General features: G+C 45.0%; 3 protein-coding genes across 4 annotated transcripts; 1 reads left to right on the top strand and 2 right to left on the bottom strand.

The window, feature by feature from the left end:
* Positions 1-43,737: 43,737 nt before the first annotated feature.
* LOC120683810 (mediator of RNA polymerase II transcription subunit 30-like) lies at positions 43,738-47,161 on the top strand. The gene is made up of 3 exons (XM_039965900.1): positions 43,738-44,171; positions 45,411-45,488; positions 46,725-47,161. The coding sequence occupies exons 1-3, from the start codon at positions 43,830-43,832 to the stop codon at positions 46,821-46,823; spliced, it is 519 nt and encodes a 172-aa protein (XP_039821834.1). The 5' UTR covers positions 43,738-43,829; the 3' UTR covers positions 46,824-47,161.
* A 105-nt stretch (positions 47,162-47,266) lies between these two features.
* LOC120683809 (calmodulin-binding transcription activator 4-like) lies at positions 47,267-54,514 on the bottom strand. 2 transcript variants are annotated; one of them, XM_039965898.1, is made up of 12 exons: positions 54,250-54,513; positions 53,300-53,425; positions 53,100-53,215; positions 52,753-52,841; positions 52,501-52,546; positions 51,650-52,082; positions 50,808-50,932; positions 50,121-50,531; positions 49,349-50,031; positions 48,441-49,032; positions 47,990-48,316; positions 47,267-47,651 (listed from the first exon to the last, which is right to left on the bottom strand). In XM_039965898.1, exons 1-12 carry the CDS (start codon positions 54,257-54,259, stop codon positions 47,568-47,570), a joined length of 3,042 nt encoding a protein of 1,013 aa, XP_039821832.1. In that variant the 5' UTR covers positions 54,260-54,513; the 3' UTR covers positions 47,267-47,567. The 2 variants fall into 2 exon arrangements, with proteins under 2 accessions (XP_039821832.1, XP_039821833.1); XM_039965899.1 differs by having other exon boundaries at positions 47,299-47,663; positions 54,250-54,514.
* A 15,005-nt stretch (positions 54,515-69,519) lies between these two features.
* LOC120683176 lies at positions 69,520-70,855 on the bottom strand. Its single transcript, XM_039965204.1, has 2 exons — positions 69,807-70,855; positions 69,520-69,693 (listed from the first exon to the last, which is right to left on the bottom strand). The coding sequence occupies exons 1-2, from the start codon at positions 70,459-70,461 to the stop codon at positions 69,638-69,640; spliced, it is 711 nt and encodes a 236-aa protein (XP_039821138.1). The 5' UTR covers positions 70,462-70,855; the 3' UTR covers positions 69,520-69,637.
* Positions 70,856-71,518: the final 663 nt, after the last annotated feature.

The raw sequence follows: 71,518 nt of genomic DNA, 5'->3' as shown, positions 1-71,518 counted from the left end.
AAACAATTTCTTAGCATGAGCTTGTTTGTAAAAAATCTGAAAATATCTATTTTAGTTTGAAGGGACTTACAATGTCCAGCACCTCAACAAGCCAACATTCAGACTTTCCAAGTTGAAAAGGTCATACAAGTCATTGAATCCTACTGTCAATTTTAATTCACCGTCACTATCAAAGTAGGATGCAGGCACCTTTGCAGGAATGTCAGTAGCACCATGCAGACTTTGTTGCATGACATAAGCATGCAAGCCTTCACAACTTTCCCCAGCAAGGTTTAAAGCCTCTTCTGACAACATAGGCTCACTAGGCTTATATTTTGGATTAGCCATAGTCCAAGCAGCACCAACGTCCATTTTTCTAGTCTGATGTGGGTCCAGCTGCGGCTGTTGTTGTGGCTTCTACGGCTGCGTTGATTGGTTGAGCTGCTGGGTCAGACTTTGGCTGAGCTGCTTCTGATTGGTTGGAGTTTGGCTTTCTATTAGCTGCTCCAGCTGATGTGGCCCCATTTTATTTTCAGGTTGCTGGCTAAGGTGCGGCTTCTGCTGAGCCTCCTTTTGCTGACGCAAAGCTAAAGTAGCTCCATCTGAACCTGTACCAGCTGATGTTGCTGCAGAGTTGGGATCTTTAGACCTGGGTGGTATAAGAATTCTCTGTCTTGGCCACAGTATGTGTTGCAAGAGAGAATTACCTATGGTTATGATCTCATCCCCTACTGGGATAGGAAGTTTGATGTGCCTTGCATTGGGCCACACGTAAGTAGGTTGCACCACTGCATACCCACTCTGCACTGGTACTGTATGGCAAGTCTATTGATTTGGATAGACAGTGGCTAATGCGAGCTCCATGTCACATCCGCCGCAATCCACAAGGCTGCACTTAGTTGGCTCTGTCAGCTGGTCTATTGTGTTCGGCTTAGGTGGTGGACCATCATTTTGGTCCTTGTCAATGTGCACATCCTCCTCACACCTACTGTTGTTTCCAGTTTGAGTGAGGCACAGACCATCTGGTATGTGCACGCCTGCAACTCTCAGCAACTCCATAACTCTGGTGATTGCTTCACCAATGATCTCTTCCTTGTCCGCATCAGACCTCCTCCTCTTCTTCTTCCTGTACATTCCAGCACACTCTTCGCCAAACCCTTTACCCCAGCCAAGTGAACTTGACACGCCTCGCACCCGACCTCTATGCTCTGGATTCTCAAGTGCCTCAGTAAGAACATCATTCTCCCTAATCTCGGTGAAAGAACCATCGCTAGCTTGAGCTGCAAGTCTTTTCACCTTATCTGCTACATCTGCCACCAGAGGGGAACTGAATGTTTTGTTCCCGCTTTCACTAGTGGCCTTCCCTGACCTTGCCTGCAGATATGGCCTTGAACGTCTAGGAAATTGCTCCCAAGGGTTCTCCTTTCCTACTGCAGCTATCTTTGCATCCTCCTCCTCTCACTCTTTCCTTTTACCATAATAACCTTTTCTGCCCATCTTGTGTGGCTTATTGTGCTCGGCTCTCTTCTCTTTCATCTCCTGGCTCACATGCTCAAACAATGGAGAATTGGTTGTCTCCACAAACTCCTCACAGTCTTCCGGCTTTAAAAAGGGGTGCTTCTCATAGGGAAGCTTGTCTTGCCACACAAAACTGCTCTTAAATGCACCTTGAATCGCTGCTGCAAACTCGCAATCTCTTTCATAGCTGACTTAAGTGCTTTATCGCGAGAAGCTGTGGACAGATCGGCTGGGTACTCTAGCTTTTCCTCCAAAATAGTGAACAGATCTCTCCTTTGTTTTGGTGTGAGATCCTCAGCATTTGTGTTGATTGACACCCTCTCCCGGGCAATGAGGCCACAAACTGTAACGAATCTTTTCCTCGTAGCATCTGGGGTAGGCCAACCATCATCATCAAGTCCAGTTGCAGTCACTTTGTCCTCTGGCCATTTGGTTTGTGTCTGGGACTTGCGTGCTCGAGTGCTACTCCCAGCAGTTTGTGAGGAGTGAGCCTGTGAAGCAGCTGCACTATTTAAATTTGGATCATTTGAATTAGGTGCATTGTTGCCCTGTGTACCAGGTTCACTGTCTCCAGTGGAACTTGCTGATGAGGCCGACTGCATAGATTATATAGAAGTGTGTCAGTAGCGTGTTGGCGGTCGATAACGATGGTTTCCGTCACCAACGCTCCACCTGATTTTATGAAATGTAGTCCATAACCATGCCATAACCATTATTACTAATAAGTTCCACAAGTTTGGGTGTTTATTTGATCTCAGGAATGACATATCCAAATTTGACCCAAAACGGACGCTGTTTGGACCGGAAGGCCCGAATCCAGCCGACCGACATACTTTCGGTGGAATCTTGGCATGAGATTTTACCAGAGCCACACAGAGGGAGAATCCAAGCCATTTCAATAGGCTATATCAAGAAATGCACAACTTGGATCCGGAAGGCTTGGACCCATATCCAAAAGAGAAGCCAACCTGGGCCATGATCAAGTATTCAGCAGAAACCCAATTTAGCAGTGATCCATGGCCAGAGAGGAGCATGTCGGTGCAACGGAGGACCAAGAGGCCACCAGAGGCAGGCCGCCCAGCCCCATGTAGGCCGCCCGGCCCAAGAATATGACGGTTGAGCAAACCGCCAGAAGCACCGACCTCCTGGAGTGATCAGAGCCATCCACGCAAAGGCGGTGGCCAGGTGGCACCACTCCCAGGCCGGCAGGCCTAGGGTAGGCCGCCCGGCCCCCCTTGTCAGCCTTTGACGATGCCCTTTCGTGTGGAGTTGAAGCCAATGCAGAGGTAGCGTAGGCTTGCAGCTGTTAACCGTTTCACCGACCTTGGCAGCTATAAATATGACCCCCTCACCTCACTTGTAACACACACCTTGGGAGCTTGAGTGCCTCACAATTTCAGTTCATCCTTAGTAGAATAGGGAGAGTGTGAGGTGAGAGCTTGGGCGGAAGCTGAGCTAAAGGGGCGGAGTCAAGTTCTCTCGACCTTACCCTACTTGTACCCACATCGGGGGAGGTCTTATAATCAAGTAAGTTTTCCTCGCTTGTCTCTAGTTCCTCGCTAGTTTACTTTTTACTTAAGTTACTTGCTTAGTTACTTTTCTTGATCTGTGGGATCCCTTGTCTGCGTGGGCAGAAAGTTCTGTCCATTTGGGGTTTCTTCTTGCCTTAGCGCGAGGCGGAAGTCAGTGACTCGATAGTTTAGGTGTGGAGCTTAGGCTTGGTAGTTACCTTGGGTTGTGTTCCACCCCATGACACTGAAGTGGTAGGCGGCAAGTGGTGACAACCTTGTCCGTCCCTAGTAGTCCACCACGTTCGGGTGTTTTCATAGCAGTAGGATTGCCGAAAGTATGTTGGGCCCCTTCTCATCCCTTTCTGAGCCCTTCGCTTAGGCCGCCGGAACAGATCAAGTTAGTAGCTCTTCAAGTTATCTTAGTAAATAGGATTCTATCTAGCGATAAGCCCTCTACCCTCGTACCTCTGCTTCCCAGTGGGTCTGGTTGAATCGCTCCATACCACTAGTCGAAGCTTATCATTCCTTGGATTCGATATCTCAGGCTAACTCAACTGGTGAAAGCTACAATCGGTCTCTGTGCACTTGCAGAGTAATTCGTTAGGCTAAGGATTGCCAACAAGCTTTCGGGCACCGTTGCCGGGAACAGTAACAACACTAGTACTAGAGCTTTTCAGCTGTACACTTATCCATCTATCCATCCACCTCCCCACATGGAGTTTCCTCCTAGTTATCCAGCAGTTCCATACCGTGAGTATATGGAACCGCCTCCATCCTGCCATCCCATCCTGTCTGATGGCTACGAGATCCGTCCCAGTCTCGTAGCCATGGTTCGTGCATCACCCTTCTCTGGTAGAAGAGATGAATGCCCCTACGCTCACTTGCAAGAATTCAAGGAGAACTGCTCTCTCCTTATCATACCCGGGATGAAACAGAACACCTTGTGGTGGAAGCTATTTCCGTTCTCTTTGACGGAAAGGGCGAAGACCTGGTACTACTGGACTGCAGTGAGAGTTGGAGGAGATTGGATTCAATTGAAGGACGAGTTTTGTTTGTTCTTTTTCCCTGTCCCCAAGATGATCCCGTGTCGCAGACAACTGCTCTCTTTTGAGCAAGGCGACAATGAATCACTCAGGGCAGCGTGGGCGCGATTCTCGTATCTCGCGACCTCAGGTCCCCCTCACAAGATTTCTGAGGAGATGTTGATGCAACACTTCATCTACGGCCTTAACCCGGAGAGCGAGCGTTTCTTGAACCTTGCCTCCGAGGGGTCGGTCTACTACAAGACAGCGGCTAAAGTTAGGACCATCCTAGAGAAGGTCCTTAACTCCACTGCTTACACCGATGTCTTTGACGACCCTCCTGAGCCAGAAGTTCCGCCCACTGAAAGGCAGCCATTCCACATCCTTTCTGTTGTTTCCTCTCCACCTCCACCACATATAGAGAAAGTCACCGAACCACCCAAGACCTCAAGTCATGAGCCACTCCTTGAAGAATTGCCTATGTTCATACCCGACCTCTTTTCAGAGGAAGAGTACATTGAACTCGGTCATGTTTAAAACATACCGAAGGAATATAAGTGAATTGCTCTCGATCGGAGGCATTCATTCCCGAAGCCACCTCACAGATTGAGGGTCTTTCTGCGATTATGAGCCAGGAATGGAAAGAAGAAGCAGAATCTTGCGGTAGTATCATCCAGATCTACCGTAATCCCAGACTACTCTTCAGCACTATTGGGGACGCCTGCCGGCCATAAGAGGCCTTTTACGACCCTAGGGTCGGGGTGAACATCATGTCCAGAGCCCTGGCGGATCATATCTCACCCGAGCAGCCCTTGACCCTGTCTCGTAAGCACCTGAAATGGATCGACGGCCAGATCGTGGAGAGTCGAGGTATCCTCCGAGTTGTTCCATTCATGATTGAAACCAACAAGGTCTACCTAGACTTCCACATCTTCGATATCCCTGAAGGTGTAGAGTTCCTCTTAGTCGGAAGGCCAATAGAGCCTCTCGTCAACCCCAATAGAGACCGAGCCACGCTCGAGGTTAAGGTTGGCAGAGATGTCATCCCGGTCAGCTTAGTGCGTTCCTGCAACACCATTGCGGAAGCTAGACCGGAGCAAGACCCACTTGAAGAGGCTGTGTGCACCATCCAGGAAGGGCAAACTCAACCCTCCCTCGATTACGACGCCACTCATTTCACCCAGGAGCTAGAACCGGATGGCCAGAGTAAGCTGGACGGGGAGGAGCCACCGAACCTTCTCTCCCAGAGCTGAAGCCGCTACCTCCTGGATTGAAGTACGCCTTTCTTCACAACAACAGAGCCATGCCAGTCGTCATCAGTGATAAGCTGACAGAGAGTGAGACTCGGCGGCTCATAGTTCTGGAGAAGTACCGATCCGTCATTGGGTACTCTCTGCAGGACTTGAAGGGGATTAGCCCCAATCTGTGCACCCATCACATCCCTATGGAATCGGACCATAAGCCGTCGAGAGAGAACCAGCGCCGGCTTAATGATGCGATGAGGGAGGTAGTTAAGAAGGAGGTTCTGAAGTTACTGCACGCAGACGTCATATACCCCGTGCAAGATAGTGAATGGGTTAGCCCAGTTCAAGTAGTCCCAAAGAAGGGAGGCATGACAGTGGTCCAGAACGAGAGAAATGAGCTCATACCTCAGAAGACCGTTACTGGTTGGCGAATGTGTATCAACTACCGGATGCTTAACAAAGCTACCCGTAAAGATCACTTCCCACTGCCCTTCATTGACGAAATGCTTGAACGGCTAGCCAAGCATTCCTATTTCTGCTACCTCGATGGCTATTCTAGTTATCATCAAATCCCTATTCATTCCGACAACCAGAATAAGAATACCTTCACCTGCCCATACGACACATTCGCCTACCGACGAATGTCCTTTGGTCTCTGCAACGCACCCGCTTCTTTTCAGCGGTGTATGATGGCGATCTTCTCTGACTTGATCGAGAACATCATGGAAGTTTTCATGGATGATTTCTCGGTTTATGGAAAGAGTTTTGACGAATGCCTTGAGAACTTGGATAAAGTTCTCAAGAGATGTCAAGACATGCACTTGGTCCTTAATTGGGAAAAGTGCCATTTCATTGTAAGAGAGGGGATTGTCCTCGGACATAGAGTTTCCGAAAGAGGGATAGAAGTAGATCATGCAAAGATAGAGGTGATCGAACAATTGCCACCCCTAACGAATGTCAAAGGGGTGAGAAGTTTTCTGGGCCACGCTGGCTTTTACCAGAGATTCATCAAGTATTTCTCCCGTATAGCCCGACCCTTGACAAATCTCCTTACCAAGGATGCCCCTTTAAACTTCGATGACGATTGCCTCCTAGCCTTCTATACCCTCAAGAAGGCACTCGTTACCGCACCTATCATACAACCCCCAGATTGGAGTCTTCCTTTCAAGATTATGTGCGACGCCAGTGACTATGCCGTCGGAGCAGTGCTCGGTCAGTGCAAGGACAAGCAACACTATGCTATATCTTATGCCAGTAAGACACTGACTGGCCCCCAGCTCAACTATGCCACAACGGAGAAGGAACTTTTGGCCGTGGTCTTTGCCATGGACAAGCTCATGTCCTACTTGGTTGGTGCTAAAGTGATAGTGTACACGGATCACGCTGCACTTAAGTACCTACTCACCAAGAAGGACACTAAGCCACGACTCATCCGTTGGATTCTGCTCCTTCAAGAGTTCGATCTTGAAATAAGGGACAAGAAAGGAGCAGACAATTGTGTGGCTGATCATCTCTCCCGGATGCAAATCCAAGGATCGGATCTTCTGATCAACGATTATCTAAGAGATGATACTCTCCTGAAGGTCACCGCATCCAGTCCATGCTACTCTAACCTAGTGAACTTCATGGTGACTGGATACATACCTCCAGGAGAAGACACGAAGAGGGTGATTCACCTCAGCAAATTCCACCTTTGGGATGACCCTTATCTATTCAAGGTCTGTGCCGATGGTCTGCTTCGTCGCTGTGTCCCGCTTTGTGAGACCCGGAGGATTCTTGAGCGTTGTCACTCTTCGCCTTATGGAGGACATTACGGAGCATTCCGTACCCATGCAAAAGTTTGGCAGAGTGGTTTCTTCTGGCCAAACATGTATGGAGACGCCAAAGAATTTGTCCGGCGTTGCCCAAGATGTCAGAAGCACGGGAATATCAATTCCCAGGATGCTATGCCCTTGAAGAGTAACCTTCAAGTGGAAATTTTCGACGTATGGGGAGTAGACTTCATGGGTCCCTTCCCTATGTCAGAGCAGTGCGAGTACATCTTAGTGGCCGTGGACTACGTGTCCAAATGGGTAGAAGCACTTCCATGTATTGCGGCCGACTCAAGGAGCTCCAAAAGAATGTTTCAGGAAATAATATTCCCGTGCTTTTTAGTTCCACGAGTCGTGATTAGCGATGGAGGCTCACACTTCATCGATAAAACCTTCAAGAAGTGTCTCAGCGAGCATGGAGTAGACCACCGAGTTGCTACTCCATACCATCCCCAAACAAGTGGTGAGGCAGAAACGTTGAACAAGCAAATCAAAAATATTCTGCAAAAGACCGTAAATGCCATGGGGAAGGGATGGAAGAGCAAATTACCTGAGGCACTTTGGGCATATCGGACAACTTTTAAGACCCCAATAGGGATGACTCCATACCAACAGGTGTACGGCAAGACCTGCCATCTCCAAGTTGAGCTAGAATTCAAATCCCATTGGGCAATCAAGAGGTGGAACATGGACCTCCAATCAGCTAGAATTAAGCGACAGATTCAATTAGCTGAATTGGACGAATGGAGGGAAAAAAGCGTACCATAGCTCCAAGTTATACAAGGAGCGTACGAAATGTTGTCACGATAAGCGGATCAAGATTAAGCAGTTTAAGGCAAGAGATAAAGTACTCCTCTTTAACTCCCGCATATGATTGTTTGGTCATGGTAAGCTTAGAAGTAAGTGGGAAGGCCCTTACTTAGTGCTTGACGCCGCCGATCACGGCGCGGTGACCCTCCAAGATGATGATGGGAACACTTTCAAAGTGAATGGTCAGAGATTAAAAGTGTTCCTAGAACAAGAAATGCCGGAACTCGAGGAAGTAGACGTCTTCGAGCTTTCTGAGATATGACAAATCTCATCTATGGTCCTCGCCAGACTCGAAACTGGCCTTATCATAGGATAGAACCCTTCTCTGTTCTATTCTTTTCTTCCCTAGGAAAACCACCCCAAGATTTGAGTCCTACGCTTCATGAGAGAGCTTTTGCCAGAAGACCGAGGCCCACACTTGAGAGTGTGGGGCCGGCCGGTCATGCTTGGGCCGCCCGGCCTCCCCCGGCCGTGTTTCGGAGAGCCATTGAACGGCAATGCTCCTCATCATATGAATGTTCCGCTTCCGGAGGAGTTGCACCGATCAGAGTTGATTTAAGTCGGGAGGCTTCTTCCTCCTTGCCATTCCACTCTCTTCCTGCAATCCTAGATTTCGGCCACCAAATCTTGAGCCTAGATCACATCCATGGCATCACAATCCTCGCCCAGAACTCCGCAATCCGTATCCACGGACAGCTCCACTCCTTCCGCTCCATCCAAGTCGATCCAGAGCCAGAGTTCAGACTACAGCCTCCGGATCATCAAGCCAATTCCCATGGCCGACACCCTCGTGTTGCTGCCCGGTCAGCAGGCCGCCACCAGGTCCGGCCGGCCTAGGGGAGGCCGCCCGGCCTCCCCCTCGCGCCGGTCGTCCCCAGCTCGCGCGATGGCGCCCTCCAGGAGCCCTGCATCAAGGGGCAATGGGAGGATTGGTGCGCGTACTCCTGGATGGCCGACCATTGGGGTTCTCTCCCCATAGAAGGCCATCGGGAAGTGTCTCGTGCTGTCATCTTCCGGTGGCCACGTGATGCAAGTCGCTGCCCTCCAAGAGGTGATGCCCAAGTCCCCGGAGTATTCTCCGGCCAGCCCAAGTCCGCCACACGTTCGTGTGGTTGGCTGGAAGGTCGGCCGCGGGAAAGAGCTGCGCCCGCCGTTGGATCGAGAAGAGAGGGAGTCAATTGACTCCAACTCGAGATCGGTGCGATGTTTCAGATCGCCACCACCGATCCGGGTCCCTCTGAAGGTCTACGCCTATACGGACAGCGACGAGGAGGAGGAGGAGAGAAGCGACATCGCCGCACTCTGTGAGCAGCTTGCTACTGTTAAACTCCGGCTCAACAATATGGATGAGCGGGTGGTGGAGTCCGAGATCGACCGGATGGATCTAGATGACAAGGTGGACACACTGCGCAAGGCCATTTGTTCAAAGATCAAATGCCTTGCAAAGGCTACCGGGAACGAGGAGCTTTACCGAGCCCCCGACCCGAGGGTCTAGATCTAGATAGGGAGGATTAGAATAAATAGATTATGTGTAGGTGCTGTTTTATTTCCCTCCACTTTGTTTCCCTTCTCTAGCACCTTAGTTTGCTTTGTTTAGAAAATTTTGAATGAAATAAAATAAAGTTTTCCTCCCATGTCAAGTTTGTGGTTGGGACACAGTTGTGTGCCAACCACACTCCTGTTCTCACATTTTGCGAAGTACCCATGAATTTGCAGCACACACAGCAAATGGAGAGCACTAGAAAAAGTTGGGAGCATTTCGCTTCAGGAATGACCGAGAGGCCCAAATTGTGCCGACCGGCATATCAATTCTGCGATCTGCTAAAACACCCAACGGAATTGTGACACACGTAGCACAACGGACACATTGTAACGTGCCGTTTGCAAAACGGAGGAGGATTAGGCCGCCCGACCCCATCATCAACGAAACGCCGAGATCTTTTTCGTGCTGCAGATTTGCAACTCCTATAGCTTACTTCTCTAAAGATCAGTTCAAATTGTGCCCGGTTTATTGTAAACTAAAATTTGAACAAGAACTTAGAGAAAGATGAAATCATTTCATGACAATCAACACATGCCTAAGGTTTATTTCTAATGCAAGTATTTGCATGCCTTTGGAACTTAACTATGTTAGGATCATTGGATCTTCTGCTTATTGCCTCTCATGATACTTTGAACTGAGATCATGCTTGTCCTAATTCAAGGATTTGGAGGAATTTATTTTAAAAATAAAACCATGGCAACTCTCTTTTGCTCAACCACAACCAATACCACACACATACATGAGAGTAGTCCCATGATTCCACATAGCTATCTTGTACATTTTGAGCTCGTTCAAACCTATTGCCTCATAAGTGTGTTATGTACATTTCGTACTTTGACCATACACGTACACGGTGCCAATCATTGTCCATCATGATAAATTATACAAAAGCTCATCATCCCCCTGAAACAGAAAAGAAAACAAGTAAAGTGAGTCATCGTGCTCATGGATCCTTGTCTCTAAAAAAAAGAAAGAAAGAAAGAAAAAGGGGAAGATGATAAGAGCAGAAGTATAGATGACGGACAAGTGCCAAAAGCTCACACTAGCACATGGTCAAAGTAGCGTAATGGCATAACTACTTAGAGACATTTTGTTTGAACCTGCGATATAAATGGAAAAAGATTACCATATGCCTATATCCTACAAAAAGAGAGAAGTTACCTTCGAGAGGATCTTATGCCTTGAGCAATTGGAGTTTGCCTTATTTCGAAAATCTAAAAACCCTCCAAATTCTAAGAAAGAGAACTTGCATAGATTCAGGTGATGAGTTCTGAGGGTCAATAGATAGAAGAGAAGATGTTAGCCACCAGGAATCCAAGGTATGCAAAGAAAGCTAAGAAATAACTCTTATGCATAGTTTGAATTCATGAAACCAGTCTTCGCTTTTTTCTCAACCTTATTGCTCGGGGCGAGCAAAGTCTGGCTGTGGGGGTGTGTTGGCGGTCGATAACGATGGTTTCCGCCGCTAACGCTCTGCCTGATTTCATGAAATATAGGCCATAACCATGCCATAACCATTATTACTAATAAGTTCCATAAGTTTTGGTGTTTATTTGATCTCAGGAACAACATATCCAAATTTGACCCAAAACGACGCTGTTTGGACCGGAAGGCCCGAATCCGGCCGACCGACATACTTTCGGTGGAATCTTGGCATGAGATTTTACCAGAGCCACATAGAGGGAGAATCCAAGTCATTCCAATAGGCTATATCAAGAAATGCACAACTTGGATCCGGAAGGCTTGGACCCATATCCAAAAGAGAAGCCAACCTAGGCCATGATCAAGTATTTAGCAGAAACCCAGTTCAGCAGTGATCCATGGCCAGAGAGGAGCATGTCGGTGCAACGGAGGATTGAGAGGCCGCCAGAGGCAGGACGCCCAGCCCCATGTAGGCCGCCCGGCCCAAGAATATGACGGTTGAGCAAACCGCCAGAAGCACCGACCTCCTGGAGTGATCAGAGCCATCCACGCAAAGGCGGTGGCCAGGTGGCACCACCCCCAGGCTGGCCGGCCTAGGGGAGGCCGCCCGGCCCTCCTTGTCAGCCTTTGATGACGCCCTTTCGCATGGAGTTGAAGCCAAGGCAGAGGTAGTGTAGGCTTGCAGCGGTTAACCGTTTCACCGACCTTGGCAGCTATAAATAGGACCCCCTCACCTCACTTTTAACACACACACCTTGGGAGCTTGAGTGCCTCACAATTTCAGTTCATCCTTAGTAGAATAGGAGAGTGTGAGGTGAGAGCTTGGGCGGAAGCCGAGCTAAAGGGGGGGGAGTCGAGTTCTCTCGACCTTACCCCACTTGTACCCACCTCGGGGGAAGTCTTATAATCAAGTAAGTTTTCCTCACTTGTCTCTAGTTCCTCGCTAGTTTACTTTTTACTTAAGTTACTTGCTTAGTTACTTTCCTTAATCTGTGGGATCCCTTGTCTGCATGGGCAGCAAGTTCTGTCCATTTGGTGTTTCTTCTTGACTTATTGGGAGGCGGAAGTTAGTGACTCGATAGTTTAGGCGTGGTGCTTAGGCTTTGTAGTTACCTTGGGTTGTGTTCCACCCCACGGCATCGCAGTGGTAGGCGGCAAGTGGTGACAGCCTTATCCGTCCCTAGTAGTCCACCACGTTCGGGTGTTTTCATAGCAGTAGGATTGCCGAAAGTATGTTGGGCCCCTTCTCATCCCTTTCTGAGCCCTTCGCTTAGGCCGCCGGAACAGATCAAGTTAGTAGCTCTTCTAGTTATCTTAGTAAATAGGATTCTATCTAGAGATAAGCCCTCTACCCTCATACCTCTGCTTCCCAGCGGGTCCGGTTGAATCGCTCCAGACCACTAGTCGAAGCTTATCATTCCTTGGATTCGATATCCCAGGCTTACTCACCTGGTGAAAGCTACAATCAGTCTCTGTGCGCTTGCGTAGTAATTCATTAGGCTAAGGAGTGCCAACATAGAGCAACATAATTAAGGCTGCAAATCATCAGTAATTTTATAATTGTTGAGGATAGGTACTAACCATTTTGACAGTGGCAAGCAGTGCTTATATATCAAAGCAATGAAGTGTAGATTCTATGGCCTTTTGGCAAGAATAGGATAGAGCAATCAGTTAGTATGATTATGACAGTAAAAAACTATACATGTTCAATATGTATACCAAATGTTGGTTACACAAATTTTATGAAATTAATATCATGCAAACTAATAGTACAATATTTTTATTTGCTTGAAGAACAATAATATTCACCAAAACAATAGCAAAGTAGTTGTTGTTAATAATACTATCCGCAAAGACAACAGCAATTCCAGTTCAATAATCCTATGTGAAATGACCCTAAACAACAGCAAAATAGCAGAATAATTGTTAACTACTTCCTGTAACTAATATAGGTAATTCCTACATCCCTAAATCACATGACTAATATAAGTTCAAGAAAATCAAATATAGAAATACAAGATTAGAGATACAAAAGGATCAGCAGATAGCATGTAGGAAATTACTCACCAGGGAAAAGCTACAACACTAAAATAAGCTATTGGCATGCCTCAGCCTATAAAACATGAAGAACTTGCATATTCTTGCAACATGAAGAACTGAGTAAAAAGCTGGTGAGAATGTGAAATAAAAAGACACGCCTAAGCAACTAAACCACATCCCAAAAATTGTTGTTCTTTTCAATTGCAGATGAGTCATGTTCTTTTCAACACAAAGATATGGCAGAAAAATTAACTGTGAAACATGCTTTGCTTGTTTCTAAAAGTTATAACAATAAAATTAGCTAAGCTCACAGTTTTGCAAGGAATGCTAATCCTATGTGAAATGACCCTAAACAACAACAAAATAGCATGTCTCCCTAATAGCAGAAAAGTTTTTAACTAGTTCTTGTAACTAATATGGGCAATTTCTACCCAAAACCACATCAAAGTGGCATTTTTCCCTAATAGCACAAAAATTTCTACCCAAAACCACATCACTGCTCGGTAGTTGCCCAAATTGGATCATTCTAGACTGTAAAATTGGAGCAAGGAGCCCTTACCTCTGTCGCGAGGTGGCCGTGTCGCGTCGTTGCCTGAGGAGGCCGGGTCGCCGTCACCGGGCCGGGTCGTCGTCATGGCAGGAGCCGCCTCACCGTTGTCAAGGCAGGAGCCGGCTCGCCATCATCACGCCAGCAGCCGCCTCGCCATCGTACGCCAGCAGTCGGGTCGCCGTCGTCACGCCAGGTGCTGCCTCACCGGCGTCGGGTCGGGTTAGGGTTTCAAACTCTAGCTGCGATGGCGCGAGGAGGAACAAAGTGGAGGAGAGGCACCGGGAGGAGAAGGCGAGTGGCGCGGAGGAGGAGGGCATGAGGTGAGTCGCGCGGAGGAGGAGCGCTGGGCCAGAGCAGGAGCGCAGCGGCACCGGAGGAGGAGGAGAGGAGGGCGGCGGCGGAGGAGAAGAGAAGTGGATTTGACTTGGTTCAATGGAGGAGCGGTTTGATTTTGGCTAGAGACGCTGATGCATGGCCCCGTGGCCAAGGCGCGTGCTGCGATTCCAACATTTCGACCGGCTGGCGCCTGCGGCCTGTGACGCTGACGCGTGGGCCCAAAATCATTTTTTTTCAAACTAAAATTGGTACCTTCAAATGCCTAGGCTACTCTAGTTCAAAAATTCAACAAAAACGTTTCTGGAAAGATAAAAACAGAGGTAACAATCTAAGATATGGATCACCCTTGGATCTGCTATGGTTTGTTCTAAAAAAGAAAAACAGCCCAAATTGAATGTTCCACTAATTTTAGAGTTCAAAAAACAGCCCCAAAAAATTTGTTAAAAATTTCAAGAATTCATCATTTGACATCTAGTATTTGAATAAAATAACATAATTTATAGTTGTGTACTAAGAATGTAACTTACATTACAATATGATGAATCTTGTATAAATTAATATGATATAATAATTTTAATAACATCTTAACTTGGTCTAAAAGTTCTACAAATTGATGTGGCAACATAATTTGGGTCCCTAAGCTTTGCATAAAAATGTCAAATGGATTCGATGAAGAAAGAATACGCATTGTGTACAAATGCCTACATCTTCCACATAGTTCCATGCAATGTTACTCCAACATTGAAGTCTTCCATACTTTACCACATGTTCGAACTCGTATGCATGTCAAATTTCAACATAACCTTGTCCTCACCTTAATATTGCAAAATACGATATAGTATAAGGTAATGGTAGTGTCAAACAAATGTGTTTTCTAATATCTATTTAGGCCAAACAAGGTCAGGTATAGAAATAGAATCTGATAAATTGAATATGTACTTGAAAGCGTCATTACCGGAAGGAGGGTGATTTTAGAAAAATTCAGAAAAAACCATCGAATTTGGATTCCGTATGATCGAGTAATACTCGTTACAAATTTTAATTGTAGATTAAAAGGACAAATGTGAACCGGGCTAATAGAACTGGGCCAATCGCGCCCTGCCACCTGGCCCGGAGGCAACCGCGTGCTACCACCTGGCCTGCAGTGTAGAACTAAGTAATAAAACAAATAACCCAGTATAGTGCAACAAACAATGAAGTGGCACAGTGGTAGTGCTTGAACCTCATGAACTGCTGGTCTCAGGTTCGAATCCCCTGTTACACACTCTTTTTTTGAGGTCGCGGGTCTACAAAACATCAAAAAATTAGGGCGCGCTGGCGGGATTCCAACCGCGCCCGACCGGATCCATGCTGAAAAAGCTTTCCATTATGCTATGCAAGTAAGTTCATGAAGTATGCATTTATAAATGTTTCTATACGATAGTAACCCTTTTGGTACCAATGCTCTAGGCCAGACTCTATAACCCACACCCCACAGCCTCTAGACCCCTCCGCCTCTTCCTCTTCCTCTTCGTCTCCCTCGACCCCTCCACCTCTTCCTCTTCCTCTTCCTCTCCTCGTCGTCTCCCTCTTCGTCTCCGGCGGTGATGTCTTCCCGCAAGCGGTGTGCTTTGGTCGCCCTGCAACTCCGGGATTACGGCCATTGGATCCCGGGGGAGAAGCCAGGCGCGGCTTACTCGGGTACGGGGAAGAAGGCAGCCGCGGGGACGGCGGGCACGGCTAGAAAGGCAACCGCAGGGAAGAAGGCCCACGCGGGGAAGGTGCCCGCAGCTACGAAGGCGGCCACGGGGGCGAAGACCCGTGCGGGGAAGGCGGCCGCGGCTACGGCAGCCGCGGCAGGGATGGCGGGCGTAGGGAGGACGACCCGCGCGGGGAAGGAGGCCGCGGCTTCTTCCACTCCTGCCCTAACCCCCAAGGTGGAGGTGACCGAAGAGGAGCCGGCGCCGAGACCCCTCCTGCCCTACCCGCCGGGCTTCGGTCCCAAGGTGGAGGACGGCAGCACTTCCCACTCCACCCCGCCGGCGCGGCCACCGCCGGCGGCGGCGGCGGGGGAGGGCCCTTCCAACGCCTCTCAGGTAATCCGTTCCTTGCAATACTGTGGTAGAATCATGCCTATGATTAGAGCTTCCGAGAAAAATTTCATGACCAGAACCAAAAGATAACCAAAAAAGTTCATGATGTTCTATAGCTTTTCTTGAGATGTAACTGATATAATAGAGTTAGATTGTAGAATACACTCCATGGAAAAAGTTTGGACATCCTTGCTTTTACTTAAACTATTCATATGACTTTAGACTTGCACATATACATTAAATCAAGATTAAATAGGGGATATTTGTTCTAGGAGTCTTGTTCAGTAGGTATGCTTGATTTTTGACTATGTTGTTCCTGAGGAATGTTAGAAACATCTGGTAAAAATATGAACTCTTTCTGAAATCGTTTACTGCCTCAAATGAACAAGATTCCTAGTTTGCTATATATTTTCTGTTTAATGTTTGTTGATGAACTTAATTCATGATATATAGTTCCTGTGTGTGGAAAAATCTAGATGTATTTCTGGAACCGTGTTTTAGCTATGTGTTCCTGTCTGCAAAATTTGAGCTACTTTTACTGAGTGTTTCTACAGCTATAATTCATACTTGCTATTTTGGTTCTGGGATGATATATTTCATATCTTGTCATGACCTTTGAATATGTTCTTGGTTAGTATGAGTAATTTCTATGGTAAAACTTTCATATGCAGTACTGGTCATCCTGAATCTCAAATAAATATGCAAGTTCATATATAGTTTAATGTATAAGTAATTTATCTGGTAGAAGTAATGCTTGATAAATTTCTGAAGCATGTTTAGACCATTTCTAAGCTCTGGTCAAATTTTGAGCTCCATAAACTTTGTAGAACTCCCTGTGGAATTTATTTTTGTTGCTAACATGTTAGTTTTGTTAATTTTATACCTCCTGTCGCATGAGTAGATAACATCTGGAAAATTTATAGTACTGAGCATATCCTATCTGGATGTACTGAGTATCTCTGTGCTAGATAACTGCTAGAAAACTATAACATTAATTTTTATCTTGCAGGTACCTTTTAATCAGATGACCATCATGCAGTTGCACAACACCTTAGCAGAATCACATGAGAGGGTGTTGGCACTTCAAGATGAGCTTGCTGGGGAGAGAGGAAGGAAGAGGGCCATTAAGCGTGCACTGAAAGCAGCGATCAAGGATCAGAGAGGTGGCAGAAACATCTAGTCCACCAGGCCTGTTTTCATTTTGGTAGACTGTCCAAACAAACATGTGTAATGGCCATGTCTGATTTTGGTAGACTGTGTGTAATGGCCATGTTCTAAGGCTAGAGGTTGACCAAGGCACAATGAACTTGTCCATGCCTGTGTTGGCCATGTTCTAAGGCACACCGATTTTGTCCATTTCTGTGTGTGCCCAATTAGTCATATACTTGTGAGGAACTGAGGGTGTGTGTGTGTGTGTATATATATATATATTTATGTATATATATACATATACATACATATATATAAATATAAATATATATTTATATATATAAATATATATATATGTTTAGGGTTATATATGTACGCCCACCAACTCAAATTACGGTTAATGCTTAAGTTGGTAGTAAAATTTAGTGTTTGATTGAGACGGTAGTAAAATATAGTGTTTGATAGGCTTTTAATGTGGTTTGTTGTGGGTCTGGTCATAATATCATCATTTGATGCGGGTCTAAAATATTTAATACAGCTTGAATGTCTTGCATGTTATTTTAGCACTGTTTGACCGGTAAAACAGGGGCGCCATCATCGCGTCATAGCGAGGCGCTTTTGCTTGAAATGTCCGATGGAGTATAAAGTGCAATATGTGAAAGTAAAAAAGCTAGGTTACAGTTATGTGGGTTGTGGCTTCAAGAAAAAAATTTGTTCCATGCATGCGTGTAATCAGGGCTGCCCCTTGTCCGTGTCTGGCTGAAGTATAAATTAGAGTGTAGGAGTAAAAGAAACATGGACCGTAAAATGCGATCTGCTTTTTACTCTTTTGGTTTGCTTTCTTGCGTTGATTGCAGTTCTTTAGGTGTAGTAATTAGGGGGTGTAGTAATTAGGTGTAGTAATTAGGGGGTGCGAGTGGGACGGAGCTGGTGCACTGAATATTATTTAACTCACTGGGTACTAAATAGACAATAAATACGGAATCGGCTGGTGTGGGTAGTAATTATCGCATCACGATTTTACTCGCCGGAGCATGTCCAGCGCTGTCGGGGTGTTGAATAGTTACTTAACGCCCACGGGGGAGCCAGCTCTCCAGCAAGGCAAAATTACGGTGCCACAATGTGAGGGTAGTAAAATTTGGTTAAGTGTGTACTTTTAATGCATACATGGTCCTGGGGCCAATGGTTTTGTCACGATTGTGTCCTGTTTTAATTCACATTTGACTGCTCGCACATTAATAAAGCACTAATTGACTAGTAAAAAGGGCGCCATGCATGGGTCATTTGCGCTGCATTCCCGTCAGCAACATTAGAGCTGTGGGAAATATGTGGATGGAGTATAAAGTAGATGGTGTGGAAGTAAAAAGTAGTGGTTCATCAGTGATAGCATTGTGAAAGTAAACCTAGTGGTTCGTCCGTGGCGGCGCTTCTAGCCGGAGGTCCAGCAAGCCTCCAGGACCGTAAAAACCTGCGTGCACTGTGCTACAATCGTAAAATTTTGTAACATGATTATAGAATATGTAAAAACCACATGACGGACTCATACAACACACAGATTCCTTTGGTCTAAATTTTTATTTCTTATGTATATGGCCAATTATTCCTTGTTCCACAATATTATTCCTTACTTGGCATTTAATCCATTCATCTATACAAACACAATTTTAGAAATTATTCCTTTACAAAATACTCCTTTGTTCTTAGAAAATTTAGACATGTAATATCTAGGAGTAATTTACCAAATTTTGAGGAGTAAAATTAATTATGACATCGACCCAATGATAGAGAAGCTGTTTATATTGTTCTTACTTCTCTAATTTTATGATAATACTCTTTGATATTGATAATATTACAACTAATATCAATACTCAATTGCAGTTCTTGGAATTCAAAGTCCGGTCACATGGGACCAACTCATATAAAAGGCTCCCACATATCATGCTCAAACTTATCGGCACTTGTACCATATACTCCAAGCACATTAACTTGATTGTAGTAATTTTAGTACTAAAGAACTGTAAATCAAGCTTACAAGTTATATTCCATATATTTCAAGTGCATTAACGGGAAAAACTTTATTCCAACCACACACCATAAACCAAGAATTACGCTTGTATGTAGAACTTTTATAAAAGAAAGGAAGGTTGCAACCAGGTATGTGAGAGAAATAAAGGGAGAAGAGAATGCGTAATTAATGTGCACTGAAAATGGGCAGGAAATTATGATGTGACACATTATTGTGTATTTATTGTAGCAAGACCTTCTGTTACAGCAGTAAATATCATGAGAATTTTACTCTGGTGCGTTGAATACTATTCAACACCCTGTGTGTAGAATAGACAATAGGTGTGTATATATATGTGTGTGTGTGTGTGTGTGTGTGTGTGTGTGTGTGTGTGTGTGTGTGTGTGTGTGTGTGTTATGTGATCTCTAAATTGAGCTGTGTTCTGTGATCTGTGATCTGTGCTCTGTGCCTCTATGTTCTGTGTCTTGTGTCATGGAAGACCTACTGGGAATGCCACAAACTGGTGAAATGTCATACCTGGTGAATTGTGTCATACGTAACGGGCACATTCGTAATGCCCGTTACCAATGACTAATTTGTAACGGACAAATTCGTAACGCCTGTTACTAACTACACAGAATGCAACAGATTGAATGCAACAGACTGAATATTACCGAGTCAAGCATGTCTGAATATTACCAATCACCATGTCTGAATTTACCACATCATATATTACAAAAGGATTCAAAAATCACCAATCTACATCATATATTACAAATGGATTCAAAAATCACCAATCTACCTCATATATTACAAATGGATTCAAAAATCACCAATCTACCTCATATATTACAAATGGATTCAAAAATCACCAATCCACATATAAAGTCAACAAAAGGCTCAATTTCCACAATACATACATCAAACTTGATACCTCTAACCTCGATAGTGCATCCACGTCAATCACCTTCTGTTCTATCGCATTGAAGAAAAAGCACAAGCTCATGACAGCCTCGCGAACTAGTACTGTCTTGATACCTCTAAGTGCAACAGGCAGAAGAGCTGTCATCAACACATGGCAATCATGAGATTTCATCAAGAGGAAATTCATTTTCATGTCCTTCACCGACACTAGCCTCTTGAAGTTTGATGAGTAGCCTAAAGGTACTTTCAAACCATGAAAACTCGCATAATTCTTTTCTCTCCGTCTTTGACAATGTGGTTGCAGCTACAGGAAGGACCGTCCCCGTGTCTGTTTCCTCTGCATAGAGCTCCGGCCTAATGCCCATATCTTTCAGATCCTCCCTTGCATTTTCATGTTCTTTTCCTTTGTCCCTCTGTTGTAATAATGTTCCGCACATGCTCTCACACACATTCTTCTTGATGTGCATGGTGTCAATTGAATGACGCACATCCAACAACTGCCAATACTCTAGCTCCCATAATATTGATTTCTAGTTCCACATCCCGTGCTCCTCTTCTTCTTCACCATCTCGCTTCTTTCTTTTGCCAAGGATAGTCTCCTTAGGTAATTCCTCAATAGTTTTGATGTCTTTGACTTGCAAGTGGACCTCCATTCCAGACACATGCTGAGGCGCCATTCGATTCTCCTTTTCCCCATCAAACTGACAATCCATGTTCCGGTATGGATGTTTCTTATGGAGGAAACAATAGTGCCCCAAAAAGACGAATTTCTTCGACTTTCTCAACCACAATGAGCAGGTTTCATCTAAGCAGTGGGGCAAGCTTCACCTTTCCTTTTACTCTGCCTGGAGAGGTTGCGATGAGCCAAGTTGTCGTTAATGGTGGTGAACAACATGGCATGCAACGTAAAGTCCTTACGCTCAAACTCATCCCAAACATCCTTCACACCAGGCTTCCAAAGTGTCTGCAGGTCATCAACCAAGGGCCTCAAGTACACATCAATACGGTCACCGGGTTGCTTTGGCCCCGAGACCAAGATTGACAACATCAAGTATTTATGTTTCTTGCAGAGCCACGGTGGAAGGTTCAACACTGACAGCACGACAGGCTAGGTGCTATGCGTTGAACTCTGATTACCGAATGGGTTCACCCCGTCTGTGCTCATAGCAAACTGAATGTTCCTGCTATCTTCTTCAAACCAAGGAAAGTGGGCATCAATGTTACCCCACTGTGCTGCATCTGTTGGGTGCCTAAGCTTGCCATCCCCCGTCTTGTTACGGCCTTCCTTATGCCAATGCAAGAGTTGGGCCTCCTTTCGTGTGGCAAACATGCGTTTCAAGCGGGGAATGAGTGAAAAATACCATGCCACCCTCATAGGACCCCCTCTGTTACCCTTTCTGCCTCTGATCTCCACGGCCTCGTTCCCGTCCTCGGCATTATTATCTCCGCCATCTTTTGTCCTCTTGAAATGACCGAACCCACACTTAGGACAATTGTCAAGGTCCTCATACTCTCCACGGAACAACACATAGCTGTTCTTACATGCATGTATTCTTTCCACCTCTAAACCCAAAGGACAGATTATCATCTTAGCCTCATAGACAGACCCGGCCACTTGGTTTCCCTCTGGTAGCATGTCTTTTAGCAGATCCAATAGTTGTTTGAAACTTTTGTCGGTCCAACCATGACTTGCCTTAAGCTGCAGAAGTTTGAGATCACCAGAAAGCCGAGAGTACTTGTGACAACCAGGGTACATGGGTTTCGTTGAATCTTCGACGAATTGTTTCAGCCTCGATAATTCTGAAGATGTGTACACGCCCTGAAACTCAACATCTCTCAACATTTGATCAACATTGTTCACACGAGCAGCAAATCATCATAGTTGAAACCCGTAACTTCTTGGTCAGTCATTTCATCAGGCTGCATCACGCCCGATGGGAATGCTTCATCTTCCTCAAAGTCATAATTGCCGCATTCTTCTTCCCCTATAATAATGACAAATCAAGGACTGAATCCATTATGCTCTACCCTGTAACAATGAGAAATCAATGAGTCAAGTCAATAGTTAATCGTTTCACCTTCATTATGGACTTCAGCATGGCGTCGCGCTTCATCTTTGTCTTCATTAAGGCCTTCCTCACCATGCTTGTTCCAACACATGTAATTCTTTTTGAATCCACGTGTGATCAAATGATGAAAAATGTTGTCCCGTTGTCCAAACTTCTTCTGGTTCAGACAGTCAACACTAACCATTAACCCCACTTAGGAAGGTCTCCCAAACTCGGGGCTGTCTGTACATCCAAGTCCGATCAACCGCCATCTACAAGTTCCAAAAATAAATTATTTTGAAAGAAATAATATATCTTCATAGAATTATCAACAAGTATATTACACACAAGATGTTTTGTTGATTTCATATTGGTCAAATTTGTTCTATGAAACAAAGTGTTACAAAGGCTTCAGCAAAAACTTGAAAACATGGATCAACATGAGTATTTTGGTTGTATTTGATAAATATTTATTCTACTAGAGGTTTGCCAACTACTCAGGAGGATTAGGAGGCTCAAATTACATACCCTCTCAAGGTGCAGCTGTAGGAGCGGCGGTGAAGCGTCCCCACATAAGTAGAGACTAAATGTGATACAAATATGAGTCCCAGGAGGCTGATAACACATTTATTCATCAGATAGTTCAGTCACCGTACAATCCTCCGAGGAGGTGGACACTCGAGACAGACAATAACAAGAAGTAAAAACGCTACGGTGATACACTAAAGCACGATCCACATGGGATCCAGCTCGGGCTCAGAGTATCGCACCAGCAGAAGCATCCTGCAAAGGGCCAACACCACAGGCAGCGTTGGGTGCGGAAGCGACCTCTACTCGACGTCTTCAACCACGGAGTCCGGGTCTTCCTCTGAAGCAACAACATATATCGGGGTGAGTACAAAAGTACTCAACAAGTCCAACCTCCTCCACGGAGGGGGATATAAAGCATATGCACAGGATATATCAAGGATAAGGCTGAGGTTTATTTGCAGTAAAGCTAATTTTATGCAAGGGTTTATTTTAAAAATGGTTTTTCTTAAAACAATTCTTTTGCAATCGAGTGGGTTGATCCACACAGGATCCAATTTTTAAATTGCTACCGGACTCCTCATCCGCCGTAGCACACGGCACAGCTGCCGGACACTTTTCAAAACAACTCACACCAACACCATCCCTCCAAGAAAATCTAGTCATGTGACCAAATCGTAACTCGCCCAATACCGTGGGCACAGCTATTCGAATAGTTTTTAACTCTGCAGAGGTGTACACTTTACCCACAAGTGGGTACCACAGCACGATCACCTTAGTGTCGGTGCAGATCCCATCGAAGCCATTACCCACCTTAGCTAGACCTGAGTAGCCAATACGGGATCCACCAAGGGATCATTGACCTACCAACGAGGCCCAACCGGGGTATAATTCACAAAGATCTTATCCCGTCTCCTTGATCACCCGCTGCTCACCAGCTCTCCTGATGACTAACAGACTAGCTAGTGGGATTTATGCTAAGCCGTTGCCACACACAACGGTCGAGTTGTTGTACGATAAGTTGAGTTAAGTGAGATGACACATCAACTCGGTCCTTAATTGTGATAAGATGGATATCTCCCAACCTTGCTCAACCACATAGGTACGAGCACACCATTTGGCATCCCACACAGGAATCACCATCCATCTCATCTGAACTCATCTTTCTTTTAGTTTTCAAAATTTCCACATTCTCCCTTACCACACACTCACACATTTTCCTTTTATAAAACCAGTTGTACCATGTTTGATGTGTTGTAATTTAAGGTCCTAAGCATTCTAGCAGCGATTAACATCCAAATAGAATAAATCATATTTAGACATTAATCTAGGTGGTCAAGGAATGGTTATAACAAATCAAGGAGTGGCTATCCAATCGGGTTTTAGCAGCAAAACAATATGTTGTTTTGAAAATAGGCCAATAGGTTGTGTTTATAAAACTGGGACAAAAATATGCATCAAAGGATGAGATTGAACTTGCCATTCACAAAGCCTTCCAGGAAGTCCTGATCTAGGTACTGTCCTTTGGATTTGGGGTCGCGGTATTGGGGCACACTTGCTCGCGGTACTTCTCGTCGATGGGTTCTCCCTTGTTCACACCGTGGTCTACGGCACACACAAACAAGCACACAATAAAGAAAAAGAAATAAAGGTTTTATCGTTGAGCTCGAATCAGGAAAAATTAAGATATGGATATGCAAAGAATATTTTCGAGAGATTTTCTAATGGCATGGCTGAAATTATATTAGGAATGGCGTGGTAAATTTTCGGAGCAAACAGAGGATTTTTGGCGCATGAAATGATAGGCCGAAGAGGGGTTTAGGGGCTAAATAAGGATATAAGGGCTTCTTTGTAATTATTTTTGAGATGGCAAGGGCTTGATTAGAATTTCTAGGAATACATGGGTTACTCTGAAAAGGGGCAGGGGTATATTTAGAATTATTTCTATGTGGTGGAGGGTTCATTTGCAAATAGCAAAATAGGAAGGGCCTCTTTTGGAAAGCAACTAGAGAGAGGGGGGTTCTTTAAAGAAAACAGGAAAGGGCATGGGGTTTTGGGCAAAACCGCCCTTCTTCTTCCTCTCTGCCATGGCCAAAACAGGGGAGGGGGGAGGGGGCGCCGGCGGCCCTCGGGCCACGGTGGCGGCCGGGAATAGGGGAAAAGGGAGAGGGGAGCCAGGGGGTTCGATTCCTCTAGTTATTTCGAGCGGAGGTGACCTATGGGGGTGGCGCGACAGTGGTGGGCGGCGGCCGGCTCTGGCTTGCGTAGGGGCGGCGTTGTGAGCTCGGGAAGGGGTGCGCGATGGTTGGAGGGGTTGTGCGGGTCGAGGAGATCCTATCTCTGCCCTCACCTTGGGCGAAGAGGCAGTGAGGCGGCCTGGCCACTGCGGCGGGTGGACGTCGTCGGAGATGGTGGTGGTCGCGGTGCTGCGGGCATAGAGAGGCGGCTAGCGCTAGCAGGGGCGGTCGTGGTGATGGTGATCTGCGTAGGGGCCTATTTGTAGGCTGGGGCGAGGCGGGGAAGAGGGGGCGCGACGGCCGGCCGGCAAGCTTGCCTCTGGCCTTCAATGGCATGGGGATGGCTTGATGGCGCTGAGGCGATGGCGAGGTGACGAGGTGCAGGTGTGGACGGTGGCGCGTAGCGGGGGAGGCGCGGCCAGGGAAGGAGGGGCGCTGTGCAGGGGACGGGCGGCGACCAATGGTGGGTCGACGAGCAGCGGTCAGTGCGAGCTCTGTTTGTGAGCGTCGAGGCGGCAAGGGGGTACGGTAGTGCAGAGGGAGGACGCGCAAGTGGTGCAAGTGGGGGGAACAGTGGCCGGTGGTGGCATTGATGGGGGCGGCGCCGAGCTGCTCTGCTCGTGCAGCGCGTGGGAGAAAGGAGGGAGGAAAGGAGAAGGAAGAAAGAAGGAAAAAGAAAAGGAGAAAAATAAAAAGGGGAGAGGCGAAAAGAAAATAGAAGAGAGGGAGGCATCGGCGCGATTCGCGGCGGTGGTCGGCCACGCGTGTGCTGCAGCGTTCGGCCGATCGACGATGTGCATGTGGAATGAGAAGAGGCGGAACCAAGGAGGGGATGCTGATTGATTCGAGTGTCGATATGTGATGTGCGTGGAATGGGAAAACAGAGAGACGGTGTTGGGACGGCGGATTGCCGGGAAATGATTTCGGGAGATTGGGAGCTCGGTCGGGAAAGACTTTTGAAACGGATTGAGCTAAACGATGAAAAAGATTTTGAAATAGAATTTTTAGCGAGCAATTTATTTGGATGAATTTTTACGGATGTTACAAACCTACCCCACTTAAAATGAATCTCGTCCTCAAGATTCGGCTGGTTTCTAAAGAGATGGGGAAACTCCTTCTTCAGAGCATCTTCACGTTCCCACGTAGCTTCTTCTACTCCGTGTCTGCTCCATTGCACCATGCAAATCCATACTTCTGAGTTCCTTGTTCTTCTTGTGACAATGTCCAGAATTTTGACCGGTACCTCCTGGTATCACAGGTCTGTCTACAAATCTATTGCCTCCACTGGCACGTGTTTTGTCTCGGGTACCTTCAAACACCTTCTCAATTGTGAGACATGGAACACCGGGTGTATGTCTGACATTCCTTCTGGTAGTTGGAGTTGGTAGGCTACTTTTCGGACTTTCTTTAGCACTTGGTACGGTCCAATATACCGAGGGGCTAACTTTCTGTGTACTTGAAACATCCGGGTCCCTCGAATAGGTGAAACCTTGAGATAGACGAAGTCTCCTGGGTTGAAACTTATTTCTCGCCTTTTCTTGTCCGCGTAGCTCTTCTATCTGGACTGGGCTGCTTTCAACTTTTTGCAGATTTCTGCTACTCTTTCTTCTGCTTCCTTTATGAGGGCAGGTCCAAATAATGAACGCTCTCCTACTTCTGACCACATTAAAGGGGTCCTGCACTTTCTCCCATAGAGAGCCTCAAATGGAGACATGCCTAAGCTTGCTTGATAATTGTTATTGTATGAGAACTCTGCATAGGGCAAGCTCTGTTTCCAATCTTTACCATAGGTAAGGACACATGCCCTTAACATATCCTCCATAATTTGATTTACCCTTTCAGTCTGTCCATCAGTCTGCGGGTGATAGGCCGAACTAAAATCCAATTTGGTCCCCATGGCCTTATGCAGACTTTTCCAAAACTTGGAGGTGAACTGGGTGCCTCGGTCTAAAACGATTCTACTAGGCACACCATGCAGCTTTACTATATTATCCATATAGAGTTGGGCTAGCTTTTCTCCTCCATAGTTGGTCTGTACGGGTAGGAAGTGAGCGACTTTAGTGAGCCGGTCCACTATTACCCAAATGAAATCATAACCTTTCTGGGTCTTGGGCAATCCTACCATAAAATTCATTCCTATCTCGTCCCATTTCCAGACTGGGATAGGTAGGGGTTGTAGTAATCCTGCTGACTTCTGATGCTCAGCCTTGATCCGTTGACATGTGTCGCAATGAGCCACGAACTGGGCAATGTCTGACTTCATTCCATTCCACCAATACTTTTGTCCTAAATCCAAATATATTTTGGTGGACCCTGGGTGGATGGAATATGCCGAGTTATGAGCCTCGTCCATGATCATTTGCTGGAAGTCTCCTTCTTTGGGCACACAAATTCGATCCTTATACCACAAAGTTCCCTTATCGTCTACTCGAAAATCCGGTGCTTTGTTTTCTCCGGTATGTTTGCGAATTTTCATTAAATCCTTGTCCGAACCTTGGGCCTTTCTGATTCTATCCTCTAGTGTGGGCTGGACGTTTAGTGTGTGGCTGGAGCCTTGAGGGACAATGTGTACATTCAGTCGTGCCATTTCCTCTTGCAGATGAGCATCCCTGGGTCCATAAGATTTTCGGCTTAAGGCATCGGCTACCATGTTAGCTTTGTCAGGGTGGTAGTGAATTTCCACATTATAATCCTTGACCAGTTCTAACCATCTTCTCTGTCTGAGGTTTAGGTCTGGTTGGGTGAAGATGTACTTCAGACTTTTATGATCCGTGTATATCTCACACTTATTTCCAATCAGGTATTGCCTCTAAATCTTGAGGGCATGCACTACGGCTGCAAGCTCCAAGTCATGGGTCGGGTAATTCTGCTCATGAGACCTGAGCTGCCGGGAAGCATATACAACTACTTCCCTATCTTGCATAAGGACACACCCTAATCCTTGTTGGGATGCATCACAATAGACGACAAAGTCCCGATGAATATCCGGTAGGGTCAGCACTGGGGCGGTCGTCAACCTACTCTTCAATTCTTGAAAACTGTTTTCACATGACTCTGTCCAAGTAAATTTCTTATCCTTCCTGAGTAGTTCCATCATGGGCCGGGATATCTTGGAAAATCCTTCAATGAATCTCCTATAATACCCAGCTAATCCAAGAAAGCTTCTGATTTCACTAACATTGGTGAAAATATGACCAAAGAAAGATACTTTCTCAAGACAGAATTCACACTTGCTGAATTTGGCATATAGCTTATGTGCTCTTAGCTTTTCCAGAACCACTCTAAGGTGTTGTTCATGCTCTTGAGCACTCTTGGAGTAGATGAGTATGTCATCAATAAAGACTATGACAAACTTATCTAACTCATCCATAAATATCTTGTTCATGAGGTTCATGAAATAAGCAGGTGCATTGGTGAGTCCAAAAGACATCACAGTAAACTCAAACTGCCCATAACGGGTGACAAAGGCTATCTTCGGGATGCCACTTTCCTTAATCTTGAGTTGGTGATATCCTGATCTCAGATCAATCTTGGAGAAGTTCTTGGCTCCTTTTAGCTGATCGAAGAGATCATCAATTCTAGGGAGAGGGTACTTATTCTTGATGGTAACCTCATTCAGTGCACGGTAATCTACACACATCCTCATACTCCCATCCTTCTTCTTGACAAATAGGACTGGGGCTCCCCACGGGGATGAACTAGGCCTGATAAAACCACTTTGTTGTAACTCTTCTAGTTGTTTCTTAAACTCTGCTAGTTCTGAGGCTTCCATCCTATAGGGTCTCTTGGCAATAGAAGAGGTTCCGGGGATAAGTTCAATGACAAACTCTATATCTCTGTCAGTTAGCATTCCGTGGAGTTCTTCCGGGAAAACATCCGGGTACTTATTCACAACTGGAACTCCTTCTAGGGTTTTCCCATCCATACTGAAAACCATTGGGTCTGGTCCACTTCCCCGAGTATAGCAAATCACTTGCACTCCATCTGGGTTGATTAGGTGTACTACCTTGTTAGCACACCCTATGTGACCATTATGCAAGCTTAACCAATCCATTCCAAGGATCACATCTATTCCCTTAGACTTGAGTACTACTAGGTCAGTAAAATTTCTACCCCACTTAAATTGATCCTTACCCAGGAACAGCTTAGTCGACAATGTATGTCAGCCCAGGTGCTCAGGTTAATAGGGGTAGCTTTAGTAGTACCAAGCTTGAGGATATGAATGAATGTGATGCTCCAGAATCAAACAATACTGTTGCAAGAGATAAGCTGACTAGAAACTTCACCGAGCACTACACCCCTAGCTCTTAAGCCTCTTGTGCGTTGATGTGGTTAACGCGGGCTCGTCAAAATGACTATGGGGCCTGCCTCATCTGCTGGCTATTGTTGTTGGTGTTGCTGTCATTGCAGATGAGCACTCGGTTGGCACCTGCACAGCTGGCCTTGGTTTGCAGGAAATCCATCAACTTATCATTCATGCCTTGTCTGCGGGACCTTGGGCAGGTGATGGCATTGGCCAAAGCTTCTAGTAGAAGGGTCTGATTATTCATAACTTGTTCCCAATAAATAACTCCTTCATGCTAGCTTACTTCTTGTACCTTTTGGTTAGGGGCTTATCCTTGCACTCCAGGGTGCTTTCCCACACTTGGGGTTGTATTGGCCTGACTCAGGATGATTCTGATGGCACTCTTGGGAGGTATCTGCCGATTGGGTGGGACTCTCATGAGACTTGGATTGGGATTAAGGTGATGTTTAAGTTATTTATTTCGCATTTTCAAAAAGGCAGAATCCACATCCTGCCGATAAGCACACAGACTAAAAAACAACAAGCGCAAACAATTTCATTACTGCGAGGGGTACAACACTGGGGCAAGGCAAAAAACGCGTACTATACGTCCAGGTACAAAGACCACAATTAAGGGTACAACTTAAGCCAAAGGGGCTGGGAGGGCTTTTTCTAGGGTGGCTTCGAGACATGCTACTCGCGGGGCAAGCCTTCTTCGGAGTGTGCCTCCAGGGGAATGAGCAGTCCTTGCTCGCCGTTCTCTAGGTTTCCATTTTCCAAGGGTTGCTCAGCAGCTTCTTCTTCAACGGCGGCAGTAGACCCTTTAGGGTTCTCGGGTGGGGCTTGTGGGGTCCCCAAAAGTGGTCCCCATCCTATGATGGGCGTACCAAGTAGGATATAGTCTTCCCCAATTGCCGGGACTAGTGTTCCACTTCTGGACTATTCTTGCATACGTCAGTCCCGGGCCTGCCTGAGGCTCTCCTGGGCAACCGCTTCACTACTGAACGCGGCTGCGGCTCTTGCCTCGGCTTGAGCCACTCAGATCTGATGCATTCTTAACGCGAGCTCTGCTTGCTCAGCCCGATGGGTCTGCTCCCTGTTGGTATTTCTTAACCCTTACAAAGAAGTCCGCAAGCGCACGGAAATACCGTTGTAGCACTTCACCCGGGAGTATTTAGGGTATCATATTTTCCACGAGGAACGGAGGTGTAACGGCCTTTGAGCTAGTTCACCCTTGAGAACAAGAGGTAGGATAGCCTAGGCAGCATGGTTTATCTAAGGAAAAGGATCAAGGTAGGCTACGCTCTGCTGCTATTCGTTTACTTCGGGCACCGGTTTGACCCTGGTCTGCCAAGGAATATCCGGTATCGCTCTACGTCGAACCCAGGCAGGGGCGAGTGCACTAACCACGCAGACTGTCTCCATAGCAGACGGACAGGACTATCACCACCTGCTGTCTACCCCACAATGCCAGCTGAGCTCGAGACAAACAAAGGTAATCTAGGGCCTAGACACCACGTCTAATCCTTCGACTACTACTCTAGCGGCGATCAGGGTTTACCCGTCTTTATCAGGGGCCCTCTACTAGAGTATCCGTCACAAGAACGGACGATGAACCCGCAAACGAATAACAACAAAGAATAACTTTACCAAGAACATAACCAGAAGATAAACTCAGGTACTTACTCAAATGATTTGTACCTGTCAAGGTACAAGCAGAAGAAGGATGCCGACAAGCCGGCACTCCTCCACACTTCTCCTCACACACTCCCTATCCTAATCTACATCTTTTCCCCACCAAAGTGTATCTTGTATTGTGTTATTGTGTCTTGAATGGGGGGCTCTCCTCCTCCTTATATAGCCTCTCCAAGGGTGGATCCACGGTTAGACTTGCGAGGTGCCACTATGCACATCCGGGATGGATGTAGGGGAGCCGTGGGAGACTGCTAGAGAAAGGTAGGCCTGAACGGGCCCAACAAGGGGTCGGCCGAACCCTTTTTGTGGCCTTTTTGGCTCATCTTCGGTCGGTGTATTCCTTGTGGGCTCCTCGTGGGGATTGCGGGGTGCATTCCTGTAGATATGTGGGTTTGGCATGCCATTTGGGCCCAAGGATCCTTGTGTGCGCTGCTGTGTTCATCCGAAGTGTCTTTTCTCTTGGGCTTGGGCTAATTTGCTTCAGGATGTAGGCCCTCTAATTCTCGTGCTCGCGTAGAACGCTTCTGATGTGTACTTTTCCCTTTGTTTGAGCACGGTCTTCACCCGAATGCAGACATGGCTTCCTGTAAACAACGATTCACCAAAACTTGTGGAAATGATTAGTATCAAGGTCCTAATTCTAGTTTAGTGTTTGTTTTGGCACAGATGTTTGCAAAAGTTGACGGTCATTTTTAGCACTTAAGGACCATCAACAAGACCCCCACACTTAGCCCTTTACTCGTCCTCGAGTAAAGGTTGAAGGACTAAGGTGGATGCAACTCCTTTGAATGTTACCTGCATACAAGTTATTCCAAACTTCTTCCAATTTCTTGAAACTTTTGAGTGGCTACCATGATATCTTGGGTAATTGAAGAATGGAACAACATAGAATTCAGGTTCCTAGGTCTTCCTGCATAGAAACTTGGGTTTTTATTTTTGAAAAGAATGAATAGTCTTGCTCCTCAAATTATTCTCTTGAATCACACTTTATGTTTCAAATCCTCACCAAGACAATGTTGTTGCCTTCTTTTCTCCTATCATTTAATCAGGCTTATGTGGAGCTCAGGAAAGGAGTAAAGAGGCATGCTTGTTTTGCTTGTGTTGTTGAGTCAAAGACTAGATCCAAAAAGAAACGAGTCATAAACCTTGATCAAGATGTGCAAGTGTGTGGTGATATATATTTTTTTTCTTTTTGGGTGGACGATGTATGAACTCCTTTTCATGAACCGTCTCTCTCCTTTATTTTTCTTGGATGTGGGCTATCTTTTTCTCTTCTTTTTTTTTCTTGACATGCCTTGTGGGCATGTGGCATACCTTTTTTGGGTATGCATCTTTTTTTTCTCATTTTTTTTCATTGTCATGCCTTGTGGGAATGTGGCATACCTTCATTGGGTATGCATCTTTTATTTCTTCTTTTTTTGTATAGCCCACATCCTTGATGGTAACTTTAGAGAGAGAGAGAGAGTCATAGTGTGACTTGGAGTTTTATTTTGTGGTGGATGGAAGTGCTTGCTATCTTCCAGTGTAGAAGTATAGCATATGAGTGGGCGTGTACGTGATCTTGATCATGGGAGTATGAAAGGTTTCTAACATGGGTCGTAGAATTTGAGAAAGCTCAAAGCAAAAGGCAAGCTGCAAAAGGTTTTTCATGATGCCCAAACTTTGGCTCTGGTAGGATTTTATATTAATTTGAGGAGACAAGCTATTGCTGATTTTTTTTTTGAAAATAAATCCCGAGTCCTTTGCAAGAAAAAACATGGTTCCCTTCATCCAATCATATCACATTAGTCAATTACTTAGATAGCATGGGTTCCCTATGAAGATATATGTCCACAAGAACTAGAAAGAAAGCGAGGAATAAAGAGTATGCAAGATTATTCATGGAAGCGCATGGAGTGCAGGGAGGATTGGCAAGGTTGATTGAGTTTAGTTTTCATGATTAGAAAAGAAATTATTTAAACTCACAAACTTAGGGAGTTTGTGAAGGGTGAGTTGCACATACCATCGTTGAAGAAGGAAGAAGCGCGAAACGAAGGGAGTCAGTGGTGGCTTGGTCGAACCAATGGTTCGGCCAACCCTCCCTGGGTTCCTTCCGTCCTGTTCTTCAGCGTGTTGGATCGTTGATGTTGTGCACTGTATTTGGGGGAGAGATCTCGGACAGGTTTGCAATTGGTGGTTTTGAGAGATCTCCCCCACACTTATTCTTGTACCTGGCTTTATTCAAAAGAAGAACAAAAGTGGAGACAAGGGACTCTGCCGGTTCTGAACACCGGGGAGTCTAACTTTATTGAATAAAAGAATGCTTTCATGCTAAGTTTTTTTATTCATTTTAAATCATTTTTATTTTATTATTTTATTATTTTATTATGTATTTTTTTCATGGCAAGCTAAACATGATGGGTAACTTAGCAGCGTGGATACATGAGGCAATGATGCACGAGATGTGACTGATACTTACCTGGAAGAACTCGCCAAGCAATGAACAAAGATGCAAGGATGAAGCTTTATTTACATGAAGTAAATATTTGCATTTGTTCAGCTTGGTTTCTTGTGCATTTGCCTCCCCATTGGACTAAGGAGCGTTGTGTTGGAGTTATGTACGCTGCTCCTAGTATTTTTTTTTCTTTTTCTCGTTCCTGCAAAAGGTTAGTGGACAACAAATACTCGAGAGATGCATAAAGGACTTTGTTTATGGATTTGTTGTTCACATCCATGCCTTAACAAAAATTCAAAATCAAAAGTTTTATTTGGCATGGATCCCAAAGTGCTTGCCATCAAGTTCTTTCATAATTTTTTTTGAAGAGAGAGAGGTTTAGGAAAAGTGTTTTTTTTGTTCACCATTTTTAATGACCCAGAGCAAGGCCGAGATAAAATTGCATAAACATAACAAAGAGGTATTTCGACAACATACTCACCGTGATCCTTGAAAGGTGATCGGTACCTCCTTTGCATGTCGTGGGTTCTTGTTTTTGTGTTGAAGTGCATCTCGGGCCTTGTTTTATCTCGAGTGTGAGTTTAGCTTGAGGACTTACCCATTTGAGTTGAAATCTTTCTGTAGGGGTTAGTCCGCAAAAGATATACATCCGAAGTCTATGCTCGTATTACTCTAACAGTTCATTAATCAAATATGACGCCATGTCTTGTTTGATCAAAGAAGGCTATTTTAACCAAAGCACCATGCTTAATTTAAAAAAAGCCTATGGATGCCTCACGTGCAGATACATCCAAACCAAAGCATACAAAAAAGATCAAAGGAAGCATGCACTTATAAGACCAAGCTAAGCTTATGAAGAGATAAACATGAGTGAACGACAGGTGAACATTTTCTTACCTTTGCATGTACCTGAGTGTTCTTACCGGCAGGCATATGTGATGGGAGTATTGATGTTGCTGCAGCGGTGGCATGGTCACAAATGGTTGTCAATTATTCCTCCATATTGATGTAGGTTGAAGTGGAGGAAGGTATGTAGACCATGCCGACTCAGGTGGACAACAAGGCCAGATCTTACGCACGAGAAGTTTGTAGTAGATCATGGGCCTTGGTATCATGTTCATGGGCACAATGCTCCAAGATTGGGGACGCAAAGTATACCAGCAAGTGCCAATTGGAATGGAGCAGCAAAGGCCTAGAAGCGGAAGAGGAGCAATTCCTCTTGCTTGAATGCGCGCAAGGGCTGCTAGAGCGAAGCTATGCAAAGCTTGAACTGGATGAGAATTATGCTAACGCTTTGCAAGCGAGGTGGGAGCAAGGATGTGGAGCTAGATGGTGGGATGATGTCTATTAGCGTGCAATGCTATGGCCTAGAGGCACACACATAATGTGGCCCCTAGTCCATGTCGAGCCTACTAGCTCACTCTCACTTTCTGCTCTCTCTCTCCTCTCTTATTTTATTTTGTTTTTTTATTTTCACTCATATATTTTCTCTCTCTTTTTTTCTCTTTTCTTCATCATTTTTTTCTTCACTCTTTTTTGTTCTTTTCTTTTCAGCAAGGAAGAACCAGCACCATCCTTGGTACGGAATGAACCTGTTGAGGGGTGCTCACCGATCTCCCCCACACTTGGACTTTTGTGCCTTACGACACCAAAAGCCAAGTGTGTGATGTCGGTATCTCCAAGTGTATTCCGCCAACTGGAGGTACCAAGTGTGCAGTTGGTGCAGTTCTCATGTCCTCGTGCTTCGCATGCCCCTCGTTCTGAAAATGGTTACCCGAGGGTGCATAGAAACCGACAACATGTTCTTGCTTTTATTTGTTTAGTAGAAGAGATTTTTTAAGAGTCTGGGCTATCTCCCGGCAGTGCTTGTTTATGGTCACAAGCTCGACCATGGGGGTTTCCCTGTTGCAGCCATGATAGGTGATGTAAACCCCAGCTACACCACCGATTGTCGTTCCACCGATTCTAGCTGCAAGGTTAGTGCCAAAGCGCAACAAGATGTGCAAATTTTTTTATAACCATAAGCAATTACATCCAACCATAATAACATAGATTTCTAAAAAGGATGTAAACTTGTTGCACTTCCCTAACACAAGGGGGTGATGAATCTGGAGATTCATGAGAGTGACCTTGGGATTTCTGAATAGCGGAACTCTCATGCTCATGAAAATGGATCTCGTCTTTATGGGACTCCAGATTCGATCACTCAAGATGTTCATGGCCCATGAGAACATCAAGAAAGGAGTTTGAGGGCCAGAGGAACATTGCTTAGGCGTTGATGAAGGAGGTGATGGCTGCTTGGGGGAACGACGGTAGGTGCAAGGACATCACCTCCTCGTGGTGTCACCATCAGGAATTTTGGTTAAGATTGTGGTAACACCTGATCTCGATCCCTTCTGAGATTGCTGAAGAAGGTTTAGCTGGTGCTAAAAACTCCTCACCTAAGAAGGTGAAAGCAAAAGGTCTGGGCGAGGACTAGAACCAGCAATGAGATCATTCAAAACATCCACTTCAGTTCCTTGAATGCGGCATTGAGTGGTTTAAGAATGGGTGCGAATCTGAATTTTTTCAAAAGAAAAACTCCCCATCTTTTGACCACTCTTTGCACCAAATGGCCGTTAAACCCCTCGAGGTTTCTTTCTGGAAGTACTAAGGTTGGGAGGGATATCTGGAACTGGTGGTTTGTTCTGGCAGGGATAATTCGGGGTATTTTCTAAATTTTCAAAAAGTTTCTCCTCGAATTCACAAGGGAACTCCGAACAAAGCGAGAACGTTCATGGCCCCATAAATGAAAGAGAATGTGTAACTCTGTGGGCCATATGAACGATTCTGAGTTTGGGTCCCGAGGAAAATGAGTTTCAACTCATCCCTTCCATAGGAGAGAAACTTCGCATGGCAAAGCAATCCATCCTAAGCTTCCAATAGAAGTTCAATTGAAATGAAGAATGATTGTAACTTCTATCAGGCATCAATCAAAATCAAGGAGTAAGATGTGAATTTTGAATCACTTGATTCGATTGGCATCGATCGATAATCGAGGATAAGCAAGCGAGTTTAGTTTCATCCGATTCGATCGGCACAGCCCCTATGATCCCTTGACCAAAAGATGAGTCCTACGGACTATGACACGGTGGTCAACGTCGAGGCATATTCCTTGGTGGAAACACCTCGGATGTTATCTCGACACAGGAACATGATGGGGTTCCTTTTTTTTTTGTTTTTTGTTTTGGGTTTATTCCGTTCCCTTTTTTTCATAGTGCCTCTTCCCTGAGATTTTTGGTTGAAATAGATGAGTCATAAAAATATGATCCTCTTATTCCAACCACCCTTGAGACATGGTTCCGAGGAAGAATTTAGGAAGAAGACACTATAAGGGAATCTGGGCGGTTGGACCTGCATGAAGTACTTTTGCCCAAGATTCCTGCTGTTCAAGAGAGGTACCCTCAGCAGATTGAGATGAAAGCTCGAATTCTATTGGTGATAATCCTTGGTTGCTCCATGCACTCTCCTCCTAATGGGGCATCATTATGCAGATTGATGAGGGAGTAGTTTCTCAGAAAAGATCCAAGATTGCCTTCCCTCAAGTTGGATCTTTAAGCAAAAAACGAGCCTTCGGAGAGATCGTCAAGCCGTAGGCAAGCATGACCAAGCTCATGCTATGCCTAACGATTCCTCCTTGTGTGGGTTCTCACAGCTTAACCCTGAGAAGGAATTTTCCTGAACTAGCGCTATGAGAGTGGGATGAATCTCGTAGCCAGATGAGGAATGGGTTCCTAAAGAGATGGCTTTAAAGATTCACCCCGAAGGGTCGAAAGGTTTGTACAAGGATAACCTTTCTGGGGTAGCAGGGGCAAAGGTAGAGATAAGAAAACAAAAAGGAGACGAGGGTATTTTGGTAGTGGGGGTGAGGGTAGAAGAAAGAAAAAGAAAAGATTTTTTTTAAGATACAAGGGCAAACTAGGTTCGAAGACAACTACAGCAACCGCTCCCCGGCAACGGCGCCAGAAATGCTTGTTGGTTTTTCTTAACTCTTACAGAGAAGTCTGCAAGCGCACGGAAATATCATTGTAGCACTTCACCTGGGAGTATTCAGGGTATCGTATTTTCCACGAGGAACGGAGGTGTAACGGTCTTTGAGCTAGTTCACCCATGAGAACAAGAGATAGGATAGCCTAGGCAGCATGGTTTATCTAAGGAAAAGGATCAAGGTAGGCTACGCTCTGCTGCTATTCGTTTACTTCGGGCACTGGTTTGACCGTGGTCTGCCAAGGAATATCCGGTATCGCTCTATATCGAACCCAGGCAGGGGGGAGTGCACTAACCACGCAGACTGTCTCCGTAACGGACGGACAGGGCTGTCACCACCTGCCGTCTACCCCACAATGCCAGCTGAGCTCGAGACAAACAAAGGTAATCTAGGGCCTAAACACCACATCTAATCCTTCGACTACTACTCTAGTGGCGATCAGGGTTTACCCGTCTTTATCAGGGGCCCTCTACTAGAGTATTCGTCACAAGAATGGACGATGAACCCGCAAACGAATAACAACAAAGAATAACTTTACCAAGAACATAACCAAAAGATAAACTCAGGTACTTACTCAAATGATTTGTACCTATCAAGGTACAAGCAGAAGAAGGATGCCGACAAGCCCGACACTCCTCCACACTTCTCCTCACACACTCCCTATCCTAATCAACATCTTTTCCCCACCAAAGTGTATCTTGTATTGTGTTATTGTGTCTTGAATGGGGGGCTCTCCTCCTCCTTATATAGCCTCTCCAAGGGTGGATCCACGGTTAGACTTGCGAGGTGGCACTATGCATATCCGGGATGGATGTAGGGGAGCTGTGGGAGACTGCTAGAGAAAGCTAGGCCTGAACGGGCCCAACAAGGGGTCAGCCAAACCCTTTTTGTGGCCTTTTGGGCTCATCTTCGGTCGGTGTATTCCTTGTGGGCTCCTCGTGGGGATCGCGGGGTGCATTCCTGTAGATATGTGGGTTTGGCATGTCATTTGGGCCCTAGGATCCTTGTGTGCACTGTTGTGTTCATCGGAAGTGTCTTTTCTCTTGGGCTTGGGCTAATTTGCTTCAGGATATAGGCCCTCTAATTCTCGTGCTCGCGTAGAACGCTTCTGATGTGTACTTTTCCCTTTGTTTGAGCACGATTTTCACCCGAATGCAGACATGGCTTCCTGTAAACAACGATTCACCAAAACTTGTGGAAATGATTAGTATCAAGGTCCTAATTCTAGTTTGGTGTTTGTTTTGGCACAGATCTTGCAAGAGTTGACAGTCATTCTTAGCACTTAAGGACCGTAAACACTCCCTTATGACGCTGGCTTGCTCATCAAAGAGATGATCCAAGGAGGCTAGGTAAGTGGCCACTTGGTATAGGGGGTCCTCTTCATGGCAGCGCCGTTCCAGGCTTCTCATGCGAGCCTCCCAAACTGGGGTTCTAATAGCCGGAGGAAAGAACCTCATCGGTGTGGGGGCGAGGTGTCCCTCAAAAATCTAGCACAGATAACGGAGCGCCTTTCTGACGACCAAGGGATAGGTGTCTTGGTACCTAAACCCCGTGGTGGTCACTCGCCATGGCTGGATGTCGGGGTAGCAGTCACTTTTGGTGATGACTAGGATCACCCTCTAGCGGAGGGTACCATGGTGCTCGTACTCCCTGCAGTAGTACCTTGGGCGTTCCGAAACACCAAGACTCTCCAGTGCATTGATCAAAAGGCTGGGGAAGCCATGTGCAGTTTGGCAAATGCCCTGGGTCCATCCTTCCTCAGCCATCTGGAATAGGGCAGGAGTTAGCGGTGAGTGTTTGTGTGTGGAAAAAAAGGTTAAACAAGGAAAGTCCTGATGTGGAAAGGCTTGAAAAAGGGTCTCGATCCTAGGGGTCACGTCCTACGGCCAACCTACGGCTCTGATATCACCTGAAGCATCCCCACATAAGTAGAGACTAAATGTGATACAAATATCAGTCCCAGAAGGCTGATAACACATTTATTCATCAGATAGTTCAGTCACCGTACAATCTTCCGACGAGGTGGACACTCGAGACAGACAATAACAAGAAGTAAAAAGGCTACGGTGATACACCAAAGCACGATCCACATGGGATCCAGCTCGGGCTCAGAGTATCGCGCCAGCAGAAGCATCCTGCAAAGGGCCAACACCACAGGCAACGTTGGGTGCAGAAGCGACCTCTACTCGACGTCTTCAACCACGGAATCCAGGTCTTCCTCTGAAGCAACAACATATATCGGGGTGAGTACAAAAGTACTCAACAAGTCCAACCTCCTCCACTGAGGGGGATATAAAGCATATGCACAGGATATATATGGATAAGGCTGAGGTTTATTTACAGTAAAGCTAATTTTATGCAATGGTTTATTTTAAAAATGGTTTTTCTTAAAACAATTCTTTTGCAACCGAGTGGGGTTGATCCACACAGGATCCAAGTTTTAAATTGCTACCGGACTCCTCATCCGCCATAGCACACGGCACAGCTGCCGGACACTTTTCAAAACAACTCACACCAACACCATCCCTCCAAGGAAATCTAGTCATGTGACCAAATCGTAACTCGCCCAATACTGTGGGCACGGCTATTCGAATAGTTTTTAACTCTACAGAGGTGTACACTTTACCCACAAGTGGGTACCACAGCACGATCACCTTAGTGTCGGTGCAGATCCCATCGAAGTCATTACCCACCTTAGCTAGACCTGAGTAGCCAACACGGGATCCACCAAGGGGTCATTGACCTACCAACGAGGCCCAACCGGGGTATAATTCACAAAGATCTTATCCCGTCTCCTTGATCACCCGCTGCTCACTAGCTCTCCTGATGACTAACAGACTAGCTAGTGGGATTTATGCTAAGCCGTTGCCACACACAACGGTCGAGTGGTTGTACGATAAGTTGAGTTAGGTGAGATGACACATCAACTCGGTCCTTAATTGTGACAAGATGGATATCTCCCAACCTTGCTCAACCACACAGGTACGAGCACACCATTTGGCGTCCCACACAGGAATCACCATCCATCTCATCTGAACTCATCTTTCTTTTAGTTACCAAAATTTCCACATTCTCCCTTACCACACACTCACACATTTTGCCATCTTTTATAAAACCAGTTGTACCATGTTTGATGTGTTGTAATTTAAGGTCCTAAGCATTCTAGCAGCGATTAACATCCAAATAGAATAAATCATATTTAAACATTAATCTAGGTGGTCAAGGAATGGTTATAACAAATCAAGGAGTGGCTATCCAACCGAGTTTTAGCAGCAAAACAATATGCAATTTTGATAATAGGCCAATAGGTTGTGTTTATAAAACTGGGACAAAATATGCATCAAAGGATGAGATTGAACTTGCCGTTAACAAAGCCTTCCGGGAAGTCCTGATCTAGGTAATGTCCTTCGGATTTGGGGTCGCGGTACTGGTCCTCGCACACTTTCTCGCGGAACTGCTCGTCGACGGGTTCTCCCTCGTTCACACCGTGGTCTACGGCACACACAAACAAGAACACAACAAAGAAAAAGAAATAAAGGTTTTATCGTTGAGCTCGAATCAGGAAAAATTAAGATATGGATATGCGAAGAATATTTTCAGGAGATTTTATAATGGCATGGCTGAAATTATTTTAGGAATGGCGTGGTAAAGTTTTGGGGCAAACAGAGGATTTTTGGCGCATGAAATGATAGGCCGAAGAGGGGTTTAGGGGCCGAAGAAGGGTTTAAGGGCTTCTTTATAATTAATTTTTGAGATGGTAAGGGCTTGATTAGAATTTCTAGGAATACCTGGGTTACTCTGAAAAGGGGCAGGGGTATATTCAGAATTATTTCTATGTGGTGGAGGGTTCATTTGCAAATAGAAAAATAGGAAGGGCTTCTTTTGGAAAGGAACTAGAGCGAGGGGGAGTTCTTTAAAGAAAACAGGAGAGGGCAGGGGGTTTTGGCCAAAACCGCCCTTCTTCTTCCTCTCTCCCGTGGCCAAAACAGGGGAGGGGGGAGGGGGCGCCAGCGGCACCTGGCCGGCAGCCCTCGGGCTACGGCGGCGGCCGGGAGGAGGGGGAAAAGGGAGAGGGGAGCCAGGGGGTTCAATTCCCCTAGTTATTTCGAGCAGAGACTACCTGTGGGGGTGGCGCGACGGCGGCGGGTGGCGGCCGGCTCTGGCTTGCGTAGCGGCGGTGCTGTGATCCCGGGGAGGGGCGCGCGGTGGTTGGAGGGGTTGTGCGGGTTGAGGAGATCCTATCCCTGCCCTCACTTGGGCGAAGAGGCAGTGAGGCGGCCTGGCCACTGCGGCGGGCGGAGGTCGCCGGAGATGGTTGTGGTGGCGGCGCTGCGGGCGTGGGGAGGCAGCTAGTGCTGGCGGGGGCGGTCGTGGTGACGGTGAGCTGCGCAGGGGCCTATTTATAGGCTGGGGCAAGGCGGGGAAGAGGGGGCGTGATGGCCGGCTGGCAAGCTTGCCGCTGGCCTTCAATGGCGTGGGGACGGCTCGGTGGCACTGAGGCGACGGCGAGGTGATGAGATGCAGGCGTGGGCGGTGGCGCGTAGCGGGGGAGGCGCAGCCAGGGAAGGAGGGGCGCTGTGCAGGGGACGGGCGGCGACCAATGGCGGGTCGAGGAGCGGCGGCCGTGCGAGCTCTGTTCGCTGCGATTGCGGCAAGCACGAGCGTCGAAGCGGCAAGGGGGTACGGCGGTGCAGAGGAAGGACGCACAAGTGGTGCAAGTGGGGGGGGGAACGGTGGCCGGTGGTGGCGCTGATGGGGGGGCGCCGAGCTGCTCTGCTCGTGTAGCGCGTGGGAGAAAGGAGGGAGGGAAGGATAAGGAAGAAAGAAGGAGAAAGAAAAGGAGAAAAAGAAAAAGGGGAGAGGGGAAAAGAAAAGAGAAGAGAGGGAGGCGTCGGCGCAATTCGCGGTGGCGGTCGGCCACGCGCGTGCTGCGGCATTCAGCCGATCGACGACGTTCACGCGGAACGAGAAGAGGCGGAACCAAGGAGGGGACGCTGATTGATTCGGGTGTCGAGAAGTGATGTGCGAGGAACGGGGAAAAAGAGAGACGGGACAGGGATTGGTACTGGTGTCGGGACGGCGGATTACCGGAAAATGATTTCGGGAGATTGGGAGCTCGGTCGGGAAAGATTTTTGAAACGGGTTGAGCACAACGATGAAAAGATTTTGAAATGGAATTTTTAGCAAGCGATTTATTTGGATGAATTTTTACGGATGTTACAGGCGGGGAGGGTACACGATGGCGCGACGGAGCCACGTGGTGGAGCCAAGTGCTGCCGGAGGGGTCGCCGGTGGAGCCAAGTGGAGCAGAGGTGCCGGCGGGGTCGCCGGTGGAGCCAACTCGCAGTAGAGGCGGCCCGAGGTCGCAGCAGAGCAGCGGCGATCGACGGTGGTGGAGCCAGACGGCCCGGGCAAGCAGAGGCACCGCCAGCGGTCACAGAGCAGAGCAGAGGCGCCGGCGGGCGCAGCAGAGCAGCGCGGCAGTCGCCGGTGGTGGAGCCGGAGTGCGAGCAGTCGCAGCAGAGGCACCGCCGATGGGCGCAGCAGCGGCAGTCTCAGGGGCGAAGGACCGCTGGCGCCGGGATCGAGAAGCCACAGTGCTAGAATGATGCTGCACGTCAATCATTGCTATAGTGCTCCACGTCAATCATTGCTAAACAATTTGTAACGGGCATTGAGCAACATACGTAACGGGTCCTCCCCAACGTTACGAAAATAAGACATCGGTAACGGCCATAGCAGACCGTTACTCATGTTTGTGCCATTCGTAACAGTGTTTAAACCAACCGTTACAGATTTTGGTATTTTTAGTAACGGACTTTAAGAATCCGTTACTTATAATGACCCCATTCGTAACGGTTGCGTGCAGAAACCGTTACGGTCCAGAATCCAATAACGGGCCTTAGTCAAGCCTGTTACCATTGTGGATTATTAGTAAGGGTGTTGTGGTGGCGTGGTCGGGCTGGGGCCTGTCAGGATTATTGGTAACGCGCGTTGTTTGAGGTCCGTTACAGTTTTACTTCTCTATAACAGGCTTCTAGCGTCCGTTACCAATGCCGTGTTACCTATTTGAGGTTTTCATGTAGTGTGATTGACGGACCAAGAAAATATTGCTTGCTTTAGAAATAGTAGAGATTTGTTTCAGTAGCTGCACATGGAGTACCAACTGATACAGAACTACCACTCTTTGTATCACAAATTCACAAACAGACCTTTTATGCACAAACACCTTTGCACTTGTGATATTTAAAGGCAGTACCCACTCTTAACATCTTAGTTGCCTTTGGTTATTCGTGAAGTTCCCTTCTTCTCTCTATCTTGGGTCCATTAAGTTTCCTCTCCTTCAACTCGTTCTAAGGAATGATTGTAAGTCTATTTGAACTTTTTACTACTCCTATATAGCAATCTGCATGTAATCTTCTAAAGAATTTGTCATGAAATAATCTGCATGTAATCTGCGTGTCGAGTAGCCAGAACGGACGGTTATCGACGGACTCGGCCCATTATTATTTTGTTGAAAATGTACTCGGCCCATTTTCCTTCCAAAGAAAGTACTCGGCCCATTGTCAAGTAGGAAGTTTTCCCTTCCGGCCGCAGTACATCGGCGGCGGCGAGGTAGAGTTCCGGTGAGGCTAACCGATGGCCTCCGAGGCGGCGCGGGGGCGGCAGGAGCTGGCGGCGGAGGGGCAGCGGCACCTGGAGGAGACCATCGCCGCCGCGTTCCAGATCCTCGTCTCCATGAACGACGAGCTCTGCAACGCTGGCCTCTGGTCCTCCTCCTCAGTCTCCGCCGCGGCCGCCGCCGGGCCCCAGTACCAGCACTCCGCTACTCCGCCGCTGCCACACTCCGCGGACTCCGACGCCGCTGACGCAGGGGGCGCGCCCGGTCCCGGCGGGTTGCTCGACGAGGCGAGGCACCGGTACAAGTCCGCCGTGGCGGCGCTCCGGGCGTCCATCGCCGCTGTGTCATCCTGCGCACAGGTAAGAGCTTCATTGACCAAATAATTGTACTGGTGCTTATATTGGAGAAACTCCGAGTCTTTGAGGTGAACTATGCTGTGATAGTGCCAGCCTTTTGTTGTGAGATCAGGGTGTTGTGGTTCAAGGGGGCCAAAAATTAATTTTATTACAACAACCATTTTGGCCAAAAATTAATTTTATTGCAACAACCATTTTAGATGTTTGCAATAGGCGTTTTGATGTGAGATCAGGGTGTTGTGCTTTAAGGGGACCAAAAATTAATTTTATTACAACAACCATTTTGCCAAAAATTAATTTTATTGCAACAACCATTTTAGATGTTTGCAATAGGAATGACTCCTGTAATGTAATGGTATCAATAGTACCGAGGCAACTATCCATAGATATAGTGATCGCGCTGTCATGTGGACAATAAATGGATGCTTACTTGGTGACACAGTTATAAAGATGAAATTTCATGTGAACTTGCGAAGTACATGCTATGTAAGAGCATCTCCAGCAGTTTCCCAATAACCAGCGGTAATGTCCCAGTATTTCTTTCATGGTTATTGGGGGAATTGCTTTTGCAGTTTCCCAATAGTCTCATTGTAATCCAACTACCATATCAGGAGAGTGCAACTCCCCCTTCTTTGGGGAGAGTTGGTGTGAATTACTGGTTTGTCCCAATGATTGTTGGAAAAAGTGAAAGATAAAGGGGATCTGTTGGAGTACTATTTTTGCATGAACTCCCCCAGTATGGTAGTTGGAATGGGGAATGGGGATCTGCCGGAGATGCTCTAAGACAGAAAATAATCTTTTTCTGACTAGAAAAGAACATTATTGCTGAGCTAGGGTTTGTTGCCATGAGTGGTGCAAGGTGGTGCTACTATCAGTGTACTTTATTTAACATGATCACTGTATGGGCTTTTATTTAGGATGAACTGACCAGTAATACACTGTTTTTGTTTAGCTGGAACTTGTCCTTCGTATTAATATTGGTAGTTTACCTTAAAGGGAAAAAGCTTAATATTATCCTTGCTGCTGTGCAACCAGCACTCATTTGTCAAGACTGTTATTTCCATACTGTTCCCGATGAAATTAGTTTGCAGTGGTTCTGATTTGGGTAAAGAAAAATGGTAGCTGAAATTGATCTTGACTTGTTGATTCTTCGACTTATAGCTTCTCTGAAATCATGCTTCTTTTGATTGAAAAGAAATTTGTCACATTTCTTTGATGATGTTGCATGTTTTCACTTTTCAGGACATAGGATCAACAGAATCTGAAGCTCACCACGCTGAGATTGAGAAATTGGAAGAGCGTGCATCTGCTTTGAGAAAGGTACTAGCTTGTAAATGATCTAGTAAGTTTAGTCTATGCTATTATATTCCTACTGAAGTTGGACTGCTGCGTTGATCTTATTTGATTTGTCAAAATCTTTTTTTCTTATGGGGGGTCCAGATTTATTCCGACAAATGTTCATGTTTGTTATTTTAGGTGTTCGGGTAATAACTTCCAAGTTTCAAAATTGAAGTGATTCCCATTTTTTTAGTAAATTCCCTCAGTGCCATAAAAATTTTGATACCTTCCCTCAGTACCATAGAAATTTTGGAATTACCCTCAGTGCCATTGAATCTAAGAATTGTCCCCTCGGTGCCACAACCGTTAGGAAGCTGTTATGGTACAGTTAATTGGTTATGGAAAAGACACATTTGCCCCTCCAAAAGAACGAAACAAATTTGGCTTAGTTCCCTCAGTTAAATTCCAGGTTCATTTCACATTCCAGGTTATTTCACAGTGAAATCGATGATCCTAAATCCAGTAAAAATGATGTCTCACATAGAGATGAAAAAATCATATATATTTCCAGCTCCTGTATCTTCCTCAGGAGCTCCTCCGCTGCCATTACCGGTGGAGCGGTCGTTGCTGTATCAAATGGCAAGCATCAGTGGCCAAAATGGCGCATTTGGAGGCTTCCACGATCCACGAACCTCCCAAAATGGCACCTTTATCAATTTCTTGAAGATTCCTTTGACCCTGGAGAACAAAGCAATGCCTTTTGTTCCTTTCCAGGCAATCTGGTGAGCAAATTTGTCCCAAATCTGCTTCCTGGAGCCCCTTCTGAGCTGGATTTCAGAGCTACTACGCCTCCTAAGAAACAGAGCAAAAATTCATAAATGGGAGGAAAAAGCAGAGGCTTCCCCTGCAGGAGTTCTTTGATCCCCTGCCCGCGCGAGGTGCTGCGAGCTGCCTGCTCGGGGGGCAGCGCTGGCTGATGGCTGCCGTCAAGGGGCCGCTGGAGGGATTCGCCAGGGGGTGCCGGGAGGGGATTTGTGGGCGCGGCCGCGCGGGGCAATGGGGTTCGCGATGGGAGGGCCAACGGGGAGAGGAGCAGGCCACTGGGAGGATTCGCGGGTGCAGGGCGACAGGGGGATTCGTGTTGGGAGGGCCAACGGGTCCATCGCCGCTGTGTCATCCTACTCAATTTGCAACATATGATATGTACTTTTCTAATCTACGCACCAAACATACGTTCCACATGTACTACTGATCTTTCTAACATGGGATCTAATGCAGGAAATTGAAAGCAAAAACAAGCATGTAAAGCTCCTCATGGATCAGCTCCGGGAGCTAATAACAGACATATCGATGTGGCAGAGCCCTTGCTCGGTGTGAAATGTAGGAGAGGCCACCAGGGGTGGATGCATGTTTAAGGATTGTGCATGCTGATTTGCTAACCTCTTGGAAGGGGAAAACAGATGGTATATGACAGGATTGCGTGAGAAGTAGGATGTTTTTCTAGCAAGGGTGGAAACATGGACAAATTATGGATAAGTTATTGATGCAGATGCAGATAACATGTATGTTGGACGCGGATGCTGTTTTTACATAACAGTATATATATGCATATCCTTTGCAACTCCTGTGAATCTTCAAGACTAGGTTTTTGTGAAATTTGGCTTCTCACGTGCAAATATGCAATGCAACTTCTTTCTGCTGACTGAAATTGATAATTGTGCTGAGTTTTATTGGTATGGCAAACTCTATATGAATTGTGATATGACTTATACAATCTAGCATCGATGCTTAGCGGTTATGGAAACTCTGGGCAAGCAATGTGAAGATGCGAACACATAGTTACCAAGCAATGTGAAGTGCAAACCACGGATGTACGAAACAGATTTCCGAACTGACAAAAGGATATCCCCTAAAATTACAAATACCCAAATACAATGCAGTGTTCACAGAACTGCCATTCCCAAATAATTTAGGGATTAAAAGTGCATAGAAGAGCAGTCTACAACAACCAGGCAATCACTGTACAGACTAGAAGTCCTAGTTAGTAGCAAGTTGAACACTTTTATATACTTCATACACCAGCTCTTGAAACTGAAATGCTCCTTTCATGTTGCGCTCTTTTCAGAGCATGAAGTTGTTGATCCCTAACAATTCCAAATCACTGTCAAATATTGATGTTACTTCATGTGATCCACCCAATTCAGCCTGCATTTACAACTAGCATCTAATTAGTCACAATTTGGAAATTTTACTTGGATAAAAGGATATGAAACTTAGATGCACTCTACTGGCCATTCTTCATTGCTTTAAATGCTTTTCAACTTATCCAGGTGGATTTTTCATTTTAGAAGTGTATTTACATTGAAATTTGCACAGCTTACCATACATCTGACCCTTTGGAAGAGATCAATGCTTCGGTCATTTCATATTTGTTACTCGAGTAAGTTACTCTTTATTTCTATTTCGTGAACTATACTATACTTGGGCAACAGGAATTATGACGAGAAATTCACTTAAACTGTTAAGTTCATTTAACTTCTTACTGATGCTTGGCGAAACTCCTCAAGCATTCGACGATACTGCATCCTTGCTTCAGTAGAGTCTACCATGGACAACACTCTTGACACAGCCTCCTTTACAGCCTGATCAACCTTCTGCCGACGGAAAACCTTGACCGCTTCATCATCGTCAAAGTCATCATCTTCCTCATCGTCCTCCTCTACTGCTCCTACCATTGGTTGCTGCTCAGCTCGGAAGCCACGTAGGCCATGTCCTTTCCGGCGCCACCTAAGTATTACTTTCTCTAGCACACTGACAGTGCTTACAATTGTTCTGTATTTCTTCCTCACTTGATGGCCTCTTACATGCGCCTGTACAAAAGGAAGACCTTAAGACTAAACACAGTACAATCAACTTGCCGGATATCATGCCCATGAGTTGAACATTAAGGAGGATTTTTAGACTATCCAATACAACATTTCTCGATTCCCTTACCTGTATTTTAACTGCATTTCTTCTCATGTTTAGAAAATGCTTGCGCCCTTTCCAACCTTTGTATTTCTTCTGAATTGAAACAGCCGCTTTATCGTAAAACTGGCCACTTGAAGCATGAGCTTGGTGGTACAATCTTGATGCGGCTGCAAGTTCGTCTATATCTTCTTGAGTCATTCCATATTCATCCCTAAGTCGAGCAGTCTTTTGCTGTCTCTTCCTGAAAGAGAAGACACGGAAAGCATTCTGGATGCGAGCTGCTGCTTGAGCTGCGTTTCTCACTGCTGCTAAAGAGTCCTTCATTGAGAGCTCATCTTCTGTGCCACCATGCAGTTGCGCACTCCTCTGAGATACGCTTTCCACTGCCCTCTCTGCTTCAATTTCAGCAGATCCTTTTGAAACATCACTTTCTTCTATAGTCAGTGATGCAAGATAGCTAGTCAGCGATACTTCTGAAAGATAACCTGCAAGGCCTGTATGCCCTCGTTCAGAAGCCAGGAAAGCTGCTGTTTTGCCAACTGGGTCTTGCGCAGTAGGATCAGTGACTGCTGTTGCCGATGCACCAGCAGCAAGAAGTGCAGCAACCATCTTTTCCCTGCATTCAAATGGACATACTAATCATTATTTTTTTCAAGATAGCTTGCTAGTTCCACGCCAATAAATAACAAAATGTACCAACACTTGAAGCAAACGAGAAAGAAAGCGATAATGGAACAATTTATGTTGATACATGCCACTATGCCAAGTTAACAGCACGATGGTACGCAAATAGCACATAATAGGAAAATTATTTCTTCAGTCAACACAAGGATATGTCTTTCTGTCCATGAAAAATCCTTATGGAGAAAATGCAGCAAGAAAAAAAAAATTGGAATTGAAGTTACCAGCTCTACAATATAAATATTAATTACCATCCAAAGTAAGCAGCCCAATGAAGTGCAGTCCATCCATTTGAATCACGAAAGTTTAGACCAACACCAGCACTGAGAACTGAAGACAGTGCCCACTCATAGCCTAGTGCAGAAATTAAGTGTATAATACCCTGGTCATGCTTGGACAAAGAAGAAGCTGTTCCATTGAATCCTTTGAGCTTCACTGATAACCACTGTTGTAATCTACTTTTCAGAAGTTCCTCCATAATCTGATCAACTGTACTTAGTGGATTTTCACATCCTAGTTTGAGTTCATCAATCAACCTATCCCAGAGCTCTTCATTCATCCTAAGTTTTGGGCACTGTCCAGATTGGGGATCGCTATCTGGAACTTCAGAGCTTCCATTCTCTGACAAAAGCATTCTAGCAAATTTGGCAAGAAGTAATAATTCTTCACTAGATTTCAGGGATCTAGAAGATGGTGCAAGGTCTGAGAAACCAGAAGAGGTTGGTTTTGAGCGAAACTCAAATTCTTTGAATTCACTGCAAACTTCTCTGTTCCCCGAAGTAATGCAGACTCTGAGTTTTCCACTGCTGTGCAGTGGTGTGTGGCAGCGAAGAACACCCGGCTGAACTATTTCAGCAGGTACCTCACTGTCACCAAACATGACGGCCCAACACAAATTTGACGGATCACATAGATAATCTCCCGTAATGATGACCTGAATATATGAGATTGTGAGGGGAGCATATGCAAATGAAAACAGTTGGTGTTATATGGTGTCAAAATGCTAAAAACTTCATGATTTACCTTGGTGATCTCATAGGAGAATGCCCATTCTGGAGAAATCTCACGAATGTCAAACTGCTTTGTCTGTCCCAAGGTAAGTCTTGTATCTGCTCTGGAGTAGGGTTCAAGCTGACCACGGTCAAACAACAAGTCCCTTATTTCAGAGCCCTGTGAATTGCTTTGAAATGTTAACAGTGCTTTTGTTTTCCAATCTGGGTTCAGAGAGCTTTCAAGCCTACTCTCATGAGCCGAAAGAATATCAGTTCCACCGTTCTCCTTGCTCCTCAGCATAAAGTTCGAAGATGGTGAGCCAATGGAGGCTTCCGGCCCTAAAAGAAATCTTTTAGCAGCAGAAAGTTGTATGCGCAAATCACTGCTGTCTAGGCTTCCAGGTGGATGATATTCTGAATTTTGCTGATACTGGACATCTGACTGTTACGCAAAAAATGCAAGTTGTTAATACACTTTGGTATGGGTACTAGGTATTAGTGCACAAATATATTTCCGAACACATGGGTATAATTTTGATACAGAGAGGAACAAGACATTTAAGTATGTTTGTAATAGCATAAATTTATCCCCAAACACCAAATTACAAATAAATATCGAATGCATGCCAACATCAAATGTTCCCGAAGAGTAGTGAATGGAATGAGGGTAAAATGCCCTACCAAGAAGATGAAGAATCCAAAGTTACAATTTCCTCACCTGGTATATAGATGGAATTGGCAAACCTGAACTGGAATGCAACACATCTTCCCATGATGGTGCTATATTCCTGCCTAAACCTTTTTCCGTTCCTTCTGGTTGAATTTGTTTTATTTGGTCGCCATCTGAATAAGGCAGCAAAAGAATTGTTAACATTAAACTATCTGTAGTTCAGATATGAGATACCCTAACAATATGATGGTTTCTATCAAAGTGTGCCAAAAGGCCACAAGCTGGCACATCACTTGGGAATCAACAGGAAATTTGAATGTACTGAAATGTCACAAATATTCATTTTGCCTAATTACAGTGGAATATTTTTCTCGAACACGGAGGAGAGCTGCGTATCAATATATTAAGAAAGAAGGCTGTAGCACCCAGTCACCAGTACAAAGGTTTTTTTTTCATAATTACAGTGGAATGTATTGAGAGACTTTAAATCCAGCAGACACATGTGCTCAACATAAAAAGCACACATTGGTTTGCCAAAAAAAAGAAACAATTTTGTAGCAGTATATTACCACAGGACAGGTTGAGATAGGCCCCATATAGAGAAGGGAAAGAAAGAAACTTTAACTATGGAAGAAGTTGACTCCAGCCTAGTTCTGACAGAGTTCACTTTAGTATAATAGTTAGCACTATTCTTTTTCCAACAAATTTAGGTATTAGAAAGATGTCCTGAATTATACACATAACAAGCTTGTCAGCATTTTCATCCTTTTTATAATTTTCTTATGTATGTACAATTGCGGAAAACATTTTTGATTTTTTCTTCCTATGGACCTAATAAGAAATGCAGGAATGATGAAAATATTTTTCTAGTTAGCTGCTTGTGTGATTACCCTTCTTATCTGTGGGCTCAGTATTTGTAGCGAATCCCAAAGGCTGAACTTGATTTGTGTAAATATAGTCATCATCATCGTCACCCAAGCTTAACTGCTCAGCTATCTTCTTCAAAGCCACATTAAGCCCATACTTAGTTTTTGAATTACCATTATCAACCCAATAAACTTCTGTAGTTTGTTCCAGACAAGTCTGTCCAAGCTCTGGTATGCTTAGTAAACTGCCACCATCTTTGTTGTACTCTTTATTACCAGAATAGGAACTTACTTCAGTTACAGAACTCAAATTAGAATAGCTCTGATGGGATTCACTGCCCTCACTAGTGCCAGATGTAGAGCTGAGATATTGGTTTCCATAGATGGCATGTGGATATCCCAAAGATGAAAGAGATTCTGGTGGCCCATTCGACAGCTGTGATGAATAATATCTGCCCTGGGAGAGAGAAACACGAATTTTCAGACACATCATTAATTATGGAAAGAGCTCCTCTATTAACATAACAATAGAAAAGCCATAAAACCAAAGAATCTCTTATGGTACAAGTGCTTGAGAGAAGATTTAATTCATACAAAACATAGTCTTAATTTTTTTAAAATTTATTTGGAATAGAATGAAACTATTTTCTGTAATTTCCAAAGTATAACAACTAATGAAAGGCATGAACTAGGTAATTTCTAAGGTATAACAAATAAAGAAAGGCATGAACTAATTCTGGTAAGTGGCGTTTTCTGTTCAAAGAGCATTTATTTGCAGAGTAGATGATAATATCAAACACCAGCAGAAAAAATTGCACAAAAGTATAGCATGGAATGCTTTTTTTTTAAGAAGATGACAACGTTAACTTACATACCTCAGCCACCTCTCTATACTGTACCAGCACAATGTGCTCATATGCACTGCAAATAGAGAGAATATGTATCAAATAAAATTTGTAATCACTGCTTTCTTTCGCAGATAGATGTTTGCAAACAATCTAATAAAAGTAACAAATTACACATAGAAACTCAACACAATTGAGACTCCAGTGACCACATACAACTTAGATGGCCATAGATACCAATTTCACAAGTTTTGAGTTAACTGAATGGAAAGATTATCTTACGGTTCCAACATCCAGAAACACCGCCTCTGGAAACATGGATTTTTCTCACCATGAGCATAATAGCAACTCAGAGCATCAACATTTCCAACCTGCGATGATGAGAAAATGTCATATATGATACAGAGTACGCTGATCAGTAACCTCCTTCCAGATTTTTTTTATCAAATACGCAGGAGCTTCTTCCTGATTTATGGATCCATAACATTTGAAGACACAACTAGTTTGTTATGCATACTCTGAGATATAAAAAGAATGCTCAATGAACCACTAATTTTTTTAATATTGACTATATAAAAGTTAAAAAACAACCATCGAACCAAACGATTGAGAAAACAGGAAATAAAAACCTTCAATCGTTCATGAGCCTCCCCAACAGTTCTTCCATCCTTCTTCCTCCGCCATGTGTGACCATCTCTCCGGAAATACCGATTCACACGACGATTGTAAAGGAATAGTGAACCACCTGTAGAACAAACAAAAATGCTGTCAAGGAATTGGAACAATTATACAAGAGGAAATTTCTCCAGTTAAGGGAATGCAGCTATACTGGGTGGCTGCTTGGGTGCCTCATAGGTGATTGGGAACCTCTCGTGATTTTGCAAGATATAGTACACTTCTGAAGGCTTTAACCACCTAGTCCTTGCTTCCTCACGAAGCACGTTGATGTCAAAACCTACAGGCAGGGAAAGGACAAAAATATAAGACAATAAGGTATAGTATTAGTTAATTTGTGCTAAACCCCACAGGACCGTGATAAAGTTTTAACACTGTCATATAGCTCATCATGGGTTATGATTAGCTGGAGCAATCATTCTCTCCTCAGTGCAAAGATATCAGGTTTAAGAAAACAAAAGAAAATCCCAATTTCACTTAAAGGATTCAATTCAAGCTTGTGTAAGAAATATACTGATTTCTCAGCAGGGGGTCAAAACCCCAACAGAACCATAAACCTTGCCAAGATTTACTCATTTCATAAGTGCAAAATAAGGTTAGTTAAATCCAAACACAAGACAATCCCCAAAAAGGTACGTCTTTATGCTTCTAAAATTTTGTTGCAGTTGTACCAAAAGCCAAATGACGAATTCGACCCCAGTTGGTTGGAATGGGATACGAACTGCTCCAAACTGACCAAATAATCTTGACGACATGCGCGGCTTTCATGCACCAGTAACAGTGGTTCCTATCTCATACCCAATCGAAAAATTCATTCCTTCGCTTGATGAAAAGATAAACACCCTATTCGATCAATCACCGCAGGAAAGGAAGGCCATAAGAATCCAATTTGCAGGGCAAAACAATTAATAAATAGACAAATATCCCACGCAGACTCGGCAGAAATGGCACCCTGTTAGCATCAAAAGGAATCGAGGGCGCACAGCCAAGAACCGCTACTCGTCCCCACCCAGGTCAACTCCCAGCAAGCAAAGCTAACGCCTTGGCCTCGCCAATCAAAGAACCACCAAACAAATGATGATAAATCAAAAGGAAAGCACTCACTCTGGCTCATGGTCACTTGCAGAGATCCAGCAGCTTCGAAGCTCCCATGGAAGGGGAGGAAGAGGTGGGGGGGCCCAAGACTCGGGAGCCCAGGAAATGGACCCCGAGCAACCAACCAAAGCTCTGAAAGCCCCTATCACACAAGAACTGAATCCACAGGTTCTTTGGAGGAGGAGAAGACTGAAGCAGGCCGCGAGAGGGAGAGAGCGAAGGTGCTGTCTACGATGAAATGGTGAGCGAACGGATCAGCCGAGTTGGTTGCTTCTGCAATTCAAGACAGCGACGGGCCTTTTGTCCCCAGGTGTAGAGTCTAGTCCATCCACAGAAATTTACAGACACTGTGCTGGTAAGGATAAAAATTGTGATAAAATATTAGTGTGTAGGTGCACATGGAATTTTCATATTGCCACGAGCAGCAGCTGGGTTGGGCAAAACCTGACTTAAACTGCTGCCTTTGAATTCTTGTTTCCTTCTTCCTTTTTCGTTCTGGTTTTGTTTATTGCTTGAGTTAGGACTGGGACGAGAGATGATGATGCCAAGAAACCATTTTGGGAGCAGAATTGGTCAGTCCTTCACACCTGACCGTGAAAGCAATTGTTTGTTGTTTGCGCAAGAGGGTTAGGTGAATTGCCATCTTGCCGTGGTCACGTGTATAGTTTAATGAATACTTGGCATCCTTTCTGAGATTCGCGATGTTCATATACTAGTTATAGGCTGAAATTAAGGTATCATCTTGAGATATATATCGATTTATACGTGTATAGTTTTATGGAAATTAGGAAGTCAAGTTCAAGTTAAGACATGACTGACCACTACTCAAGTTCAAGTTAAGACATGACTTACCATATGGGTGGTCATTAGGGTGCACAATACATGTTCCAACCCAACCTATTAAGTTAGGTTCACTTCCAATATAATCTAGTGTGATCAACATAGTGCTCGTCCCTTACACTACATTTAAATGCGATACTTCCCACATATATACTAACCTATCACAAAAACCATATTGTTAGTCGAATATTTTGCAGTGGGTTAAAACAATATCTAGTAGCACATAGTTATATATTCACTAGGTTATGAAAAGATATATACACTTTCATCTACCATATGTTTTTCTTCTTTCAAAAGTAGGATAGAAAAGTTCAAAGCTTGGGTAGAATGCATAAAGCTTCTTTCGAAAAATTAAAGCTTGGGTAAAAAGGAGACTTCAAAAAGTATGGTTCTATTGGAGGATTGCATGTGGTAAAATGTCTACACGTGGGTGTGATGTTTCGTTCTCACTTAAGATCGAGATGGAAAAGTCTACTACTCCTACTTCAGACACATCACTCTCTTTTTTAGTCATAAAAAGAGAAAGTGAAAGTAGTGCACGGCTTCTAGAAAAAGAATGATATTTTTGACGGTACCATTATATCCTAAACGGTGAATAAGAGTTTATAAACAAAACTAGTATAAGTATATCGCTATCTTTCACCAAATTACCACCATAATTTTATCACTAGAGTGACAAGATCATCGAGCTCAACATAGTGCCCTGACACAAATCGAGGTCTAAAACTAGGAAAGAGATGAAGCCGGTGGAGCCTGAAAAAGGTAGTCCACCAACTCCGGCTCCGGGTTGCTGCAGAGCCGGACCGGGAGCTCTCCATTCAGCGCCTTCCAAGAATTACTGTATAACGCCCAAGTGTTAATTAATCCTAATTACACTTAACCAAGGTTATTAGTTTCGAGTTAATCCACAAACCGTGAGATAGAAAAGTTTTCCTGTCAGTCTGGGTCCGACCGGTCTGACCGGTAGGAGCAACCGGTCTACTGGTCTAACCGAAATTTCAATGTTTGGGTCCCACAGCATTTAAACCTCACTCTCTCCCTCTCACCAACTTCCTCAGTGTTCACCCCGACGCCCAGCTCCTCCTCACCCTCTCCCGTGCCCTCTCTCTCGCCCCAAACCTTAGAACCCAAAACCTCCCCTCCATTTGATTCCAAGGTCTAGAACGGATCAAATCGGCGTGGGGAAGCTTCATCTCCTCGAGTCCTTCCCTAGGGTGCTGCGGATTCAAGCTCTCCTCGAGGAAAAGCCTCTCTCAAGGTATTTCGCTTGGTATGAGTCGATCTCCTTTTCTAGAAGGTGATAGGTGATATCCTCTGGTCAAAAGCATCCATATGAACCCATGAACTAGTGCCTAGAAGGGTTTTAGAATTTGTGCACGATTTTCGCCGCGTTGTGGATTCTAGTTTTGGTCTGGGTAGGACCGGTCTGACCGGTCGGGTGTACCGGTCTGACCGGTAGGGGCCCGGACAGTCCGGCCATTTGTCCGGATACTCCGGGTTCGTGGGGGTTTAGGTATTCCGAGTATGGTTCCGGATTCTCCGGACTTGATGGTCCGGATACTCCGAGTATATGTCCGGGTACTCCGGATTTCGGTCTCAGGGTGCACCTAGGCCGGACCGGCCTGACCGGCTGAGTATACCGGTCTGACCGGTGTGGCAGAGGCTGAGAGGGGTTTAATCAGAGTTGTTGGTACAATTAGTTAGAAATTAAATGGTTAATGATTACTCTTATATTTTTGTAAATCATGCATGCATTCTCTCATGACATATGCATATACATACGTGTAGTAGCCGCGGCAGAGGAGGTCGTGTACGAGGTGGTTGCGGAGCCACAGGAGCCACAGGGGCCAGCCCCGCAGCAGGAGGTCCGTGGGGAGTCGGCCCAAGGCCCGGCTAACCCCAGTGTGGTGCAGCAGACGCAAGGCAAGCCCCGGTGCATGTCCTACTATTTTAAATTATGATTCACTATGTATATGTTTTATCGATTACTTGTGCATTACGTATTAGGAATTGATTGGAACCCTAGCTGCATGACCTCTAGGTTTCCTTGAGTTTTTACTAGTATGTCTAGGTCGATAGCGGTGCCAGGCTAAATGAGTCCGGTAGAAGTCGGGTGACTTCGTGTCACTCGCGAGACACAGGAAACTTTAGCAGCCGAGTAATTGCCGGTTACTCGCGAGATACATTATTATCTTTATACTTCAGTATTTGTGAAATGGATTGAAATGGATATAGAGATGTGAGACTGGGCGGGGATGATGTGTAGGTATGGCAGTAGGACAGGGTTCCTGAGTGCCTTAGCCCCGTCTGAGTCGATTAAGGACCGGTTGTTGTGGCAGTGCTGATCGGGGATTGAACTGTACTAACCGCATGCCGGGAGTAGGAGGTAGTCGAAACCGGTAAGCCTAGTACTGCATCGCTTCGAAAGTAGAGAACTTCATCACCACCCCTTAGGGCGAGTCCAGTAGTCGCGGAGAATTGGGATGCATGTATTTACTTTTGGTGGTCTCACGTTGAGCTCGACTGACTATAAGTAGGTGGGGCGGTTCTGTAGTTCGAGGCGGGGAGGGGAAGGGTTGGTGCGTGGGGTCCGACGGGACTTTTGCGTGCCGTGTTGGTTAGGTCCACCTTGCAAGGTTAAATCGGATCGATTCGCCGTGTCTCGCGGTCATGAGGGCCTTGATCTCTTTGCTGCATCGTAGCAAAAGTGTAGAACGTGAGTTAGGTTTGTTTATATAAAATATTGAGCTCATTGAATTATTTTGCTTGCATCACCATGACTGCTATAGTGGGTCTATGCAAATATTAGATGAGAGTTAATTTTAAATAGAACCTGAAGCTAAAATAATGAAAGTAAGGAATTACTTTAGTCGCTCTTTCTGCAAAAATAACCATCAGCCAAATGCCGTGCATGTCTAGGTATGTGGGCTATGTTATACCCACTGGTCGGGTAAGCCTGGCTGAGTATTAAAATACTCAGGATTTATTGCCACACATTTATTATTACAGAACACCCGGACGTCGACTTCTGCCCCTGTTGTGTCAAATTCATCCGCCGGGATGCAGAGGGGTGGCAGGTCGAGGAGGGAGACCATTAGGTTAGGAGTGAGTCGGGTTGTACACTTGAGGGCAGAGTGTTCAGCCCTTTTGTTTTGCGCAGACCGGTCTGACCGGTCCGTTGGACCGGTCTGACCGGTGAAGGTTCAGTGGAGTGGTGACCGGTCTGACCGGTCATGAAAATTCAGAACTGGTGTAAGCTAGGCTAGTTGTAGGATCTTTTCTTTTCGAACTTCAGTCTTATCTATGGTAAGTTTTGTAAATTATTTGTATCTATATATTTGAACTCAGCTTGTAAAACTCAATGCTTCGTGTCGTGAACACCCTTATATTTTCAAGTATTATGCTGTACTTGTATCATCTGCGCCCACCTTCGCGTGGGACTACCGGTGTTGTTTCGATCGGGCCGTGGGTTGAGAAAGGATCGCCAAATTAAGCCGTTAAGCTAATGCGCCCGATGTGTTCAAATGACGATCATTACGCTTAATTAGAGTTTTAATTTGGCGGTTCCGTCAAATACTGCCAACTGCATTGGTAAAAAATATGCACGTGTGTCGGAGTATCCTTCTAGGAGATGATCGGTGAGCATGGACTGTACTCGTGTCTTCTTGGGCTCTGTCATTTGTTCGGATGCTGAAGGGGTCGCATCTATAAGGCCTGATTTTTGCAATTATTGCAGTCGCGTGCTATGTAATTGAGATTTTTCACTGTAGGTAAGGCCAATAGTTAAGCCCACCGATGCCACCGTGGTGGCCTGGGACATGCCGTACAGGGGCCGAGCAGCCGAGTTCGAGCCCGGGCGGGTGCGCTCCTCACTAGGAGCCACAACAACCGAGCTAGGCTCGGCTTTGCATGTAATTGAGCTCTTGAATCGGGAAGCTGTGGGTTGGTGCAAAATTTAAAATAAAAAAAACGTTAGCTTTTGTCTCATTCTTGTGTGAATTCGACCAAGTTCCATTAACTTTTCCGCATAGTTTCTGCGAAACTCTTGAATGGGAACAAGTCGTGGAGGATTCTGTGTGAACCCCTTTCTGATACGGAGGACGGTTGTCTCGAACCGTTGGAGAGGGTCCAGGACTACTGCTGTGCATTTAAGAACGACTTGACTTGGACTCTATAGTGCCCTAAAAAAAAAGACTTGGACTCTATAGTGTGTATCATTTATAGGTGATAGCAACCCATGCTGTCATTTCTCCGGTAGCAATAATTGTGTTTTACTGTGATAGGACTAGGCCTGATCATGGCCACCGACATGATGAACTTGACCTAACCTGCACGAAGAATATTGGACCCAACCTGAAAAAATGTAAAAAAAAAACTCGACCCGATCATGTGTCTGGCCGAGTTCGGGCCAAAATATGATCCGATGGGGACCGAGCCGTAGCTCGGGTGGTGCGCTCCAGGTGGGGATCCCGCGTTCAAGTGTCACTCGGCGTGGGATTTTTCCACGGGTGCTGAGGCGTGAGTGTGTGCGCATGCGTGTGGTGTGAGTGCCTCAGTATGACGTGTTCCGAGACTATTCGGACAGTCTCGTCTGCGTTGAGTCCGGTTAACGTGGGCGCCTAAAATTCTTAGATGACTCCCCAATGCTCCTGGGTGTTTTCAAAAAAAAATAATCCGATGATTAGTTCGGTTTAAATTTTGATCTGATCCACATCTGACTAGACAAATGATACTTAGATACTCCCTCTATCCATTTATAAGTGTCACTAAGAAAGTGTGTTTGTAAGAAAAACACGCTTCCCGAGCGACACTTATAAATGGATAGAGGGAGTATCTAAGTATCATTTGTCTAGTCAGATATGCATCAGATCAAAATTTAGCTTTTATTTTTTTAGCCCAAACCGAGCTAATCATCGGATCATATTTGGGCCTGAACTAAACACGCTTCCCAAGCGACACTTATAAAGGGATGGAGGAAGTACACGGCTAAGAGCAAGTATTATAAGGTACAGTCAGCAGGCTAAATGCAGTTCCATATCAGCAGAATCTGAGGTGGAGGAGTGAGATTAGAAGAGAGAGAACGGATCGGGCGACTGGTAAACCGTCGGGCTGAATGCACGAATCGAGAAAGAAATCGCCCGCTTTCAGCCGGCAGCCGGCGGTAAGTCGATGTTTTGCATGGTCCTTTCTGCATGCAGCCAATGCATGTACATGCAACCATTAAATGCTTGCAGACGGCTCTTAGCCAGTCCAATATACCAGCGGACTAAATTGTTAGCTGTAAGTGATATGACAGTTTCATTTAGCCAGCAGGCTGCTGGCTTATTAGCCATGCTCTAAGAGCAGGTTTTATAATGCTGTAAGCGCGCGTCCCGACATGCAAGGGTGCGGACCCCACTAGTATTTAATGATGTTGCAGCAAACTCAGGCAATAGAAAACAGTATAGCACGTCCCAGCCGGCTTGAGCAAGCGTCTAATGAGACGTCAGTCTTCTTCTCTCTTTTCCACGTAGATCCCAGCCTTCCTACCAACCATCATAATACTTGCTCCAATGTGTGTTCCAATGTGTGTTCCAAAGAGGTGCTAAAAGGATAAAGAAAGAAATAGAGAAGGTGCTATACATTGGAGTGGTGGTGCTAGCTTAGCAATCTCTAGCACCGGTATCTTGTTTGGGCACCCAGTGCCAGAGGAGAGAAAAGGGGGAAAGGCTGCGGCTTGTGGGCTCAGCTTCATTCATGGATGGGTACAATGAGGTGCTATACATTGGAGCAAATTTTGCTAAGCTAACATAGATGACATGGCACGGTTTTAGCACCCCCTCACATTCCATACATTGGAGCTGCCCTCACTTGCCCTTTCTTTCTTGGTTTCTTTGTACGACGCACTGGGATACGTAGCCTATACGAGTAGGAGTATCAAGTTTGATAATTAATTTCCCTTACAATGCATTATGTCAACTGCTACAAATTTGACATGGTGTTAAAAGATTTTTGAAATAAGATTTTAATTCAACTTTGTACGCTAAATTTTTGCATAATTTAACTGATGAGAACTTAAAATGATTTTCAGATCCTAGTATGCCCTGAAACAAACAAACAGACTATTCTACATTAGAATGTGCAACATGCAGCGTTTAGAACAATTTTTTTAGATAAAGAAATATTGAACAATATCCCAGCCTCTATATCAAAAGATATATCCGGCCCTTATTACAAACTTTGAGAGATAAACAGGAAGCAAATTACAAGCCACGAAGTCTATTACTAAACTGCCACCCGTTCCGCGCAAAGATGTCCATCGCCGTCACTTCCAAGGCGCGGCATGCATCGGCAATCACGCCTCTGTCCTCCTCCTTTTGCAAAATCGCCCATGTCCTGGTAAGAAAAGTGGCCCTGAAAAGGATTTGGAGAACAGTTTGTTTTTTTAGTATTATGAAAAAACTACATCATTTCTGGATAACCAGAGAAGCGCACAGAAGCCTGTAAACATAACTTTTTTCTTTTCCCACATAAAATCCTGCATCCAAGACCCAAATAAATGCATAATATTATTAAGTTTTGTAAGACCGAAGGTAATGAAAATTATCCTCCAAAGTAACCTAGACATAAGACACCCGAAGAAGAGATGCGCTATTGTTTCGTCATTCATGCAAAAACAATATTGTTTGCTCCCATTCCAATTGCGCTTGGCTAAATTATCCTTTGTTAGGATAACCCCACGGTGGAGTAGCCAAATAAATATTTTAACTTTCAAAGTAATTTTTAATTTCCATACAGACTTGTTTATGGGTAGAACTCGAACATCTAATAGAGCTGAGTTGTCACACCCTGAAATTTTTGAATTTCAGGATGTGATTAAAATTAAAAATAAAACAACAATTTTCTCAAAATTTTAAAATTTTCTCAACGTTTATTTTTCTTCACAGAGAATTTAGTGTAAAAGAAAATAAATATTGGTTGTTTTACAAATTAAATGATGTTGTTCTTCTGGTGATGCATTCATGTCACATGCATAGTGTTGTTGAGTGTGAAAACCTTTCAAAATGTGTTCTATCATCAAAAATTCTTGACGGGAATTTTCCGGATTTTTCTGGATTCTTTTCCCATTTTCTCTAGAGCAAACTATAATTTTTAGAGGCTCTTCCAAATATTCTCATGAGCTCCAAATATTTTATTTGAGTTCGTTAGGTCCCAATATATTTTTAGGATTTTTCCTAGAATTTTCGGGCCATTTGGAATATTTTTCGGACTTTAAATATGAATTCTAGATTTTTCTAGAATTATTTTAATTTCGAAAATAATTAATTTCGAAATTTTAAATGGGCTAAGTCTATCAAAAGTGCATAAATCCCTAATGGACCTCAAGGGTCCATTCATGTGTTCCCTAATGGGCTAAAGGCACGTAAAGCCCATTAGCATGGGAGGGAGGTTTAGTACCATATTACTAGTTGATGTGGGATGGCGAGACTTTTCTCTCTATATATTAAGTCAACCTCTCATGGCAACTCCACACAAAAATATAGACTACCCGTAGGGAGGCTCCTTGTTTGGGAATCTCTAAAATAATCTTTTCTCCAGAATCCCACCATCCTCCGCATCCGTGCAACTCCGGTGAAATCCGACGCCACCCCGGTGCTCAGCTCGTTGTCCTCTTCGTCGTGGTGTCTTCCTTCTCGTGAGTCGTCGCCTTTTCGCCGTCGACCCCATGCCTTCTTCCTCGACTCCGACGATTTCCTTCTTCTCCGGTGAGCAGCTTCCTCCGTCTTTTCTTCCCTCTCTCTCGCTCTGCTCCGCTCGGTCTTGTTCGCCGTCGCCGCCATCCGCCATGCGCCGCCGCGAGCTCCGCTCCGCCCGCTCTAGCTCTGCGCCGCCGCCAGCCCACCCCAATCCACTTCCGCCGTCCGATTTAGATCCAGCGGCCCAGATCTAATATGACCCGAGTCAACTAAACCAAATACCGTTCAACCGTGGTCATTTTTGCAAATAAACCCCTCCGTTTTTCCAAAATCAACCCTCCGTCCATCGCAGTTCAAAACTATTTCTGTTTTAGTCCAAATCTTTACGGAAAATACCCTGAGCTTTTCCAAAATAGAACCCACCATCCTTAGTGCGTTGTTTTGCAAGCTAGCCCCTATAGTTTAGGTTTAATCTCGTTTTAGTCCCTGGTTTCTTTAAAGCTAGCCCCTGGAAGTTCAAAACTACAAACAAGTCCCTGTTGCACTGTTTTAGCCATATCTTTCACGTTTCAACTCCGTTTTCAGCGATTCTTGCGCTCACATGATCCTTGTGACGTGTGCAATAGCTTTATAATCTTTTTATCCTCTGTGAGCACACTTTGTTGTGTCTTACAAATCTTTTCCGCTAGCTCTTAACTCTATAGTTAATCGCGACTAGATCCCTGAAGCACCGTTTATCCCATAGAATCGCCGTTTTAGTTCCGTTTTCCGCGTTTCTTGCGCTCCCATAACCATAGCAGCGAGCCTTATCCTTTAGTACGCTCTTTTTAAAGCCTTTCTTTTGTATTGGTGTATTGTTCTTAGTTGTACTTATTGTTTGCTTTGTATGGTTGCTCGTTGATTGCTCCGAGTAGAAGGATCGCTGTTTGAAGATTGAAGATCAAGAGTTCCAAGTGAGCAAAAGCTGAAGAGCAGTAAGAGTAGCTTTTCGTTGGAGAAAGGCAAGTGACCCTAACCATCTTTCTATCTATGCTTATTTATGAGAATACTTGATTTAATTGGAACATGGAGAACCGCCCAAGAAAACAGTACAACCACAATACTAATGGGCTCTGGTCTTGGCTGAGTAATTAGATGAACTATATGTTGTGTTGGGGTTGTTCCGCTTGGTGGTTATGAGTTTGTGTTGTGGAGCGGGTGAAGGAAGCTGTGTCTTCTGAGGGACCGCACGGCAGGGACCAACACATACATATAGGGATTCTTTGTAAAGGCCTCGTAGCGTCTCTATGCAATCACACCTCGGAAGTGTGGTATTATGCCTAGCTAGCACATTGCGTGGTTGGATTTAAAGTTCTTCGGAACTTTTACGCGAATTGTGGTGAAAGTGTACAACCTCTGCAGAGTTAAAACTAACCGGTTAGCCGTGCTCACGATCAAGAGCGGCTTGGACCTTCACATGATTAATAAACTTAAAGATGGATTTAAATCACTTTCTGGTTATTTCTTGTGGCCTTGCTGAGTACCAACCATAAGTGTACTCACCCTTGCTTACTGCTGCTCAGAAGGAGAAGGTGTATAAAGATTTTGAAGATGTTGCTGAGTTCTAGGCGTACGCAACCCCAGTCGATTGCCTGTGAAGTTTGAAGCCTCCGTTTCCAGAATAAGCTGTATAACTCTGATAGTCTTTTAATTGTTTTATTTACTCTTTTACGTGATACTGTTACTGATTATTCACTTATGATGTCTCTATATGTCTGAAACTTGATCCTGGCATACATATAGTTATGCATTCGGTTTTCTTCTTAAAACCGGGTGTGACATGAGTACATAGAACGATCTGAAAATTGACCACTTTTGTGAAGTTGCCAGATTTCAATATCCTTATTATCTCCCAGCTGGATGTTAGCAATGCGATGTACCAAACCCATCCAGTCTCCTTTAATTCGTGTAAGGTCTCCTAAACGAGACATTCAAAGGATCTCCATTAAGCACAGTATGAACTGTAGCATATTTGCGATGAACCGGAATGAACAAATTGGGATATTGGTCTTTAAGGGCCGAGTTTCCCAACCACTTGTCTTCTCAAAATCTGGTTTGTTTCCCATTCTGTACCTTAAACGTCATCCATTTAAGAAATTCTTGTTTTACTGACATAAGCCCTGACCAAAATTGTGAATCACCAAATTTTTTCTCTCAACATAGGTGAGAGTTTTGGATTTAAGGTATTTATTCCTGAATATCTGTTGCTTAATGGATTTTTTCATTAGTAAATTTAAATAACCATTTACTTAAAAGGCATTTGTTTTGTACTTGTAGATTCATAATTCCCCGTCCACCTTGTTCTTTTGATCTACATAGTATATCCCATTTGGATAATCTATATTTTCTTCCGCGTTTAGAACAATTATTTTCGGTGGCGAAATTTACAATGGAAAAGGAAAAGAAATTCACTCGTTTTGACCACCACCTGAGCATCAGCTTTACCACGCAGATAATGAACCAGCAGGCTCTCCCGGCTTGCAAGATGATCTGATGGCAGTCACCATTGCCTGCGTCTCCCACCACCCTGAACTAACCGAGGAATAGCTCCGAAAGGGAGAGGTGTGGACGAGGACGCTGAAACCGAAAGCCATGCCCAGCAATGCTTTCTTCCTCGCCTCCGCGAGGCTGGATCACGACAACCACTGCGACCTACCTCCCTCCCTCTCATTTTCCACACACCAACAGCATATCGCAAGCAAGGCCCATTGGCCAGCAGCGCTGCGTCGTTCTCCACTGCACCACGAGCGAGGACAGAGTCAGGGAGGGATCGCCATTCGCCGGAGCATGTGCCACCTGATGGAAAGGAATACCTTTTCAAATCTGTCTTCCCGTGGCGCCGCCGCCTCGTGCTTGTGCATGTGCGTGTTCGTTCTTGGATCGATCACATGCCCCCAGCCGCGCACTTGCTGCCGGGATTAACAAAGTCGGCATGGACAAAACGTGCTCGCCTCGGGTGGCGCCAGTCTATGTTAGAATTAGCCAGGCTTAAACATTAGAGGCTAATAACCCAAGATCTTAACATAACCTAGTTCATGACAAATCAATCTAATGCGGAATAAATTGGTAAACATTATACCAGCGTTAGCAGTTGCAGTAGCCATTTACGCCTGATCCGTAGAGGAAGTAGGCGTTCTTGTCGGTGTAGAAGATGCAGCAGCGAATCGGCGTCCTCCGGGCGCCAAACGGGAGTGCTTGGCCTTCCAAACCCCTCCAGTGCCTTTAGCGATCAGACTAGCGGTGGCTAGGGTTTTAGATTGAGATGAATGGGTGATTAAGGTGCTAACCACGACCTTATATTTATAGGCACTGTGGGGCTGGGGGCCAGCCTCTGGAAACGGGCCTAATGGGCCTGCTGATCACAGCCCATTAGGGTTTTATCATTAGGTTTCCTTAATCGCGTTTAGATGATTTAAACGCTTCCTTAATAGTGAAGATCACAATATATCTTAACTGAAATATTTCCAACATTCTCCCACTTGATCGAACGGTTAAGCCTAATGTTCGTATCATACTAATGTTCACCCTTAGTAGTAACAGAAAGTACCGGACCAATGCGTCGTCAGTAGCTTGATGCACTACTGGGACCCCATTACCCACAGTCTCACTGAAACACCTCGGTAGAACGCTTATTCGTTAGTTGGGAGTCATAATGGCCCTAAACCAGGACCTAAAGACTATCCACCAAACCCATATTAGTAACGTGCTGCTTAAACACGTTCGGTGGTAAGCCTTTAGTGAGCGGATCCGCTAACATAGAATTAGTTCTTATGTGCTCAATCTTAATGGTTCGATCCTGGCATCTTTCTTTCACAACACGATACTTAAGGTCAATGTGTTTGGAAGCACCACTTGACTTGTTGTTACTCGAAAAGAATACTGCAGACTGATTATCGCAGTATAACGTTATAGGTTCCGTAATGCTGTCAATTACCTTGAGGCCCGGAATAAAATTCTTAAGCCAAACAGCCTGTCCAGTTGCTTCATAGCATGCCACAAATTCAGCTTGCATCGTCGACGCTGCAACTAAACTTTGCTTAGAGCTTTTCCATGATATAGCTCCACCAGCTAACGTGTAGATATATCCTGATGTAGATTTTCTACTATCCACACATCCAGCAAAGTCAGCATCAGTATAACCCACAACTTCAAGGTTATCTGATCTTCTGTATGTGAGCATGAAGTCTTTAGTGCATTGGCAGTAACGTAATGCCTTCTTGACACCAACCCAGTGGACCGTTCCGGGATTTTTCTGATATCTTCCAAACATTCCGGTAGCAAATGCCAAGTCAGGACGCGTACAGACTTGTGCATACATCAGGCTTCCGACAGCTGAAGCATAAGGTATGTCCTTCATCTCATCTGATTCCAATTGGTTCTTAGGACATTGGGCTTCACTAAACTTATCGCCCTTCGCTAATGGAACAGGTGTGGCCTTACTCTTATCCATATTAAATCTCTTAAGCATTTTCTCAATATATGCTTTTTGAGACAATCCTAGTACTCCTTTGGTCCTATCTCGGTGTATCTCAATGCCCAGAACATAAGAGGCTTCACCAAGATCTTTCATATCAAAATTGGATGAAAGAAATCCCTTTGTCTCATGCAGCATACGCTTATCACTGCTCGCTAATAGGATATCATCCACATAAAGCACTAGAATTATAAATTTACCACCCTTTATCTTAGTGTAGATACAATTATCCACGTCATTCTCCTTACATCCGAATTTCTTAATCACTTGATCGAATTTAAGGTTCCACTGTCTTGACGCTTGCTTAAGCCCGTAAATGGATTTCTTAAGTCTGCATCCCAAATGTTCCTTGCCCTTCACAACAAAACCTTCCGGTTGTGCCATGAAGATGGTCTCATCTAACTCACCATTAAGGAACGCAGTTTTGACATCCATCTGATGTAGCTCTAAGTCATAATGAGCCACTAGCGCCATAACGATTCTGAATGAATCTTTCTTAGACACAGGGGAGAAGGTTTCATTATAATCAATCCCTTCCTTTTGCGTAAAACCTTTGGCTACAAGCCTTGCTTTGAATCGTTCGACATTCCCTTTAGAATCATGTTTAGTCTTGTAGACCCATTTACAGCCTACTGGTTTGACTCCATTAGGAATATCTACCAGATCCCAAACATCATTGGAACTCATGGACTTAAGCTCTTCTTCCATGGCCTCAACCCATTTGGCAGAGTTCTCACATGATACTGCCTCTCTAAACGAGTTAGGATCATCAGCTTTCCCAATATCATACATGTCTTCACTTAAGTATGTCTCACAATCAGGGAAAACTGTCTGTTTCCTAGCCCGCTGTGATCTTCTTAATGGTTCAACAGGCTGAGGTGTTAGTTGAGGTGCAGTCTGAGGCACCTCGACAGGGTTCTCAACTTCAGCATTAGGCGCCATTTGCTCAGCTTGTTGTTCGCTCGCAGGATCAGGAGTTACTTCAACAGGCGGAGCAGTGCTAGTACTCTGAACAGGAGGCGTAATCTGAACAGATGGTGTACTCTGAACGGAAGGAACGAACAACGGCACTAACTGAGGTGTTACTGTTTCTTGAATCACCGGGATGGGAAGCTCAGCCCGTATTTCTTCAAGATTAATTTCCCTCCTCGGAAAGCTCCCACTGATTCCTGCATCCTCTAGGAATACAGCCTGCCTGGTCTCAACGAACTTAGTGAAACGATCAGGACAGTAGAATCGGTATCCCTTAGACTTATCAGGGTATCCGATGAAATAGCAGCTCACCGTCTTATCATCTAATTTCTTTTGCTGTGGATTAAATAACTTAGCTTCGGCTGGACTGCCCCACACACGCAAATAATTAAGCGATGGTTTCTTCCCAAACCACAACTCATAAGGTGTTTTTGGCACGGATTTGGAAGGAACACGATTAAATATGTGCGCAGCTGTTTTTAATGCTTCCATCCACAGCTCCACGGACAAAGTAGAATAACTAAGCATGCTACGTACCATGTCCATTAGTGTACGATTACGACGCTCAGCAACTCCGTTTTGTTGTGGTTCGCCCGGCATACTGTACTGGGCCTTTATACCATTCTCTTCAAGATACTTAGCGAATGGTCCAGGTACTTGGCCGAATGGAGCATGTCTCCCATAATATTCACCACCTCGATCCGATCTCACTAATTTAATAGTGACATTATGCTGATTTTCCACTTCAGCCTTGAATATTTTGAATTTATCTAATGACTCGGATCGATCACGAATGGGGTAAATATAACCATAACGAGAGAAGTCATCTGTGAAAGTAATGAACGAGTCAAAACCATCAACAGACTTTACTGGGAACGGGCCACAAATATCAGTATGAATTATTTCTAATAGGCCCGTACTCCGAGTAGCTCCTTTCTTAATTGTCTTAGCGAATTTCCCCTTAATACAATCAACACATTGTTGATCTAAGTCTGAGAGATCTAATGAATGGAGTATCTCTTCTCTTATGAGACGCTCAATTCTCCCCCTCGAAATGTGGCCCAAACGACAATGCCACAATTTCGAAGAAGTCTCATCATCACGCTTACGCTTATGCGATACATCATCCACATTCATTGCAGAATAAACTTTATCAAGAGAGAGCAAATAAAGATCGCCTTGCAAATGACCAAGGCCCACACTTAAATTATGAAATTTAATGTTGCACACTGAGTTGCCAAACTCACAAATATGTCCCGACTTATCTAAACGTGAAACAGAAATAAGGTTTCTCTTAAAACTGGGAACATAAAGAACATCATGCAAACTAAGGTTGAAGCCGCCTGGTAACTCCAAATTGAAGCTCCCAATGCCTTCAACCTTCACTTCATTGCCATCAGCCACTCTTAGACTTCGCTCCCCCTCTCTTATAGTTCGGATCGAACTGAATACCTGCAGTGAATTGGAAATGTGCACAGTGGCACCTGAGTCAATCCACCAAGTATTGGGAGAAAAATTCACTAAGAATGATTCATCAATAAAAGATACATAATCAGTAATTGTACCTTTGTTCTTAAGCCACTCCTTAAATCCATGGCAATCCTTTTGCTCATATTTAGGTGACTTGCAGAACTTGCACAGCCTCTCATTAGAGGTCTTCTTATGTGACACGGCCTTGCTCTTATGGCCCTTAAACTTTCTCTTATGCTGCCTGCTGCTGCCAGACTCAGCCTGATGCTTAGGAGTGTTGCTCATGCTAACACGCCCAAAGCGCTCGCTGACCATGTTGACAGCATCCTTCATCCTCTCAGCTTTCTGCCTTTCTTCTTCCTCAACACAGTAGCTAATGAGCTCAGCCATGCTCCAAGTCGCCTTCTGAGTGTTGTAGCTTATTTTGAAGGGACTGTACTGTGCTGGCAGAGAAGTCATGATGAAGTGCACCAGAAAACCATCAGAGATAGCCATATCCAGTGTCTTCAGCTTATTTGCCATGTCACACATGCTCATAATGTGCTCCCTGATTCCACTTTGCCCATCATACTGTGAAGTCAGCATCTTCATGATCAGGGTGCTAGCATAAGTCTTGGAAGAACTCTTAAAGTTCTCCTCCACCTTGGCAAGGTATGCCTTGGCGCTCAGCTCATTACCATCCTGGTCCTTATCAGGAATAGCACCACAGATGGCCGGTGTGATCGTGTTCTTAATGATCATGTTGGCCATCCTGTCTGATCTCTCCCACTTCTCAATGGCAGTACGATCACCATTGGGATCAGCGGGCTCTGCTGGCTTGTCTTGACGTAAGGCGAGATCATACTCACACACAGCAATGGCCACCTGAACATCTTTATACCAGCTTGGATAGTTGGTGCCATTCAGGGGCTCAATGGACTTCAGGTAGCCCGTCACAGTGTTCACTGAAAATCATGAGAACAATGACTTAATTAAACTCACAATTAAGATGCGCATAAGAAGTATGATATTAACCCTACGATGGTCTGATTAAAATCATACATAAATTTCAATTTGCATCACCGATGGGGAAAACAAACGAAATTTATCATTAAAACTCGTAATTAAATCAACGATGGTCAGAATTAATTACAAGTGCTCTAAATAAACTTCCCGATGGTTCCATTTAAATAGAGTGCATCTTAATTGCTTATGGTGGATGAACATAATTTTCAGTGAATAAATGCAATTAAAACATAATTAAAAGCATTTACATAACTCATGGAAAATTAAATTAACATAATGCTGGTAATAATAAGTGCAACAGAAATAATTAAAGCCTTTAAACATAACAGCAATTAAAATTGAGCTAATATCATAAGAAACAGTAATAGGAAAAGGCTTTAACATTAAACTGGGCTAAAACACGTAAAAGGCCTTAAAATTCTCCTCTGCGCGCGCGGCCCAATCTGCGCATTTGGCCCATTTGGCCCATCCCGCGAAACCCTAATGGCGAAGCAATCTGGACCGTTCGTCATGATCCAAGGGCCAGAAACTGATGTGGTTTCATATAAAAGAGTGGAGACATGTCTGAACCCTAAATCAATTCCACTCCCTTTCCTTGTTCATGCGACAGCAGCCGCCGCAGCTCACTGGCCCGAGACGCGCCGCCGCCGCTGGCGCCCCTCATGCGCGGGCCGCGGGCCTCGTGCGCGTCGCGGGCGCCGCATGCTGCAGCTCTGCCCCTTCACGCGCTCGGGCCGGCCGCCGCCTGGCTTCTCATGCGCCGGAGCGCGTGCCAGGGGCGCCGCGCGCCCAGCGCTGGTGA

Source organism: Panicum virgatum, chromosome 7N (assembly GCF_016808335.1).
Source record: "Panicum virgatum strain AP13 chromosome 7N, P.virgatum_v5, whole genome shotgun sequence".
Lineage (NCBI taxonomy): Eukaryota > Viridiplantae > Streptophyta > Magnoliopsida > Poales > Poaceae > Panicum > Panicum virgatum.
This window is presented reverse-complemented; position numbering and strand designations above follow the sequence as displayed.

What these genes read in the sequence shown, in the direction of transcription:
- LOC120683810 (XM_039965900.1), top strand. Translation starts at nt 43,830, where the DNA reads ATGGCCTCCGAGGCGGCGCGGGGGCGGCAGGAGCTGGCGGCGGAGGGG. An exon ending in CTGTGTCATCCTGCGCACAG is followed by an intron (nt 44,172 to 45,410) that starts GTAAGAGCTTCA and finishes TTCACTTTTCAG; the next exon opens with GACATAGGATCAACAGAATC. An exon ending in GTGCATCTGCTTTGAGAAAG is followed by an intron (nt 45,489 to 46,724) that starts GTACTAGCTTGT and finishes GATCTAATGCAG; the next exon opens with GAAATTGAAAGCAAAAACAA.
- LOC120683809 (XM_039965898.1), bottom strand. An exon ending in TGAGCCCACAGATAAGAAGG is followed by an intron (nt 50,933 to 51,649) that starts GTAATCACACAA and finishes TGCCTTATTCAG; the next exon opens with ATGGCGACCAAATAAAACAA. An exon ending in TCTCCTATGAGATCACCAAG is followed by an intron (nt 50,032 to 50,120) that starts GTAAATCATGAA and finishes TCATATATTCAG; the next exon opens with GTCATCATTACGGGAGATTA.
- LOC120683176 (XM_039965204.1), bottom strand. Translation starts at nt 70,461, where the DNA reads ATGGCCAACATGATCATTAAGAACACGATCACACCGGCCATCTGTGGT. An exon ending in GGAGTGGCTTAAGAACAAAG is followed by an intron (nt 69,694 to 69,806) that starts GTACAATTACTG and finishes AATTCACTGCAG; the next exon opens with GTATTCAGTTCGATCCGAAC.